The 70,715-nt window shown below is 41.1% G+C and overlaps 5 protein-coding genes across 9 annotated transcripts; 4 read left to right on the top strand and 1 right to left on the bottom strand.

Annotated features, from left to right (window-relative positions):
* The first annotated feature begins 6,298 nt into the window (after positions 1-6,298).
* Positions 6,299-15,566, top strand: LOC110171401 (HIVEP zinc finger 3). The gene is made up of 8 exons (XM_055163689.1): positions 6,299-8,494; positions 8,703-8,968; positions 9,089-10,873; positions 10,983-11,137; positions 12,328-12,503; positions 12,613-12,714; positions 13,364-13,998; positions 14,145-15,566. Exons 1-8 carry the CDS (start codon positions 6,604-6,606, stop codon positions 14,757-14,759), a joined length of 5,625 nt encoding a protein of 1,874 aa, XP_055019664.1. The 5' UTR covers positions 6,299-6,603; the 3' UTR covers positions 14,760-15,566.
* A 2,468-nt stretch (positions 15,567-18,034) lies between these two features.
* Positions 18,035-20,338, top strand: LOC110171480 (endothelin-1). The gene is made up of 3 exons (XM_055164161.1): positions 18,035-18,219; positions 18,744-18,857; positions 19,293-20,338. The coding sequence occupies exons 1-3, from the start codon at positions 18,080-18,082 to the stop codon at positions 19,429-19,431; spliced, it is 393 nt and encodes a 130-aa protein (XP_055020136.1). The 5' UTR covers positions 18,035-18,079; the 3' UTR covers positions 19,432-20,338.
* A 4,804-nt stretch (positions 20,339-25,142) lies between these two features.
* Positions 25,143-42,813, top strand: phactr4b (phosphatase and actin regulator 4b). Of its 5 annotated transcripts, none has more exons than XM_055164340.1 (16): positions 25,143-25,232; positions 29,264-29,368; positions 29,975-30,022; positions 34,133-34,297; positions 34,384-34,464; positions 34,927-35,391; positions 36,341-36,679; positions 37,469-37,600; positions 38,474-38,966; positions 39,551-39,813; positions 40,392-40,563; positions 40,703-40,758; positions 41,001-41,062; positions 41,140-41,277; positions 41,365-41,441; positions 41,545-42,813. In XM_055164340.1, the coding sequence occupies exons 3-16, from the start codon at positions 30,010-30,012 to the stop codon at positions 41,558-41,560; spliced, it is 2,472 nt and encodes an 823-aa protein (XP_055020315.1). In that variant the 5' UTR covers positions 25,143-25,232; positions 29,264-29,368; positions 29,975-30,009; the 3' UTR covers positions 41,561-42,813. The 5 variants fall into 5 exon arrangements, with proteins under 5 accessions (XP_055020315.1, XP_055020314.1, XP_055020317.1 ...); XM_055164339.1 differs by having other exon boundaries at positions 25,143-25,238; XM_055164341.1 differs by lacking the exon at positions 25,143-25,232 and adding an exon at positions 26,227-26,354.
* A 312-nt stretch (positions 42,814-43,125) lies between these two features.
* On the top strand, positions 43,126-46,666 carry rcc1 (regulator of chromosome condensation 1). Its single transcript, XM_055163761.1, has 10 exons — positions 43,126-43,240; positions 43,858-43,951; positions 44,047-44,234; positions 44,311-44,490; positions 44,583-44,679; positions 44,753-44,875; positions 44,970-45,110; positions 45,183-45,302; positions 45,388-45,540; positions 45,999-46,666. The coding sequence occupies exons 2-10, from the start codon at positions 43,876-43,878 to the stop codon at positions 46,172-46,174; spliced, it is 1,254 nt and encodes a 417-aa protein (XP_055019736.1). The 5' UTR covers positions 43,126-43,240; positions 43,858-43,875; the 3' UTR covers positions 46,175-46,666.
* Positions 46,667-53,965: 7,299 nt separating this feature from the next.
* oprd1b (opioid receptor, delta 1b) lies at positions 53,966-56,412 on the bottom strand. Its single transcript, XM_020937188.1, has 3 exons — positions 56,159-56,412; positions 54,569-54,921; positions 53,966-54,495 (listed from the first exon to the last, which is right to left on the bottom strand). Exons 1-3 carry the CDS (start codon positions 56,410-56,412, stop codon positions 53,966-53,968), a joined length of 1,137 nt encoding a protein of 378 aa, XP_020792847.1.
* Between the last annotated feature and the right edge of the window lie 14,303 nt (positions 56,413-70,715).

Below are 70,715 nucleotides of genomic sequence, written 5' to 3'. Positions count from 1 at the left end.
ACCCCTCTGCCACTGGATCTGCCCCTCAGCCCCTGCCCTGATCAGCCCATCTTTTCTTAACTACCCCTCTGCCCCTGCCCTGTTCAGCCCCGCTGCCCCCATCCCTCTGCTCCTCTATCCCTGCTCTTAACTGCCCATCTGCCCCTGGCTGTGCCCCTGCCCTGCTCTGCCCCTGTCGTCCGGTTGGTCGTGTGCTGCTCGTCTCTGTGTGCGCTTGTTTATTTTCGACTGTGTGACTCACGCTTCCTGTGCTACGCTTCTCTACAGAACAGCAGGGCCTCCGCTCATTCTCAATTCTTTCACTTTCTCTCCCTCGCTCTGTCTCTTGTGTGTAGCACTGCTGATTGGCCAACTTCTGTATAATGCGGGGGCCCTGTGAATGGATGCAATTTATTTAGTGACGTTGGAAAGGGGAAAGGACTAGCGTATCTATTAAAAACTGGTGTTGAGGCCATTAGAATAGTGCGGCTTTGCTGATAAGGAGGTGATAATTAGATGGGATTGCCTTAAGGACTTGGTGATGCAGGGAAAGCCCCATGTAAGACCTGTTTGTAAGAATATCTGTGCGCAGCGTGCCACCTCTGCTTACAATAGGTGAAGTCTATGGTTTCACTATAGTGGCATAGCACATAGAGTTACACATACCGCAAGTGTTTCTCAAACTGCGGTCATGGTACCAAGTGTTGAAAGCGGTCTGTACTAAGATTAGTTTGGGATTTAGGTATTGAATGAATAAACTAACCACACATATACTGTACGTAATCTAATATATGTCTAGTTTTTAACATTTTTTGATACAGTATTCATATTTAGGCTGCTGTTTTCCAAGTATTATGTTAGTATTTTTTGACTGTATTTCAATTTTGTTGCTTGTTTAGAGATAGGAAACTTGTTTATGCAATGCATTTGAAAAATTATTAAAATTGTTTGTGCAGTTTGGGCAGATTGTAATTGAAACATCTAAACACTTTTGTTAAACTAAAACAAATACATTTTAACAAAAGTGTTTCTTTGTTACACTGAAACAAATACAGTTTAACAATGAAACACTTTTGTTAAATTGTATTTGTTTCTGAGTAGTATGTGCAATGTATCGTGATATTATTGTGTCATGTATTAAATCTTGAGGAACCCTGTTGTTTATAGTCCTAACACAGTCCTTTTTCCTGTTTTGTCCTGGGTTAGTCCTTGTAAGTCTTAGTTTTGTCTAGAATCCAATGACTAAAACTATTGTTAAAGGTGTAAAACCTGAGCATGACTGTATATCCACAATCATAATCACCATTCTAACATTAGATAGTCGCACTTGTTGTAGCCACGCACCAATTACACTGTGTCGAGAGCCAAGTTCCTCTTTGGAAAATACCACCTCCTCTTTGCATCCCTTTCACTGGAAACATTCCTGTGTGCATGGCTCTTTCTTCATCGCAGTTTTCGCCTCACCCCCTTCCCTCCTCACTGGGCTTGTCTCTCTCGCCGCACACCCACTCCAACAGTCATATCCGCTGTGACTCGGAGCTCTACGGCCTCTGTGTGTCTGGAGCTCCTCACAGGGGGAAGACCAGGGCTGCGTTGTCAGGTAACCCACCCCTCCCTCATTCCCATTTCTGTGTCATCTCCGTCTGGGCTTTTACGGGAATCCATTGCTTTACTGGTCAAGATGTTAGACTCATTTTGTGCCTTTTTGGTGCTGTTCATTCATCAGTTGCATTAAATAAGTTTTTGTTGCAGATGTCTTGAAAATCTGATTCTGCAAGTTGTTATGCATGCAGTCTGCTCATTATGTGTGTCTCAAGAATTCTCAAGATTTGATCATTTGTTTTGTTTTTTGTAGGATTGTGAAGATTGTCTCATTTTTGTAGCTTACTTCTTAACCACAATCCAGTGTCTTTTTTGTGCCAGTTCACAGCCAGGATAAATGAAAAGAGTAGCACCGGGAAGGGTTTCTGGAGTAAACTGTGACAAATGAATATGCACAGAGGATTGCAAAATGGAAAGGAAGGACAAATGGTTGTTGATCATACCTCAAATCTAGCTTAAAGGTTGCAACAGTATTTTTACTTTTTAACACATCATTCCTCTTTTAGTTAAATGTTATATTCTGTGGTTGCTTCTGCCTTACCAATACGAGCATTCAAACTCCACTGTGTTCATTACCAGTCCGCTTTAAGCCCCCACTATTGACTTGTGGTTCATTGGCATTTCTCTATCAAAGCAAGTCTTACCAAGCTGTGAACTGCCTGTATTCTGTGGTTCAGGTGTAGCCCTCGTATCCATTATACTGCAGAGTGACTTACTCTTCTGTTACGCAGTAAAGAAAGACTTTTTAACACTTAATACAATTAGGCTATGTCTGTTTCCAGTAATTCTGACATCAGACTCTATAGATTCTTCTTATTGGTATTTTGATTGACAAGAGCTATCTTTTTAACTTTCCACTCACGCAATACAAGTGGACTAGTTGTAGAAAGAAAGGTTTCTTCTTGAGACCAATGGCGTGAATTGCCCACATGGGTCGGTCAGTCAAGCACTCTGGTTGTCAGCGGTGATGCCAGCTTGTCAATGCGCGCCGTCTCGAAGCCTTTTCCCTCCTCACTTCCTGCTGCCACTGTGCGTCTGTAGTCATAGAGGATGCTGGGAGATAAATTTAGACCTCCAGCTCCCTCTCCATCTGCCGTTGCACTGAGTAGGCTGGTGGTTTCCATGGGAACATGCACCAGTAAGAGAACGAGGAGAGGAGGAAATTTCTTTATGGGGATGTTTTAGGAAATGATGAATGTTGTTAATTTTGTAGGTGTGGATTTTAATATGTGGCACCTTTTCACACCTGTATTAGCTGCAGTAAAACATGATTAGAAAATACAATACAAACTAGACAGTGCAACTTTTTAGTTTAGAAATTAAGTTTAGACTAGCACCTTTGTTTTGAAATAAATTACTTTTCATTTTGGCACTTCTCTTCTGAGGTAGCTATAGTGAAAATGCTTCTTCTATAGTGACTGGCAATACTGGCTTGCGACTTAAAATTGAGCTAAAAAGAAGAGGCTGCTTCCTTTTAATTTAGTATTCCCTGTTGCTCAAAAATGTGTATCAAATTCTCTTGAGGCAAATCGTCATCTTCTTCCTCTCATCCTCCATTCATTCAAGTCTCTATGGACCACTCATTACTAACATTACAGCACACAGCAGTTTTGCAGCTGGGATTTTATTGTTCTAAACCTCAAGATCGTTGGCTTCTGGTGTTGCTAAAATTAACTCCCCGTGACACCTCCAATCGAAGAATTGTGCACCGTCTAACAACTGCCTCCGTAGCTTCCTGTTCACACCTCACGCATCTAAAAATAGCTGGAGAGAGGAACGCCCTTGTCAGTCCTTATTAAGCAGGGCACATATATATTTACATAACTCCTGTCTTAAGATCTTGCTTATCAATATATATCATTTTTCAGCCGTGCGTGGGGATTGTTGCTATTTATAACCAGTTGTTTCCGTGGAGCGAGACACAAGGAAAACCCCTAGCGAATCAGAGGAGGATAGGCTCATGCTGGGTCACCTCAGGTCACAGGAGCTGATTGGTTAGTCCTGTCTGCCTCTTGTTGGCATATATGAAACAGGCATATGTGTGTTTTAAAGTATTCCCATACTATTTAGCATGACCTGAAAAGTCTTTGATTCAGAGCATACATCTGGATTTGTAGTTTTGATTTAAGATTAGACTATTGCAATATATTTGCAATATCAGTTTTAAAAGTAGGATTCAGTTCAGAGTGCACATTGTAAACAACTCCAAGAGAATTTGAACCTTTGACAGAAAACATGAGGTCTAAACTACAGGTACAACAGGATGTGCAGCTTTTGCAATTTGATAATCGTGCAAACAAAGATTTTGATTTTAATTTCACAATCAGATTGTTTATTGAATAAAGAAAATACATTCACCAGTGGGTAAAGTACATTTTCCCCATTGACTTTTAAAAAACGTAATGCCACTGAAGTAAATTAATCTACTCAAATAATATTCTGAATTCAAGTATTTTTAACTCTTCTAGAAATACATTCTTGCGGTGTGGATTTCTGCCTGAGTTGGTCATCTAGACTGTCATGAATAATGGAGGCACTTCCTCCTACTCTTAAAAAGCAGCTAATTGTCCTTTTTTAGGCAGATTCACCGGTGACACCGGAGATAATTAAACCCACTCTGTGATCGCCATGCCGACACAAACAAAGACATTCGTTTCATAGGTGTCGAGGAAGAGCATTTGTCATGCTCTGTCTGCCTTCACTCCTGTCTGCTCCTGTCTGCTCCTGGCAGTTTGTGCAGCATCACAGCTCCTAAGTTCTCCAATTAGTAAAGCTCCTGTGTCATACTAAACCCCAATGTGCTTGTAGTTATTAATATTTGTAGGCGGAGATTAGTTGAGTGAAGTTATAAAAGTTTAGATCACAATGACACACAAGCAATACTGTATATGTGTTTATACAGTATAATTATAGGAGCATACTATGTAACCTTTCTGGTGTAGGATCCATCACTTGCTTGTCTTTATGGAGAATGCTTTGCTTGAAATGTTCCTAAGTATGGCATTTAACCTCATTCTCTATTTTTATCTCTATACAGGTCAGATCTGTGGCAAGGCAACTCAACTCACAGTTTAACATTTAATCTGATCATATCTGTTAAGGACAAAATTTTTAAACTCATAATATTACAATAAAAATGCTCACATTAACAATAACAATGGTAATTTTACTTGCCCTGCTTTTTTTTATTCTTTTGTTCTGTTGCAATTTCAAAACCATCCACACTGAACTCCACCACTTCTAGATTTGTTTTTAACCCACCAATTTGAAAATGGCTTTTTCATTGCTCCAAATGAAACTGATCATGTCCCCTAGTATAGTATTTTGTGCTAAAATAATATAACCATATAGACAACCATAATGAATGCAACTGAAGGCATCAAAGACTAGTTAAATTAATTCTTGGGTAGAAGGAGAAGAACCTGAACACAGCTTATAGTTTCAATCGTTGTGTGTTGCGATAATCAAAGTGAGCGCTTCTGAGGAAATTGTCAACAAACGATCAGTCCTATGACAGATACGAGAGAAGTCGCCTTGAGCCTGTCGAGTTCTTTCTGGGGTCTTTCTTTCCCCTCCTGCTGTAAACCGGCTCTAATGAAGGCTGACTGTGCAGTGTTTTTATAGACATATGGAGAGAGCAAAAGTGTGGCTCATTAAAAACCTGTCAGTGCCGCTACCACTATACGCTCCAGTCTAGTGCTGTTTATTCAATTCACACTTCCTCCCGTTTCCTACATCCTCTCATAGCATTTTGTCAAAGTCTGTAAGCACTTTTGTTGCCCTTTTCACTGCTGTGGTATCAATATCGTAGTGATCACATGGAGCATGAGTGTTAAGAATGTTCACTGTTCCTGGTTACTGACATGATCTGATTCTTCATTGCTAATCTTAATCAGATAATCTGAATGTATTGGTACATGGTTATCAATGGTGTGCACACGGATGCTCAGTCAAAACTGTTATGATTTGCACGATCCCTTGCCAGAAAATGTTTAGATTGTCTGCACTACAGGAATTTGGAGCTGAGAGCGAGTGCAGGATTTGTAGTAAGTGGGAGATATTACACTACATCTGTCTTGATAAAAGGTGGAAATTTCATCGCAGTGTCATCTCAGAGTTTTCAAATCCACAAAACTGTGAGTCCTCATAAAGCCAGCTAAGTGTCTAAGTGGAAGATATGAAAATGTATCTTTATAAAAGTCTTTGTTGCGTGTGAAATGGGCCTGAATGCCTCTCAAGACACTACACAACCTGCATACATTCAAAACCAATGCCAGTTATGAGAGGGTCCTACCTCAGGCCTCCCCTGGAACAGTTTTGTGCTGTAGGCTATTGTCTTTGATATTGCTATTGACATTTATGTGAAACACTTTGGTCAGTTGAAGTTGTTTCAAATGTGCTAACTAAACTGGAATTGAATTGAATTGTGAGGTGCCCATCAGATAAACTATTTCAACATTTGGTCTGACTTGTTGCCCTGACTTTGCAATATTCATTGACTTGAGGAGAGCACCTGTTGCCTGTGGATTACTCTTACTTACTGCAGAGAAGCTGCTTATATTTTATTACACATCAAAACAGGATATTGGTTAAACATAACCAATCTCTTTAGAAATTAGTTATGTTTAATGCCACATCTAAGGAGGCCACAATTAAAATGTGTTTTTATTCTGGTACCTGACCATATCTTTTCTGTTTGTTTTTGTCTGTTTTTCAGATGCCTCCAGAAGAACCACAGCAGACAGCCAGTGTTAAAGCTTCGATCAGGGAGGGCTGTGAGCATGGCCTGAGGTGCACTGTACAAAATGATCCTTGTTTACCCAACTCATGGCAGCTACAGGGGAAGCCTAACGATGCCTCCTTTGGTCCTTTCCAATAACGTGGGCTCAGACTGGTGGAACAGGTCCCTGGTTCTGATTTGCGGAGCTTCATGTTGACTTCTGCCTTAGACCTCTCTGCCATGCGGTTAGCCCCATGAGACTGAAGGGGTCGTCATAGTGTGTGTGAGGCCCCTCCCACTCTATGGAGGCGGAGCCTGGACATCCTAAGGGCGAGTGCTCTGAGAGACAGGAGCATGTGACGGAATCTTCCCTTCCCTCTGATCCCGGTCAGACCTCAGCCCCACGTCCTGCGCACAGGTCCCGGGGGCGGCTGCAGCACCGCTCGCCCAGATCTCCAGGTCTCCTCCTGCGCTTCCAACAACAGCAGGCGTTAGCATGGCAGCCATCAGATGCAGCGGGCCCCTCTGGAGGCAGCTTCCTCTCTCCTTCCTCTCCCTCATCTTTCCTACCCTCTACCTCCTCAGCACGAGGGGATCAGGGACACAGAGTACAACCTCAGACCAGCCAGGACCCTGCAGAGAGGCTGAGTTCTCCCAAACGCGGAGAGAAGAAGCCTCAGAAACCTGGCAAGTACGTGTGCTCCTACTGTGGTCGACCATGTGCCAAACCCAGCGTCCTTCAGAAACACATCCGCTCCCACACAGGAGAGCGGCCCTACCCCTGTGACCCCTGTGGATTCTCCTTCAAAACCAAGAGCAACTTGTACAAGCACCGCAAGTCCCATGCCCACCGCATCAAAGCCGGTCTGATGTCCTGTCGGGAGGAGCTTAATCTCAGCACACCAGAGGGAGCTAATGTGGGAGAGGAGCATGAGGAGCCCACAGAAGGAGAGAGTACAGAGTCTGAGGAGGAGACCGGACAGCACAGAAAACCCAAGGATCCATCACGCCCCTCAAGGAAAGAGGAGAGCCACAGACCTGAGGACTCACAGGCCATCAAACAGAGGCTGGCTCTTAGACTTAGTGAGCGCAAACGAGGTCCGAAGGCTTCCCCCGATGACCCACCCTCTTCCTCTCTCTCCACATCCTCATCCTCTCTAGGCCCTGGCAGCAAAGGCAGCACCGAATCTGGCTACTTCTCTGGGTCAGGGAGCACCGACCTGTCACAAATCAGCCCCCCAAGTGCCAGTGCCAAAACTTATGCCGAAATCATTTTGGGGAAATATGGAAGACTCGGAGGCCAACAGAGAGGGGGTCATCAGCATCAACTTCACTCTTCTTCTGGAACTGAGGAGAAGAGCATTTCCTTCACAGTTCCCAAAACACAGGTCATTGAACACATCACCAAACTCATCACTATTAATGAGGCAGTGGTTGATACCAGTGAGATTGACAGTGTCAAACCACGACGCTCATCGCTCTCCCGTAAAAGCAGCATGGAGTCGCCCAAGACTGGCACTCCTAAAGACCCCTATGCATTCGACCCCAAAGCTGAAAGCCCAGGTCCCAGTGGGGTAAGACCTGAGGCCTGTACTCCTGAACCTCTTTCATCTGTGCCTCTGCTTCGAAGTCACTCACTGCCCTCCTCCACCAGCCAGGAGCACACCCCCTCCTCCCCTACACCACTGTCTCCTGGTGGCTTCCGTCTTTGCCAGTCATTCGATGAGCAGCAGGCAGCAGCTGCAGAGATGAGAGTGGGACATGTTCAGCGCATGTTAAGACGGCAACCTGCCATTGAGGTTCCTCTAGGAGCTGAACAAGTGCTTGAAGATACAGGCCAGTCTTCTTCAGGAAAAGGTACAGACGGAAAAAGACAACCAAAGCAACAGCTGCACAAGAGTCCCTGCTTGTTTGAGTGTGAGGCCTGTGGCTCCCTGTTCCAGCACAGTGAGGGTTATGAGTCCCACATGGGCACCTGTACGGGACACCACCAACAGCCTGAACTAGAGGCCGAGGACAGGGTCAAATCTGGCAGGGACGACCACCCCCATGTAATGATGCACTACAAGTTACCAGCTCTGGCAGTGACAGTGAGGAAGAGGAGAAAAGAGGAGAGCCTAGAGGAAGATCCTCCCAGCCCCACAACCCGTACCGCAGTGTCATCTGGAGAGGAGCGGAGCCATTCCCAGTCAGGTGAATATAAAACTTGTTGCAAAAGCATTTGGAAAAATAATGAAAAATTAAAATCAACCAATGTGATGTCTAATTCATTTTAAAAGTTATACTTTTTTAAGAGGCCAATATACTTGATAGATTTGTAAATGTAAAATCTTTCTTGAAATATATACCAGTGCATAATAATAAACAGTACATATTGTTGTTTTGTTTTGTATGTTTGTAGGTGGTCATTCAGAACCAAAACAGCAGCAGGACAGAAAGGGTGTGTCAGTCATTCAACACACCAGCTCCTTTGAGAAGCAGGAGAGTGTGTCCATGGAGAGTCAGGGATCAGAGGTCAAAGAGACACAGCCTCAGCCCAAACCGTCCCCATCCACCAGTCGCCTCATTCGCCAGCCCAACATCCAAGTGCCCGAGATCCTCGTCACTCTGGAGCCAGACACCGACATGCCACCTGTGTCCCCCACAGTGACAGTGTCCTTACCTAAGGTTTGTCTCATATCTAGAAGATAAATAAAAAACAAATAAAAAACATTCCAAATGAATACAACATGTTCACTTTTTAGTGCTACTTATTGTAAATATTGTATATGTTGCTTTGTGTCATAGGAAGCAGAGAGAGTGGAGGAGTTCCAGTGGCCTCAGAGAAGCCAGACTTTGGCTCAGCTCCCTGCAGAGAAGCTCCCACCCAAAAAGAAGAGGCTGCGTTTGGCTGAAGCAGCTCAGTCCTCAGGAGAGTCCAGCTTTGAGTCTGTGTCTGTGCCTCGCAGCCCCAGTCAGGAGAGCAACCTCTCCCTCTCCTCAAGTCTCTCGATGTCTCTGGAAGATCCCATCAGATCGGAAGCTGTGGCCTGGGCTGTCAGCCAAAGCTCCCAAATGTTAATGGTGCCATCAGCCTCTCATCAGTACCACCAGAGCCACAAGGAGATGAGACGCTCTGCATCTGAACAGACGCCTCCTACTCACCAACAACCTCAGCAGACACCTGAAAACAGGAGCAAGTCCTTTGACTATGGCTCTCTGTCCTCTCAGCAGCCCAGCACCTCCTGGAAAGAACGGAGGAAATGTCTTCTGGTTAAACATGCCACTTTAGGAGATCCAGAGGAGGAGCAGACTAGAGCAGACAGTCCCAGGCCTGGGCCCTCACATGTCAGGCACCACCCTCTTTTGTCCACTGAAGAATGGTTTCTTCATGAAGAATCAGGAGAACCATTGCCGTCTTCAAATGTGCTTTCTTTGGTTCCCAGAGATCAGCAAACCTCAGCTCCATCTCTCAGTCATGTGTTCCACACTGAAGTTCTCCACAGAGCCGTCTTTGATCCAGACAGTGCACGGCTTGGGACTCCACTTCACCATCTACTTCCTCTGCAGTTCTCCAGCCACAGTCAAGCCCTGTATTTTCCCCTTTCCACCAGGCCTTTGCCTTATGCTCCCTTGGCCCCATCTTCTATAAACAGTTCAATAGCACTCTCTCCAACCATTGTAACTCCATATCACGACACACAGCCCATTATTGCTACATGTTTGGCTCAGTTGACACCTGTTGTTTCTTTAGTTGTCCCAGTGCGATTGCAGACTCACATGCCAACATATGCTAGTGCCATGTATACAACTCTCTCCCAAATCCTGGCCTCTTCACGCTCACCTGAGCCTATATGTACCACTATGGTCATTATGAGCCAGCTGGAGCAAAGCAAGCTTCAGAGGTCTTACCTTACTGTACCAGCCCTCCAAATGAAAACTCCCATTTCGCTGACACCTTCTTTAGTTTCACTAGATGAGGAGGCTTATGGTCCACTTGGGGCTGGAGGAAGTAAACGCATGCTTTCACCTGCTGCCAGTCTAGAGCTGAGCACAGAGGCTCAGAGACACCAGAAAAGAGTGAAAGAGGAAGAGGAGGGGGAGAAGGGGAGCACAGGGGAGAGGAGCAGGGGGAATGCAGCTGGAGGTGTGGGAGGGGGTGAGGTTACTGGGAGTAAAGCTGAAGATGAAAAGAACAAACAAACGCAAACTCAAAATGCAGAAAACAAATCTATAAAGGAGGAGAAGAAACAGGAGCAAAGCCAAGCTTCAACTCAAAAGTCTGAAGTTGCTGAGAAAAAGGAAGGCACCAGACCAGTCTCTACTTCTCACCCCAGTCTCCACACCTCCACTTCAGTCAACTGGTGCTACCTGAACTACGTCAAGCCCAACCACTCAGCACTGCAGGACTCTCAGACCTCAGTGTATTCCTCCTGGAGCGTGAGTGCACACAACCCCAACCTGCCCGGCCTGAGCACCAAGACAGCCCTGTCCCTTCTGTGCACCAAACAGAGGCACAGTGCAGAAACCTACACCATGGCCACTGCCAGCCAGGCCAAAGAGGGAGGCAGGGAGCCCCAGCAGGAAACAGAGGTAACAGCATGCATAGACAAATATATATAAAACATTTATGTTTTTGCATTAGTCATTGAATTTAACATTTATCTGCCACAGTTAAAACTTGACACAATTCTCTTTATAGTTGCAGATAAATCCCGCCCTAGTCAGCCCTGTGGTTAGCGGTCAGATAAAGGAACAACCACAACATGAAAAGAACAAGGCAAAACCAAAGAGGGATGATGAAGCTACCACATCCAAATCCAGAGAGTCCTCATGTGTTCGCATTTTTGAAGGCGGGTGAGAAAGAATTTTTAAACTTTTCCCTTAAATGATGACATTGTACATGTTTAATCAATAAATGTTTTGATTCATTGAATACTAATAGATGCAAGGACCAGGGAACTGTGTGGTTAATATCTGCTAATAGCAATTAGAATTTTTTTGTTTATTTAAGTAAACATTGTAACAAGCCAAAAGTCTAGCTTAATTGACAAACAGACAAGCTATAGGTATAGGTTATAGGTTTTTTCTATGATTCTGTTTACATACTTACTGAATTGTCTCTGCATGTGAGGTTTAAGTCCCTGTTTTTAAGTGCTTAGTCTCTTTTGTGATTCTCAGTGGCGTTATCAACCGGTCAGGTCTGCTTGGAAGATGCTTCAGTGGCCATAAAGAGCTGAGGGCCAGTTTACTCAGCACTGTGCTGCAGATTTAATGCCTGATGTGGGAAAACAATCAGTGCTTTCTGAGATGGGGGAAATATTTTTAGCAGTGACAAACAGAGTGTGACAGACGCCAGTTCTTCAGCGCTGCATAATGCCGCAGCTGAGACTGTTTTACCCTCATGTAACAATTTGTTATGATTTGCTCTTGTGGCTTGTGTTGTACAACAGTGCATTCATGGTTTTAGCTCTTGGCTTTTCAGTCAAAATGCCATGTTTAAATACACTGATATTTGTCATCTCATAATGGACTTTCTCATTCAAATATAAATTGTCTGTGGTTTTACTGTGTCTGTGAATAGGCCATGGGTCAACATCAATATTGCATATCAACAAGGTTTTTATAGACCAGGGCTAAATGTGTTGCTTGGTTTTATATATAGTGTCTATTTTGGGTTGTTGGCCATGCAGGCTTCCCTTCCCGGCCGTCCCCTCTTAGTGGCTGCTGTTGTTGGCAGCGTTGCCAGCTGTAGCAGAATGGATGTTATTCTGCTGCTGTGGGTTTGCTGGGGCTTCCCCGGCCGCCTGCATAAAGAGAACCTTGTTTCTCAGTTTATCTTGTGTGTGTTACCAGGCAAGTAGCTGGTGCATCCACAATAATTATTATTATTTCATGGGGCAAATGAAAAATACCTTGTCAAAAGGGTCTCTATGTGAAGAATAAAAACAATGACATTTTCAATAAGAGTTGATTTTACTTATTCATGCAAACTCAGGATGTTATATTGCCAGTGCCATGTGTTCACTTTCTCACCTGTGTCCCAGATATAGGTCCAGCGAGGAGTATGTGTATGTACGTGGACGAGGCCGGGGGAAGTACATTTGTGGAGAGTGTGGGATCCGCTGTAAGAAGCCCAGCATGCTGAAGAAGCACATCCGCACACACACAGACGTACGCCCATATGTCTGCAAACACTGCAACTTTGCCTTCAAAACTAAAGGTAACTGTTGCCCTCTGGATTTATCTAATGTATTCCCATGATTTATGTTCAGACACTGAGCCTCTCAGGGCTGAGGGGATGATAATGTGCTTTTCTTGTTCCTTCTTAGGGAACCTCACCAAACACATGAAGTCAAAGGCTCATGGGAAAAAGTGCCAGTCCATGGGACTGTCTGAGTCATCACTGGACGAACCTGAGAGCGAGGAAACAGGTACTAAGGATCACAGATTCTGTTGTGGATAAAGACTGCTGTGGCTGGATGAGTGTGTGCCTGTTCAAAACTGCAGCTTTTCAGTGCTGACAGCTTATGCAACACCATGTTCTATTCTCCTCCCTTTGGCCTTGCTTAAGTAAAGATAAAAATACAATAAATAAATTAAGAATACAGTCAGTTCAACAGTCACAAGGCTCCTGCAATGAATACCTTCATAAAATATGATTCTCTGCAATGCAATTTTTAAACCTCAATGTGTGCCAAAGCTACAGTTACCTTATTCTGTCTGCAGCTGATGGACTGCAGTCATTACTGCCAAGGACTTAACCATCGACTTGCCATTCACAAAGCTAGAGATAGTTTATGAATAGACACAGCACAGCTCAATATATTTCCAGTCTTTTCATGTAAGCACTATTTATAACATCTGACAGAGTGAGGGTCAGGGCTATCTTAGAGAATATTGAGAGGATTTTAGTCACGACTGTGAAGTAGCTTCGTTTGCTGTTGAGTCTCTTTTATTGCCCCATTATTATTATTATTATTATTATTATTATTATTATTATTACTATTATTATTACTATTAGTAGTAGTAGTAGTAGTATTTTAAGTCCTTTTTAAAGTTTTTGATGTGTCTTTGTTTCAGGAGGGAGTGAGGAGCCTGTGCCAGAGGAGCAGGAGGTGCACCAGTTTTCTGACGTGGATGAGTCTGAAGACGACGATGAGGAGGAAGATGAAGAGTCCACCACACACGATGATCCACCTTCCTCCTGTTCATCTGACACACATCCTTCCACTGGGGGGCGCTCCACAGGCAGTGGGCATTCCCACCAGGGCACCCCAGATCGTGAGCTCCCTGGCCCCGCTTTAAGTCAGGAGTCCTCTCCTCGGGGCTTATGGTCTGGGAGTGGCCGTGCGTCCTCTCCCTGCAGCAGGAGGGCACTGTTCTCCCGCCGGGGCATTAGAGCAGCGCGGGCCTTCTCTCCGAGCAGTGAGAGCTGTTCTCCAAGTCGCAGCCTCTCTCCTCGACTCGAGCTATCCCCCGTGGTTCTCAGTCTATCCCCCAAAACTGAACTGTCCTCCCCCAGTCGACATGTGTCCCCCTCCCCTGAGAGAGGACCATCTCCCATCAGGCCCCTCTCTCCTTTGCGGCCCGTCTCACCAGGCTTCTATCGCTCACCCCAAGCCCGAGCCCCACCCTCTCCACTGGGTCTGCACCGGAGGACTCCTGCATTATTGCCCTGGGAAAGTCCTGCTATTAGAGGGGCTAACAGCAAAGAGGTGAGTGAGATAACCTATGAATCAAAGAAACTCTTTGAATACATTTTACTGGTGCTACCAATTCATTTTGTGAGACTTCTAAGTATCTCTTCGGTATTCTGTGGTTTCTATCTAAAATTTTAATTATATTTTTGCACCATCTGCAGGAAAAAAGTGGAACAACATTGGAAGGACTAATGTTTCCAGAAAGCAGTTTATTTCCATCCGCCTTTCGTCTTTCCATGTGTGAGAGTTATCCTGGTGCACAGCCTGTAGACAACATTTTCAGTCACCTTCCTCTGCACTCGCAGCAGGCGCGGCTGCCCTGTGTCATGATCCCTATTGGAGGAATACAGATGGTGCAGGCCCGTCCAAGATCCCACCCGACCACGCCCTCCTCCCCGACCTCCCCCCCCATAGAGGGGTCCTCTCGCCTCAGCTTTGACTCAGCATACTGGGGCGGGACCCCCAGGACTCAAGGCCTCAGGACTCCTCTGGACCAGTCTTTAGTGTCAGAGCAAACAGGAACCAGCCAGCCCCACGGAGACAGGACACAACTACATAAACACAAACCAGAGACAGACTCAAAGCAATATAGCAGCTCGCACAGCTCTGTCCAAACACCCGGGGGCTCTGATGGGACCCCTGTGAGGGACACTTGCCCGGGACCAGCCCTCAGCCCAGCCGTGTCTGTAGCCGAATGTTCCAGGGGGCACAGGGAGCAGCCACCACCAGGGGGCGATGTGGAGGAGAGAGCGGCGCAGTCAGACCAGAGCACTTAAGTGTCAGCACCTCCATGTGTCACCTTCATTAGCTTTATCGATTGCTCCACTCTTTTATTTTTGCTTTGATTTGTTTTTTTGTTTTTTTTACCATTGAAATGCTTTTTTAATTTAATGTTTCTTTGGCAATATTCAGGTTTGTGGTCAAACAGCACTTTTTATTTGTGAAAAAGTTTATGTAAATGCATATATAAATTATATATAAATATATCCCTCCTGTACGGATACTGTCTGTTTAAATATGTTTTTAAAAATTGACTATGTTTGTAAATGACCAAAAACTTTATTCTTAATAATTCCATTTGTTTGGTTATTACAGTATTACTCCAGTTGTAGTTTCTTGTGCCTTTTCTGTCCAGGTGTATGTATTGACATGTCAGTACAGATGACATAAAGGAGGCTGTGAACTTTTCTATCACCTTTTATTTTTTGTGAAGGTTCTAATTGCGTTTCTTGCCAATGCTTTAATGCCAGGGTATCTACATGGAGCAGCGGAAACATGTCAAAGGAAATGCACTGAAGTTATTTTTTTATTATGACATTTGAGATCAGAAAATATCTTTGTACAGCCTTGAATGCTTCTTATTTATTGATGTTTAAAGATGAAATGTGCATTATTTCAACTTTTTTACTTTTAGTTTTTGACAAAGTACTTTTTGTTACATTTGTGTGTTTTTCATCATGTTCTTGTGACTTGAAGTGGTTACAAAAATGAGGGAAGGTACAGAGGGAACAAGTGCCCTGCTAATTTCACACGCAGCAGAATTTATAATTACATTCAAAGAATAAAAATGCACTACACACAAATGGGACTGTGACATTATTTTGCTTTCCTCATCAGGTGCTTTCTTGTGATATCATGACATACTAAATAGCATATCATTTAAAATCAAGAGGAGGTCATATTTTCTTATGTCATATTATCTGATTTATACGTAATAAATTGTAATTACTGACCCTGATTATGAAGCTAAAACTGGTCTAAAGTTATAAATCAATCTAATGGCACAAATGATGAGGAGAAAATAGGGCTGGCAATATTTATCACAGATGCATTCAATGATTAACTTCAGTAACATTACATTGTTCCCACATTTTGTTGCCTCTTATTCCTATACATACTATGCATGCTATCAGCATGATTGTTTAAGATTGTCAATGCTTTTCAGAACCTAAAAGGAAAGAATTATAACCAGGATTATACTGCAACATAAAAATATAATTTAAATATAATACAAATATATTTTTGTAACACCTAATTTTGCTAAATTTGAACCAATAATCTTACTTAAGTGTGTAATAACATGTAACTTGCCTGGGATCCAGAATACACACTTCCTCAATACTAAGAAATAAAGAGAGCTGTCACTGTGCCAGGCAAACATGTAGCCACGTAACTACAATGTAATTTCACACTACACAACTAGTGTAGTGTGAATAAAAGTTCTGATCATTCACCAAAGTGTAGAAAAAAATGTGACCCATATTTAAGTTAGATCTACTACACTAATGAATAATGTTCACTTGATGACAGGTCTGTACTTTGTCAGATGACAGTGACCAGTAAAAACAGGTTATGAAAAGTACAGGTGTTTGACCCCTGACCCCATGAGAAAAGGCTTAATTTGTTCTCTGTGATTTGAGGTCAGCCCTCATCTTATCAGCTCATCTCAGAGGTTCCTGCAGTGTTTTATATGCAGTGAAAATGCCATAAAACAGCTTATACAAATTTATGTTACATAAAGCTTAGATTGAAGGGACTGACATTATGACTTGGCAAAATTCCATGTTACAAAATCATCTGTTTTAAATAATAGCTAGCTGATGTATCCTGAAAGACTGTTTAACTGTTAACTGTGTTAAAGGTGCACTATATAACTTTTCTGGTGGAGGTACGCCACCTGCTTGTCTCTGTGGAGACTTTATTGCTTCGCCTGGAATATTCCAGTTTGGACGATAATAATTCCACATTTGTTCCAATGCTGCCAAAAAAATGCAGAGTCCTGGTTCAATTCGGTGCCCAGTTTTCCTAGAAAGCGCTCCAGCGCAGGGGGCAAAAGTGCTCCAGGGAAGTGTGCTAAAAACTTAGGAGATAGACTGATGTGTGCATCAGACAGATCGACATTCCTCACAGTCCATCTGGACCGGGGGCCTCTGTTTCTACTCTGTATTTCATTTTATGGCATTAGAGGCCCCAACAACTAGTGCGCTATCAAGTAATGACTAATGACTAATTATTTACTGTAAATTGAGATGTTATCTGCAGCTGTTTCTCTTGACGACAATGTGAATGTCCAGTTTCTATGGTCACATTTCAAAGAAATGTAAATAGAATAAATTGTGTTTTTAAAAAAAATGCACTACAAGAAACAGCCAAAGATATTAATACAATTACAACTTAATAATTAAGACCAGAATGTACTGAATCATTGTAGAAACAGGAATACAGACAAGACCTTATGTGCTTTTAAATTGGACTACATTAAAATAATAAAGAAATATATCAGCAATATACTTTAAACAATTAGTACAATAATTGTTCCATTCTTGCAAAACATCTTTATCCAAATTTCTAATAACTGCTGGAGCATTTTTTTTCTCTTTGGCTTTTATGGCTGTCAAGACAGACTCATATCATGCAGTTAAACCATGCATCAACAGTTAATTCAGTAAGTTTCTAACTTTGTGTAAACTATTACAACTATTACAATACTACCTTGTTTAATATTTCTTATTTCAGTGCATTGTTCTGTCCCCATTACAATGCTCTAAGCCGTATCTGTCTCATGTAAAGTACTTCCAAACTGTAAGTGGCCGCCTGCAGGTGACAACACATCACAGGAGCTGCGCTATCCATGGAATGTGTCGCAAGTGGGACGTCTCAGTGAGGGTCCCTGCTCCATGTGGCTCCAAGGCAGGAGGCGGGGCTTGTGCTGTGACGTTATTGGAGGGAGAGGAGCTTTAAGTGTCAGAGCTCACACAAACACAGCAGCAGTTCAATAATAACAGCTGTAAGTGAATGGATATTATCTGCCCCAATATGTCTCCACACGCCAACATTCTGCTTCTATTTAGTCTGTGGGCCTCACTGCAGGAGGGTGAGTTATCAACACATGTACCATTTGTATTCATCTGTTTTATACATTTTGTTTTTTAATAATTACTATTATAAAATACCACTGATAAATCATTATTATGCTGGACATTAAAACAATTGTATTTTATGGTTCAATAATGTTCCATTATCTGGACTGATAACTCCTCCTTACAGTTTGACTAAAGTGCACCCTTGGTCTCTCTCAGGTCTTGGTCTTCCTGTGATGAAGGAGCAGACAGAGGACACAGGCGGTGCTCCGTCTTCTCCTGGGGTGAGGAGCAAACGCTGTGCCTGCAGCAGCCTCCTGGACTCAGAGTGCCACTATTTCTGTCACCTAGACATCATCTGGGTCAACACGCCAAGGTACACTGGAAAAGTCATAAATAAAATAATTTAATATGTGTTTAAATTAGGAAGTATTTATTTTGATTTTAAATTAAAATAAGAAAAATAAATCAAGATAAATGTGTAGTTGTAAGCTTACCACACCACAAAAGGATGAGAAAACTAAGTCAAAGGCCCACAGATGTGATAGTAACAGTATTGCAATGCATGCATAATTTTAAAAACTCATCATCTGTCAAACTATGTTTTTAGGTCTAAACAGTAAAATGGGTAATAGTTAGATTGATAAATAGTAATAATTATAATGGTTGTCTCATATTAGTACAGTTATTAGTGACCAGTTGCAGTAATCTGACTAAAAGCAGCAGTAGTCTTTGTGAAAGCATTTGTAGTCATTTCTAAATGTATTTGTGTCAGACACAAATATATTGCATAATATTCCATTGCATTGCTTCCTGTCCACTTTTATTGCAGTGAAATACAATGTACCATATCAAAGACCAAAGTCTGACTGTGTGCCTATCTCCTGTTCCCGTGCTTAGTAAGACCAGTGTTTATGGCCTGGGCATTGGACCGTCCCGTCGCCGGAGGTCCACCACCCGCTGCTACTGTGCCAACGCAAATGATCACACCTGCTTCAGCTTCTGCCAGCACCGGTGAGTTTCATCTTAAATTCACATTTCTACAAGAGTTTATAAATAACAAATTTTCCAAACTCAGTCATAGTAGTGTTTGCAAAGGCATACACTGGTCCTTTGTTCATCAGTAGGAGTGGTGCATCTCCTTTTATTATTAGGGACTCAGGGAGTAGGGTGTTGTTTTATCAGGACAACCAAACAGTATCGACTGAGTGGGAGGGTGGAAAAAATCAATTAGATCTAAGCTACAACGGTGCACTCATGAACAAGCAAATAATGTACCCTAGATACCGTGAAAAGACTGACTGACGATTGATATATTACATTAGCATGCAAAGACTAGACTGACCTGTTAAACTTTACGTAAAATATGATTCATCACACTTTCAGAAAAATACTGTTTGTATGCATTGCACTTGAAATATGATCAATCATATCCATGTGTTTTTGCAGTTTTGAAGTGCCAACCCAAGCAATGACACCAAAGAAGACTGTTAAGGACATACTCAGCTTTTTAAAAATCATGATGAAGAGATCCTTAATTTCCCAGAATGCACCAGGAGGACAAGACAGTACACCTGTAGCTCAGTGAAAGTTTGGATAACAGAGAGGAAGTGAGAGTATTTCAGTCCTTTACCTCATGGGACAAAATCAAAGGTTGTGTCGAAAGGAAAATGGCCAAAGCCTCAAGACGGTGTCCCAAACCCAAGATTATGAGGCGGAAACACAGGTCTCCAGATGCATCATGGGAAGCGTGCGGATGACCAGTGACCCAGTGCGATGATGGACCACTGTGGTACAGGGACTTCAGTGCCACAGTACCAAGATAGATACTCCATAGGACACAGGTGTCAAACATAAGGCCCAGGGGCCAGATCCGGCCCTCCAAGACCTTTAATGTGGCCCTTGGGTGATTTTCTACTAAAATATTTTTATTATATTTTCTATTAAAATATTGGTAATTTTCTGCGGAGCTTAGCATAGCAGTGTCTCCAGTGTCTCTGTACGTGGCCCTTCCCACCAGAGCAGCACAAATGAAGACTTCTCTCTTTCCAAACGCTCTTAAAGGACGATCGTTTTGACTGTTGACCGTGACACCCTCATCAGAAAAATGTCCAACATGAGAAAAGTGGAGCCGAGTGCAGGATTTTTCAAGAAAAATTTACTTATTCCTGTTTGCATACAAGTTATTGTTAAAACATTGTGTTGAAATTGAATTTTTCTTCAGGTTTCAGGTTCATAATATTATAATATTATAATAAGAAAGATTTCATCAATTAAAAAAGATTTCTGTAATAGATTTGCGTTTCTCTACACAAATATTTGAACTTATTGTTATTTTTGGGGTTTATATGACATGAGTTTTCTGATCCGGCCCCTTTGGGATCAAAGTAGGTTGGATACGGCCCCCGGACCAAAATGAGTTTGACACCCCTGCCATAGGAGGTGAAGAAAAAGGATTTCTAGGATTGCATGTCACAATCCAAACTAAAAATGGAAAAAGGGCAATAACAACTGTACATTTTGTATATATATTTTAATATTCTCACTAGGTTCTTTAGGTTCAGATTTTTTATGTTGCAATATTTATATATTTATGTTGAATAACATTTTTACATTTTGCCATAATTCTGTTGCTTAAAATAAATGCCCTACTGGATTGGCTTTGCTTAATCCTGTTGTTTTCATTTGACTTTTGCTTCTTCACAAATCAGTCAGGAGCAGGAGACTATCACAGGGCTGTGGGCATTGGTGCAGTGCTCTGGACTAGAGACTGACCTATGGGTTTTTCCATGGCTGAAACCGATGCCGATTGTTTAGACTACTGAGAAACCAATGCCTGATAAACTCTAACGATATTTTTAAGCTGATGTGTGGGGACGATTTTTGCAGGGCCTGTCAGTACTGAAGTATTAAAATAAATTGTGTGTATTCTTTATGCAGCTGGTTAGCTGAAAAAAAATATTGACCTATGCTGGGAATTTATGGGCTGGTAAAAAGTCCAATTAACATTCTTTCACACTTTTATGTTTACTCTTTATCTCTACTTTGGACAGTGGCAATGATAATCAGTTAATTATGGTAATTCACTAAGTTATACTGTAAACGATATACACCTATTTAAACAAAGTAAGCACTGCAAACAATGCACATGTAACTTTGCAAAAAATGCACTCTTAAGCAGACCGAAGTAGGTCTGAGGACTGAACCCACAAACCACCCTTTCCTTGTACAGTATAACGCACACACACACACAAAGTGCCCCTCATGTTGTTTTTCCAAGCTCTTTTTAGCAATTGATGTCTTTTACTGTTTGCTTTGAAAAGTGTTGAGTCACTGTTAAAACGCTCTGTGGCGGCGCATGTGTGATTTGGCCAGCACAAACATTAGTCGGTTCAAAAGGAGGCCTGAGATGGATGAATGGTCCTGGAATTCAAGGCTCAATTCAATAATAGGCTCACCTGCTATTCAGAGGCCGTGCAGCTTGTGTTATGATAAGGATCTGTCCTCGGTGGAAGGAATGCACTGTTTTGTAACTTTGCTCTGGGCCGCAGTTGAAAGAGAGGTGCGCACGGCCCCGACACCCCGTGCTCTAGATGAGTGTCAGCCCAGAACATACCGTCCGTGTTTAGGGCAATATAGGACACCACATGTGGACAAAGAAAGCATTCCAAAAAATCCACTTTTAACCTTTTTCTCAAAGTTTGATCTCCATTTAGACCAATGGTAAATATTAGGTCTGTTACTTAATCCTGTTCATGATTTATCTATAACTTAATCTAGTGATCCCTGCTAAACCCCCACTGCATTTACTGTCCCTGCAGGCGAGACTTTAAAACAGGTCTGGGCAAATCTGACACTCAAATCCCAAATGAACATGTCAGTGTTTTTTTTTTTTTGGTTTTTTTTTTGGTTCTGTGTTATGGCTCTGTGTGTAACTGACCACACTTCTATTACCTCATCTAAACATTTAACATAATTAATGTAACATAATATATGAATTTAACATATAACCCCAATCCCCCTAGCACCAAAACAAGGTAAATATTAAATATTAAAATATATATTAAAAACAACAAAGATATAATACATATAATTAAAAGATTACACTTAAATTGTTTATGTTTATCTAGATGCATGATTATTGTTTATTTTAAAGGTGCAACCTGCGGACACTCCCATCTCCATGAATATAAATGGAGATGGGAATCCTAGATCAGATATATGAAGAAGAGACCTCACTCACAGTAAAGACAGTGCAAGTATTTCTGACCAACAAAAACACACAAATGAAAATTGAAATGTTGGTCATTCATTTTCGGGTCAGTGCCTTGAAATTCCCGTAGTCATTGTAGAGCTTATTCAACACAGAATGTATAACTCCTTTGTCATTTTGCCAAGGGACTCCAAATGTCATGATGTAGTGCTGAAGTAAACCATACTATGATAAGGCTTTATGATATCCACAAACATTATGGCTAATTTTTAACCAATGTGGGGTGAGTTTGCAATGAGGCCAGCAGTAGCAGGCTCTGTCCATGGTGCTGGAACTCTACATGTTCTGACTCAGAGCTACCCACAGACAGTCTAACACTTTTTATCTTGTGCCCTCTAAGTGTTTTAGTCACCATAACATTAACCCTCACCCAAACACTACTGAATAATACTAAACATGTAAATTACAAACTGTCAAAATAATACATAAACACTCTTCTCAACTTGTGTTACATCTGAAAATCATCTACGTTTTGTTCAAAATAAAAAAATATATATATACAATTGTAAACAAGTTGAAAGAATGTAACAGGTGAATATATACAACAGGGTAAATAAATTAATACTATGAAGTGCATGCCATTGCTTTCACTAATATTGGTATGTTGCATGTTGTAGAAAATGTTATGAAGGAGCTGCTTTTGTACAGAACCAAAAGTAATTTCTTTTCAGTTCATTAATTTTGCTTGATATATTGAGCAAAAGTTGTGTTTGTGAAGCATGCCAATAATGGTGGGAAACCTGAGCCAGGGTTTTGGATCCAGGCTAAAGTTGTGTAGGAGAAGCAACATCTGGTGCTGATTCTGGTATTTTTGTTGGATCCCCCTATGGTCCAATTGGCATCTTTTCTTTAAACTAAATAAAGCTCTGAGTTTGTAGTCTTAAAGTGAAACAACATGCATTCAGTGATAGCAGCAAGTCTATAGTCAGCTCCAGTGAAAAGGTGGTCTTGTGATATTAAAATCAAATGTTCGTGAATCTTTTTGGTTGTGAAGACAAGTATGTCTGACAATGAACAAATGGTTAAATCAATCAAAAAGGTCCATGAAATGTGAAGAAGCAAAAGCTAAATGTGAGGCCATTGTTGACCTGGGATGGGCATATCAGACTATCATAACATCTGGATGATGACAGAGTTAATTATCTAATTTTATGATGAAATGCTTCATGCAGGCAGGTCATGAATTATTGCTGCAAGGAATGAAGGTCTGAATGGGCTAATGGGAAAATACTGAAAGTACACGAATGATGATAAAATAGAAATTATGTAATGGTAAATCATGTTTTATCCACCTCTAGTCGAATATTCTCATTCTCTCATTTATTTTAATCAGTATTTTATCAATGACCTAATTCTATTCTATACAAATCCAAAATTCCCACACATTTAGGCAAGTCAATGAACCAATCACTGGAATCTGAGGATCCTGGTGCAGCTGGCCATCAAATGTTCACCAAGAATGTGCAGTGTAGCAATAGCTCAGCGCCTTACACACACAAAACAGCAGCTGTGGATTTACTACCAGCCTGTATGCAGCATTATGTAAAGTAAACTGGTTCTGCTCTAAAAACATAAACGACAGCCCTTAAAGCAGTGTGGAAACCTTTGCTGTGCATTGCAATGATTCTACAGCCATGGCTCACAGTGTAACTTCACAGAGCTTTAACAGCTGCCTGAGCCTCACGTCAACATCTAGCCAACTTAGGCCCCACGCAAACAGGCCCCACTGAGCTGCACTACGGGTCACATGTTTGTTTCCATCAGTGACTGGCTCCAGTATTATTCAAAGACTTGTTTAAATAAACCTTTTACTTAAACATGCACTATGTCGCTTTCCAGCTGGGGGTTTGCAATGGAAATGTTATTGTATTGCCTGGAATGTTAAATTGTGAATGAATAATTGAAAGTTACATGCACCTTTACTTTAATACTTATACTATACTTATACTTACACTAATACATTCATATTAATGTACAGTTTTTGATAATTCTCTCTTACTTACCTGGCCCAATGTAAAAACGTATCATTGTGGGCCTACCATTTAATATTAATATTTTCTCAGTAATGTGTTGGCATTAAAACAGCACAGCAGATACAATTAGTTTCATGAATGTAACAAAGTTCATTGGTCGGTTCTGTGATTGAACTTATGATAAATGATTATCAAACAAATATGAAATTAGAATAAGATAACAGTTAATTCCAGCCAACACCCAAATTACCTCTCTTATCTGGTCTGAGTAGATTTCAGCATTCCAGGTCACCATCTAGTGAGAGGTCGTACTGAGGGAACTGGGGATTTGTTTATTTTATCTTTCTGTTGTGTATTATCTTTAAGTGCTTTTTCCCTACAATTTATGGCTTATCACGCTTATAACCTTTTATCTCACAATTATAAATTTGCAATCAAGATTTTGTGGGACTACTGAAACAGGAATCAGCAATATCCTGCAGGTTTGGTTTGCCTTTTTCATTGTGGAATGGTGTAATTTGCACACTTGTCCACAAGATGGCCTATGTCCCCCGCCATACTCCAACTGTCCATAGGTCTACTGGTATATACAGTCTGTGATTATTACTAACATTATTGGCCTTTGTAACATAGTACAGTCTGTCGTGTAGTCGGTAGGTGGTGAATAATCAGAAACAGTTAGATGTGGCCTACTGTTGTGATTTCTGTCTGTGCGTAATGTTAATCATCCTCTCAAGGTGCAAGATGCTGCATGTGTGATTTCACTTCTGATAAAGCATAACAACAACGTTTGTTTGTTAATATACTGCTCATTATAGACTATTGCTCGTAAGCTTCTCTGACCATCACGCTCCCGCTCCCCTCCCCATTGTAGGTCCCGCAAAGTCTGGTGGGTAATTGAGTCTTTGCTGTGGAGACAAAAGCGTTTTTGCAACGCCCCCAGAGGGCCCACAGCCTCACCAAAAACTACCGGTACCAAGATGCCCGGCACCGGACGTTTTCCGGTCAATGCGTGAAATGTTTGGACCGGAGCTTTGGAGGTGTGTGTAGAGCGGGGAAAGATGGGCAAAATGACCTGACCGACATCGTTTCAGCGATCCCAGTGAATGCCGCGGAGGAAGACAATGAGGAGGCTGAGTCATGGTAGCGGTAATGTGAGCTTTAGGATTAAACAATTAGAATATGCTCTGAAAGGATTCCTCGACACAATAATGGGGTTTGCGCTCAAATGTGGGCGAAGCAACACTCGACAGATGGATAAACGCAATTGCTTTTGCATCAGTGCTATTAAAGTTGCTGTATCTGTAGGTGCAGTATGTGATTGGCTCATTGCTTTAATATGATCTGTATTTATCCATGGATGCTCTGCATACGGTCCATGCGCAACTACGGAGCACTGGATGGAGATGCGGAGTATCAAATGTTTGCGGATGTGAGTTGGTCCGTGATGCAGCCTTCAAGGTCTGTACATCCGTCCCCATCAGGGATGACAATATGGGGACAACAAGTCCCTCTGAGGTGGCATTATAACAAACAGCATCCTGAGACCATTTACGTGGTCATAATTAGTAGCGTCATGCCAAATGACTTACAGTATTCCTATGTTCACGTGGCCTTCAGACCTGCACATAGTAATAGAAGAGCAATAGACCTGTGTGTAATTGGTCTGCATTTAATTAGCCGTGAATTGACTGTTGCATCTTCTCTCTTAAGGGAGAAGGAAACGGGGTTAAAAGAAACCATTGTTTCAAAGTAAAATATCTGCTTGAAATGTAATTTTCATTAGAAGAAATTGTAAAAAAAATTTCTATAGCCAACCAACTACATAGAACGCTAAACTGAAACAAGTAAGTAATTGCAAAGATAAAAGACTGTCGTTTTACTCCTTAGTTCGTAGCCTCCTGTACATCAAGAATTATTTACTCCTGCGTGGTTAAACAGTCGTTGACCATATTCTGCCATAGGCACAGTCAGGGGTTGTAAATACTGACAAATCTAGGCTATTTATCTTAATAGGGCATCCGTTTTATCCTGAAATTTTGTTCCGGATGTGGCTTTGTTGTCTGTGGTTTGATGGTGCGCTCCAGTTCACCGGAGCATCTCCTCCAGTGGCGCGAGTTCAGCCCGCTGCGCTCGGGGACGCAGCTCGATGTCGAAGCACAGTTATGGACTAAACCTGTCGCTTAATTTGCAGCTGTTTATCGGTTCATTGTGACAACGGCCCAGGAAATTTCGTTTTGGCCTTGGGATCCACACGGCTTGATGGTCAGTCTATAAATGAGCGCGTCATTTGCATATTTGGATAAGGATTGGTGCGTAAAGATGGAAGGCTTGTCCCTGCACCCATATGCCTAACACCATGGCACTCTTTGAAATCTATTATTTATTATTTAGTTTAACTCTTGTTTTGTTTCATGTAGTCGAATGTTTTGACACCTGCTCAGATTTAGTAGGCTAATGGTCATTAGTGCAGAGCCAAAAGGCGTTGTCAGAGAGCACCTACAGTCTTCTGTTTTGATTCTGTTTCCATTGACCTACACGTATTTTACTCAGTTTGAAGAGCTTTCTGTGTAACAGCCTCTAACATTAATTCTCTCAGTGAAGAAATGTCAGTTTCATGGATATGTTCTGCTTGTTCCCCTCTGATTGGAAGCGCCTTTTAAATGGGCCATTAAGAGTGGACCAGGACGATAAAGCTGTCATCTGGGCCTGATTGATTCTGTTAGACCTCATCCAGCTGTAACAGTGTGATTCTCTGAGCTCAATGTCTCTGCCTCCAGTCCACTGTAAGCCTCCTTGATGGTCAGCTTCCTTTATTGTAGTGTGAATATGCGTTACTCAGAGGTGGTGACTAATGCTAAAGGCTCCTGCAGTGCTGTGAAAACACTGAGAAAGAAAAGTTTAGCAAAGAAGCATCATTTTGGGCCTCGAGCTGGAGAATTGGGCCACCACCGGTCCCAGTGGTGAGCGGTTCTTTTCTGGGACAGGCTAGCTGATGACGCTCACCCGTCCCGGATAGGAATAGTCACCCATCCACTTGGTACAGAACCAGTGTGTGGCGTATGCTCAAATACGTGCTGCATTGTACTAACCAGAAAATCTAAATTGTCCTCCCTGGCCTATCATCATTCAGGGAACAGCTATGACATATGTAAGTACATTTAATTTGTGTTGTATTTATCTTTTACAGTTTTCAAAGTGTGTGCTCAAAACCTGTGCCCCTGATGTGAAAATTATCTGTAGTTTAAAACATGGTTAACTGTACCAGCTGCTGACACTTCCGCTCCTATAGTAATTGAATCTGCTTTAGTGGAGTGGGCATGAGACAGAGTGGAAAAGAGGATGTTGGGGCTAGGCTATATGGTTGAACAACTTATGGTTAAAAAAACCAGGTCAGGTCACAAGTGCACAACAGACTAGAATGTTTGTTTTTTTTTAAACCAAATAAAATAATGATCTTAAAAATGTGAAACTTCTATAAATGTGTGTTGAAAATGATATTATTCTAACCATGAATCATGATTGTGGCAACAGGATTGGTACTGAACATCAAGTTTGTGTTTTTCTAGTATCAAATTCAATTCTGAAATGTAAGTACCATGATAGCACTATAGTACAGTATAGTATAGACGACACTATAGTTCATCTGATGGCCATACTTGTGGGATAGAAGCACAAAATCTCCAATGACCTCCATCTTAAAGCTATCATTTGCTAACGGATGTGGGCTCATAGCTCTTGGTGATTGTATGCATGCCTTCATGTGATTACAGTATATGTGGGGAGAGATGAGCCCAGAATGCCATTTTCTTGACTTAACTTCAGTGTACTCATGTTTCTCTCATAAATACTTATCAGGGTTTTTTCTATGCCCAAAGCTAAAGATAATCACTATTATATCAGCAGAATGTGCTGAAAAAATACTTATCCATGATGTTTTCTTCTAGATCATTGTTCTTTTCACTTATAATATAGTACACTGCAATAACAATTGTATAAAACTATGGAACCTTCTCATGATATTTAAATTGTAATAATTCATATCTATAACATTTTTAAACTGTCAGGAACATAAATAATCATTGTGATATAATTGTTAATCAGAGTTATTTGGGCCATGATAATCGTGACACCATATCTCATCATATCTTTTGTTGTGATTTGTTTTTCATCTGTAAACAGTGATAGGGTTAACAATCTGAAAAGAGGGAAGTAGGCCATCAACATCCTTTTTTTGTACAGGCACGCTTTTGAGTTGAGCTGGAATTTTGATTAAAAAGAGTTACTGTACAATGTATTGGCAGATTTTCCAATGCTCTGTTTGTAGCCATTGTACTACATTTCATATCAAGCTGGACTGTTTTGTTTGGTGCCTCTGCCCCCTCACTGGCTCATATCTGTTCATACTTTCAGAAACCAAAGATATTTTCTCCGGCTCTGGTTAGAGTAAAACTGCTCGATTATTTTGAGTAAATTGAGTCATGGTGTAGCCAAGGCTGTGGGACAAGGCGGGAGTGAAAAAAGTCAACTCTGACCACAATGCATCTGTCTCCTTTTAGTGGCATTAGGTTCTGAATAGCTAGACCAGTTTTAGGAAGAATGTTTAGTGTAGTGTCTCCAATTTATTTTCAATGACATTAGTTGTTATTCTGGCTTCTTCTTTTGGTAGGGAAGTGCATCAGTGGCCTTGCTTGTAAATTGGTGAGAGCGGAACCAAGAAAATGGAATACAAACTGATGGTTCTTTTTTTTTTTTTTTTTTCCCCTGTACCTACTTTTCATCATAAAATTAAAGTTGATTGGCTTCACATTATAACTTAAACCACTAGATGACCATTTTGATATATAATTTTATGTTTAGTTAAAAGAATCTGCTGTTTTATTTAGTTTGGTTATATATTTGTGGTAAAGATTCATTACAAGCAGCATTCAGTGTTTAGAAAACATTTGCAAGTCCTCTTTGTTCCAACTATTAGAAAATTAACTATTTACTTGTTTCAATGTTGTGCTGACTTTAAGTTGTTTTTAGTGGCAGCGGTATATCATAATATACAAGAACAGTTTCACTATTGGTTAGAATGTGGTTATAGTTTGTTCATAAAAATAAAAATACTTATCGATTGAAACTGAGTTACTTTTAATACATGATAATTATGTTCTTTTCTTTTGCTGTAGGGGTTAGAGATGGGAGGAGCTAACATCTGCACCATGTTGGAGACCTGAGAAAGTCCCAGTTTTGCTGCTCAGGACAGACCCACCCCACCCATGACTTTCAGCAGCGTAAGTTCACTCAAGCCTCTACACACATTAGAGCAAATCTGAGACATTATTCATGTTTATATGTGTAATTTATTATAGAAGGTCAGGGCTGTTATCAGTTCTCCTGTGTAACTTAATGTAATGTCCATTAAACATCACGGCTGTTTTTTTCCCCATAATCACTGGCCTTGGCCAAAGAAAACCAAAACAAATGTAAGAAAAAGTGTTCCATTCCTGACTGTTCAATTAGTTGGTGTCAAATCAGAATACATGCAGTACATCACTACACACACAGGGGACTATATCAGAATTAATACCTTTACATTACAGCACATATTATTATGTAACAACTTGTAATAACCTGTAATTACATGGTAGTAAGAGCCAGGGTTAGAGGGGTTAGGCACCATGTTACTGCGTTGTTCATAATGACGTATGTAAGTTTTACTGAGGATGTATTAAGTAATATTTATCCATACTAATCACTTCAATTATAATATACAAATAATTTTAATTATTTGGCTATGGCATAGAAATTGATTAGTTTTAATCAGGCAGTCAATTATATTCTTCTGTACTTTGATATTTGACAGTACATTATTTAGACATTTTTTTCCTGCCTTTCAGGATCCAGACTGGATTGGTGTGCTTCAAATTCTGTAATGGAAAATCGTGGTGAGTAGCTCGTTGTGGTTTGTTAAGTGCAGTGTGAATGTAGCGGATCCACTCATTTAGCTGCACATCCACTGTTTATGAGGCCCGCGCACATTTTATGGTCCGCTTCGGAGAACAGCTATACATCTTCAAACCCCAGAGGCTGACAGGCAGACCAGCACTCAGTGGGTTTAGGCTTTTCTTTCAGTCTGTTTCTAATGTGTGTGACTCTCAGGAAAACTTCGGTCCCATCAGTGTGTTGTGTTTATGATTCAAGGAACATTTTGTTTTGTCCTGTGCTTCTTAACTTGGCATGACCTCCTTGCTGATAAAATACCTATCAATTACAACAAAAGAAATTAAGCTTTAAATATGAACTAACATAAGGAAGATTTGATATGGTATTGACTGGATTATTAGTAACAAAATAAAACCTGTTTAAATATTATAGTCATACGATATATATTTTAGTATTTGGTATCATCATGGCGTACAAAAGCATGATTCAGGATCCAGCTTTGTGAGCATAAAACCATGTGAAATGGCCCAAACAGTAGAAAAGAAAAGTCAAAACTACACTGTAATTCATGTTTGCTTATGTTCTCAACAATCCCTTTTTTCTTATTAATGCCGAAAGAAGTTGATATAAACTTTTTAGTGTCTGAAGTGGCTTGCATAATTAGCAGGCTTTGGTGATGTAGCATGGTGTGTTTGGGATGTTATTGTGCACCTGAGTTTGTGAAGTGGCCTGGCTCTTATCCAGGTCAGGCAAACAGGTTGTGGGTTGGTGGAGTGCTCTGTCACTGGCCCTGAGTGGAGCTGTATTTGGAAGAGAAAACAACAAGAAGCATCATCTTAAGAGGTAGCAAAGATGGGGTTACCAAAACTATAATCATTCCAGACATAATGATAGCTCAAAATTTCCCATGCTAATACTAACATTGTTGTGTAAAACCTACATTGTTTATATCTACCACCACCACAAGCTCATGTATTTAACAGCTATTTGTATTGCACACATTATTTGATAGAACAAAAAGTAGAGGGGTATGCATCTTTCAGGAGGTATCTTTAAAAAAAAGCATCTTAATGTTTGAGCCAAGAGGGAGGGTCTGTGCGTGAGGGGGAGTCCTGCTCTGAGGGAGTGAGGGAGTGATCAGAGCTGGAGTGGACACAGAGGGAGGGTGTGAGAGCAGCTGCTACACTGCAGAGTCCAGACTGGAGCAGGTTCTGCCACTGGAGCTAAACGTAGAACACTGAGTCTGAAGCAGGACAGGTAGAGGCCCCTCTGGGGCTGGACCATGGGACAAAGTGTTTATGTGAAGCCCTCACCTCAGGAGCCACAGCAGCATGACCATCTCGGTGAGAGCACGACTGTGCAGTACTTACACTGTGTTATCTTTGAGAAGTGTTTCGCCATTAGTATTATGGATAGAATCCATTTACCTTCACTGACCCATGTGATATGCTGATGCTTTTGTGGCTTTCCTTAATTAACTGTATTCATGTTGGAATGAGTTCAGAACTTTCTAATATTATCTATTCTGTTCATGAATAAAGTAATGGATTTGACCAAAATCACAATTTTTGATGTTAGGACAATTATAGCAAACACATTGTTCTGGAGCGATCACTGTGATTATAACCTTTTTGTGCTGTCAATTAAGTGGATTACGTTTCATAATCTGTCCTGGCATTGCTTAGTGTTATAATAAGGATGAAGGTATTTCCCAAGCTGCTACTCTGTGTGCACTTATGTAACAGATCAGTCCCCTAAAAAGTGCCTGCTCACCTGACCCGGCCGGACATTCATGTCTGAGTCATGAGTTTGGGGGGTTTGGTGGTCTCCCAGGGGATGTGTGATAGAGCGATGGGCGAGGCTTAAATCGGCAATACGTCATTGGCTCTCACCCTGTGTTTCCTTTCTGCTCTCTGTTATCTTAACCGGGACCCTGATTAGTAATGGCAACTCCTTTGCCTCTGCTCTGAATCACTGATTCTCAATCTCAGTTTTCACATTGAGAGCCACCTCTGAAAATATTTAGTTTTCCAAGTACAACATGGACCAGAACTGAACCAGGTTTAAAACAAAAACATTAAATCAGGACTAAAAACAAAGTAAAATGAGTCTAATACATGAATATTTAAATTAAGATATAAACATGACAAAATGTGAGCTAAACTAGGGCTAAGGGCTGAAGTATTTCTAAACAAGCTAATGAGAACAAAATCTGAAATAAGTTGATACTTCTTCCAACACAGACAAACTTGGGAGGATACAACCAGAACTCAGTGTTTGCGTGTGTGTGTGTGTGTGTGTATGCGTGTGTGTTGTTTTTGTTTTGTGTTTTTTTTTTGTTTTTTATCAATGTAATTTCCACAGGCAGCAAATCTCAGTGTGAGAGGAAGAGGTTGTCTTTATTGTTGGTCACAGAAACAGGGTGGAGTGCTGTTTCCTCCCTGTGTTCACCCCCCATAACTCCTCCACTCTTTCTCTTTGTAGCCTTTCCTCTCATTTGCAGTCCTGAGTCTAGCGCCGTTGCATAGTGTCCGCACAGTCCAGATTTCTTCTCACTACAGATGAAACAATGGCTTCTTGGAAATTAGTTTTTGTGGGAAAACCGTGATTCGAGTTGGACAATGTGACAATGTATTTGGATGTTCTTAACTTTTTCAAACTTTTGGATTTTTGTTAAGGATGTGCCCAAACAATACCGGGATGTAGTGATGTGTGCGTTCATCATCTTTGCAGTAGTGGAGTGAGCAGGCCTGGCACAGTTAGCACTTCTCTTGCTTCATTGGCTTCAGCTGAGGCTCGGTGTCAGTGCTCCTCCGACTGAGCAAGCGGCTGTGTGAACCCTCTGTCCTGGATCCTGAACAGAATAAAATGGATTTGTGTTGTCATTCAAATCTGGACTTTATATGCTACAGTTTGAAGACACTTTTTGCACATTGGTCTTTTGTTGCTGTCTAAGAGTAGGGGGAACAGAAAGTAGATTTGCTTCTGTCAAATGTTCACTCTTTCATGGCTTGCTGTTGCAAGTCACACCACCGTGGAAGCTGGACGCCTAGCTCTCTTCTTCAAGGCAAGTGTGCCTTTTCTTGCTGTTTTTCTTTACTACTGTGTTATTGAAAGTCTGGTAGTAGTATATTTAAATGATTAAATTCACACTACTCAACTTAATTAACACTCATTTAAAATAATATTATGGCTTTGGATCCAAAATTTCTCACTCCAGCAGCTCTAGGATAAAATTAAAGAATAGCTGTTAAAGGTTTGTCCTTCAGCTGCAGAAATTTGGTCTCTGTATATCCAGTGTCAGCAGGAGGGCATACTGCTGAAGTGCCCCTTTGCAGGATACTGTGTGGTTGCCAGCTCCCTGGTGCTTGAATGAGTTTGTCTCAGTAAAAAAGCATTTTGGCTGTAGAGTTATAATGTTGTTTGTTCTGCCCCATTTCCTTTATTGAAGTACAAGGTAAGGCTTATAGGAGGCCTGACAGTCGTGGGAATGAGACTGGAGGGCGCTCTTGTCACCAGGACATCCTGTGTGTGCACAGAACTGGATGTTTTAAATCTGAGCCTCTTCTCAGTCCTCTAAATATTATGTCTATTGAAGTGAGCAGGTGCAGCCTTGGAATGAGACATTTCTGTACTCAGCCGGTCATGACAAGTGTCCACTTAGGCCTTAGATCTTAAACTGTGGTTCAAAAATGATCACGTAAAGGTTCGACCTCTTGGCTGTGGGCTTGTGTGTGTCCAGACTGTAGCGTCACTGTCTAGTGGCAGCCACAGAATGCCTCTCTGACACAGAGGTGGTGCAGGCTGGAGGTCTGATAAAACCAGGCCAAGGAATGCAGGCACTTGACAGAAAAGCTCTGGCTGCAGGCCAGCTTTGGAGCTCTATTAACTGTGGATGTGTGGAGGAGTCCACGAGCTCACAGCATCCCACTGCCAAAGCACACTCTGTCCCTGCAAACTAAACAGCTAAAGATAATGACTGTAGTAATGCCCTTTACAAAGGCAACAGACAATGATTGGACACTCAAACACAAACCTGTAATGTTGTGATCTTATTATTGTAACAAACGTCAGCTCTTGGTAATTCAAAAATGTTAAATTTTCTGTTACAGATGATGATGCTGAGCAGCACCACAGCACTATGGTGGGAGAGGGGGGCAACACAGGGGACAGTACTCCAAAACGAAGGACCAAGTTCTCAACTCTCGGTAAGATCTTCAAGCCCTGGAAGTGGCGCAAGAAGAAAAGCAGTGACAAGTTCCAGGAGATTTCTGAGGGTTCGTTTTTTACATTCTTATTAAAAATGTTTTCTCTAAAATGAGTAGCAAACAAAAAACAGTTTCATTGGTTTTATTGACGACAGAGATGGAGAGGAAGATGTCAACGAGGCGTACGAGGCAAGAGCTCATAGAGCAGGGAGTGCTGAAGGAAGTCCCGGACAATGGTAAGAGCTCTGTGACTCAGCTGATAACTCGGCACAACAGTGTCGCCTTGAGGCTCTCACTCCCACACCACCGTGAAGTCATCAGTACATTATTGCAGCTACGCTGTACAGTAGGTGTTTGATAAGTGTTAAAAAAAAGTCCAATTCATGCTTCAGCTCGGCTGTTTTATGAAGGATCATCGTATTCGTGTTTAAAATGGCACAGAACTATCCAGAGCAAAAGAAAAGTGGAACAAATTGTGCCCTGCAGCAAAACAGCTTTGAGAGAATTGTGTGTGAACTGACCCTGCTGCTGCACAAGCTGTTTCTTAACACCTAACCCCTGGCTTATGTTACTACGCATCAAAATCACACGTATGACTTTAGTTTACCTGAGCTCACATGACTGAAATTTATTTTTATTTTAGACAAGGTTTCAAAAAGCACACAACAGCTTCTGAGTCTTTTTTCTCCCCCTCATAGATGACGAGCACATGAAGCAGCCCAACGTGAAGAACGGTCACACTCTGCCAGTCAGCACAGGGGTCAGTACGGGAACAAGAGGAGGGAGAAGTCCCTCCAGCCAGGGAAAACCGCCCCTGGACGCAGACTTTAGGAATGCTCCGGCCTGGCACCCCCAGGCAGAAGAGCGCAAGACTGCTTTGGGGTCTCGGCCCACTGGACTACATGAGGACACTCGTAGAGGAGGCGGAGTTGGGGCGCGTACATATGGAGAGGGGGATTGGAAGCCAAATGTCATATGGCAGGGCCAGCTTCATGGCCTTATGGAAGAGGGCCGTCGTATGGGACGAGCGCACCATGAAAATGAGCAGAAGAGGCCCGGGCTCCAAAAGACCCCCTCTGAGGACGGCCGGAGGACACGAGAGGTGGACTGGAAACCCACACTCCCCCGACATGCATCTGCAGAGGAGGGCCGGACCCGCAGAGGTGAGTCACTGCCCGTTTGCATAATTTGTCTTTATCCACCTGCAATTTTCCACCCACATGAAACAGTCCCTAAAATGTGCTTTGAAACTCAGTTGATTTGAAGCCAGATCCTTTTGGCCCAAGCACTTACTGAGTATTTGTTCAGTGAGGCTGTCATTGCTCTTACCCCTGTCCTGACAGATATAGCCAAGCATTTGCAGCTCCCTGGAGTCCTGTTCCAGCTAAGTTCTTATTCAGGAACATGAGGGAATAGCTCGTCCTTTCCTCTCCTAATTAATGTAACACCTCGACTATATCCATAATTGCACTAAACGCCAGCACTGTCATCACAGTGTTCATTTATGATGAGCCTAAATGATTTAATGGTGACATTACACTAGATGTGTATTAGTGTTTTTTTCTTCTGATGCAAACTACAAGGGCAAATCATTTACACTAAATAATCACCATCAACACAAAAGAGTCATTCTTTTGTCTCTTATATTTTGGACACTCTTCTTCCTTTTTTTTCTTTTATATATCTTATTTATTTATTAAACTTTTGAGGATCAGTGCTGTGTGCAGTGTTGTTGGTTTTTAGAGCAGTTTGGATTCAAGAGCTAACTGTAGACTTCTTCTTTGTTTGTCATCACCGCTGATCCGTAGATAATTCCCTTCTCAAACAAGTGTTAATACAGAACACTCTGGGAAAAGCCTGGAAAAAAGGATTTGGTAAAAGAAACTGAACAAAACATGTACAAAGCAGTTTATAGCAGTAAGTGCGGTAATAATATTTTAGACATCCAAGTTACTCTTGTATCTGTAAACAAAGCTAGAAAGTGTCTTGTCTAATTCTTGTGGACCCATGTTGTGCCTCATTTTATCTCATGTTGTGGAAATTGTGTCTCGTACCACCTTTAAGATATGTTCTAATACCCTTTTAAATGTGCTTCCAATTTCTTTCCCATAGAGTCAGACAGTCCTTTTATCCAAGAACCTGAATCTCATCGAGACCCCATACGAGACCCCCCAAAACACTCTGTGATGTCACCCCCCAAATGGCTGGTGAGCTCTGCCTCTGAGCCCGGCAGTGAGGGTGCACAAGGCCCCCCTTCTGGTCACACCGTGGGACAGTACTCCTCTCCACCCACTGCTTCAGGCTCCAAACCGGTGCGCTCCGTTTCCTCTGCAGGTGTGTCCACGCAGCTGCCTCCATCCTCAACCCAAATGTCCACCCCGTCCCAGGGCATCAAGCAGCCTCCTCTGCCTCCCCCTAAACCCGTGAACAGGGGCAACGCTGCTATGCTCGGTGAGTGGAAAATGTGTTGGATTTTTTAAACAATGAACATTTTTATATGTAACCATGTTCACCTCCAATGGTTCATGTGAAAAATGCATTGTTTTGTGGCAATTGGGAAGGATCTGTGAAGTCCCTGACACATGAGATCAGGAAGACACATTATTGTAATCTTAATCTATTGGTATATGACCATAATTAGAGCACCAAAGTCTTAATATGTGAACACATTCTGTGAGCATCCCCAAAACTTTGCACAAATACTGTAATATGTGGCTAGAGTAGGACTGCATTCACTCACCTTCTTTCGTCTTCGGTTGTTATTTTTTCCTTGTGGCAAAAACACAATGTACATTTATGAATCACTGCTCAACAAACAGCAAAGAATCAAGTGTTTGGGAACACACTTCCTGTTAATGATGTTATCCAAACAGCTTGAGCTCTAATTCTCCTGTTAATTACTTATAATGCTATTCTAGGACATTTCTCTTTTTTCTTTTACTTTGAGTCTAGGGGGTAGGTGCTGTTATTTGTACAGATGCACCAAATCACTGTAGCTATAGTTTTATTTTATCTGGGCTTATTTGTTACTGTTGTTCCTAGATTTGTCTTAAGAGAGTAAAGAGATTTTACTGAACTTTTTTTTTACAATGCAGACATTTGGACCAATAACAAAGAGGATAAATTGTTGTTTTATGCAAAGCAAGATAAAGTAATTCAGGGACCATATGTAGTGAGTCATAAGAGCATGAAAAACAGCGTTTTTGAAATAAGCTGAAGGATTCCCTGTCGTCCTATTAGTCTCCGCCCTGCAGGGGGGAGAGAATGCTCATCTCCCTCTCTACTGGTCGTGTTGGAAGCGTGAGTGCGACTATGATGTCTACCTGTCCCTGCCAGTGTATCTGTGCCGGCGGGCCGGGGGTCTGCGCTCAGGTAAAACGCCCACTAGTCCATGTCATCAAGGCGTTCATGTCTGGAATGCCAGCGTCATGTTGCATCCTTAGCTTCCAGCTACTTTCCCTCGTAGTCATTTCACTTACTGTTTGGCCTTTGCTTCTTGGATGTGGTAATATATAAGAACCGCATGTGCACTGAATTAATGCTGGGAGCTTCGCCTTGGCTCATGTTAGTATTTTATGAGAAAATTCCTTTTGTAAGTTGACCTGTATATTAGACATTTACCGGGCTATTCTGAATAATAATAATAAACATAAATAACTTGATAGAGATAATAGTTTTATAATATTACAAGATTATTCAAGTTAATAATGATATCGGTGAGAATTGTGTAAAATCAAAGCTTTATATTTTTATGATGTTTTTTGCTTTGGTGTCAAGCATTACTTCTTGTAGTATTCTGTCTTTTGTTTGTAGCTATGCTTTTTTCATCAGTCTTTAACAGAATCTAAGCTACATAAAATGTTTCTGAACAACTTTACTGGGAGCTGGCTTTTATGCTTTGAAGCAGCTTTTGCTCTGAGTATTTCACTCAAATGCTCACAGAAGGGGTTGGTTTGCAGTCTTGCTTTTTGAGCATGCAGGCCATGCATCTCTTTTATCTCTGTGACCTGGGGCACATGTTACAAATCTATATGCTCCTTCATGTGCTCTCATGTCAGAGTCACATGTCACTGATTGTATTCATTTATGCTCTGTCTATCATGTAATTGTAATATTTACACTGGCAGATGCACTGGTATAAACCTGCACGTGTCACAGAAACAAAAGCACTCTCACAGCAGTTGAGTCAAACTCTTAATTCTACTTTAAGTCTAACTGTTTGTACTTGTTTCATTTTAACTGCAGGTGACTACACACAAGCAACAGGAGGAACCAGTCTAGTGCCTGCTAAGCCTTCTCCTCCAATGCCCCCGAAGAGGACCACCCCTGTCACCAAACGCAACACAGAAGATGGCTCGACTTCAGCTCATCCAATCAACCCCTCACCACTTTCAGTAGAGGACCACAACAGTCTCCCTTTGGGCTTTCAGCTGCCCCCTCCTCCCCCCTCTCCCCCCTCGGCGCATATACACCCTCATCACCTGCACCATCAGCACTCATACCCTCATGCTCTCCCTCAGCCCATCCCGCTGCTGTTTGACCCTCCAAGCCCCCCCTCGGAGTCCCCCCAGCGTCCAGCTCCTGTCCCGCTCCACATCATGATTCAGAGAGCTCTCTCTAGCCCAGGACCGGCCCAACCACACCCGGACGGGGCACAACGTGCACACGCTTTGCTCTTTGAAACCCCAGAGTACCAAGGAGGGCGTCCTCTACCAGTCAGCATCCAGCCACTAAAAATGTACGTTTACAATCTCTGCATGTTCATATATTATTAAAACTGTATACATATGACTGATATTGAAGTCATGTAAAGCTTGGCATCAATATATTCATTCCCTGGATTCCTTGATGTGGCTACACAATACAGCAATACATTACAGCTTGATATTACATGTAATTAATACAAAAAGAAATGCACTGTATTATCAGCATATTCTTGAAGTTTTATGTAATATATTTTATATAATAGAATGTCTGACATATTGTCAAGTTAAAGGTGCATTATGCCTGCTTATGTCAATGGAGATGTCATTGCTTTGCTTGAAATATTCCACAATTCATCTACAGGTGTTTGTTACTCAAAAATATCTTGAAAAATATGTTTTCTTACTAAGAGCAAACTTGACTCTCCATAAATTTGTCTTTGTAACTTTGTAACTTTATCCATCATAAGTTTAATGCCACACAGGGATTGTAGCTACATTTGCATCTTTGAAATATATGAAACAATTAATTTAAACTCTGGGTGTACTAGTTAAAAATCAACCTGCATTTATCCAGTTTAGTGGATTAATGTGAGTGTGTTTCTGTATCCATGGACAGATCTGAAGATGATTACTCTGAGGATGAAGATGATGAGGAAGAGGAGGAGTATGATGGGGAGATTCCACAGCCTGAGTTGGAGCCCCGCACTCGGCGGTGTTTGGTAGGAGATGCAGGTGTGTGTGTGCTGCCTGAAGAAAACAGCAGTGAGGAAGAAGAGGATGGACAGCAGGACATGGACAGAGAAGACAGTGACTCTGATGGACCTGTGCTTTATAAAGATGAAGACTCTGATGAGGAGGAAGAGGACGAACCTCCAATGAGTAAGTAGACAATGTGGTTTGAAGAAAAATATAAAGATATGGTTATTGTTGTTGCTTTGGCAACTGTGGTGGCCATCTTGTGACTGGAAGAAGAGAAGAGTAAAAGAGAAGGTAAATGTAGATTGACAATGTTGTAATGTAGAGAACTTAAGCTGTTTCAGACTAGAGCTAATTTTAGTGAATTATGAATATTCATATAAACTGTTAATACTTCACTGAACTTTTATGCAAAATTACTCTTAAGATTGCATGTCAGCACACCATATGGACAGAAGTATAGATCATTGTTTTTAGTTATATTTAAAAGAAAATTGTAAGGATTTTACTGTCAGAACTTGGCTGTTGGAACTGGATGTTGGTTACTATAGGGTAGCATTCTGAAGATTCCTCTAGTTTTCATGACCTCTCATTGGAGAAGACCTAATGCTGCATTGTTTTATATATATATATATATATATATATATATATATATATATATATATATATATATATATATATATATATATATATATATATATATATATATATATATATATTAATTAAAATCTGACATAATAACTTTCCCTGGATTTGTTAAGGTGCATTGGCGAGTAGAGTCACAAGGAAGGACACCTTGGCACTAAAACTCAGCAGTCGGCCCTGTGCTCCAAACCGGGACAGGTTCATCCAGGAGAGACACAACAACCTAACCTGGCAAAGCAGGGAGCAGTGGGAGGCCATCCGTACTCAGATCGGCACTGCGCTCACAAGGTTACATACCACTCAAATATTTAAGCCTAATATTAGAAAACATACTGGAATCAAGGGTCCGTGTCTTTGTCCTACTTACTAGCTGAATGAAGGCAAGATGAAACTGTTTAAAAATAGACCTCTTTCTTTCTCACTTCAGACGACTTAGCCAGAGACCAACTGCTGAGGAACTGGAGCAAAGAAACATCCTTCATCGTTAGTATTAATCTAATCTTTCACAGAAGTAACAGTACTGATGTTAGCATGCCCTTGCTTGTCTCACACTTGTTTTTACTATTAAAATGTATTTAAGAAGGTTTAAGATTGAATTCTCAGTGACTAATTTGTGATGTATTGTCTAATTTTGTGTTATTTTAGAAGCCAATTTTTAGCTCAGAATGTTTGTTATTGTACTGTTCTTTGTTGTCTAATTTTACCTTGTTCTGGATCATTTTCAGCTAAAAATCAAGCTGACAGACAAGCTGAAGTTAGAGAGATCAAGCGGCGCCTGACAAGAAAGGTAAGGCCAGCCTTTTATTTAAAACACCATTAATTTAACTAAGTGGCTGAACTCATGGTTTACTTTTTTATCCAAAGCTGAGTGAAAGACCTACAGTTGCAGAGCTACAAGCCAGAAAAATCCTGCGATTCCATGAGTATGTAGAAGTGACAGATGCACAGGACTATGACCGAAGAGCAGACAAGCCCTGGACCAAGTTAACACCAGCGGACAAGGTATGTTTAGTTGATGTTTTACTGCATAATATAAGTTATTCTTATAAAGGTTTTATAGATAGTTAACATTTGCAAGCTTGTTTTTAGGCTGCCATCCGGAAAGAGCTCAATGATTACAAAAGTACTGAAATGGAGGTTCATGAAGAGAGCCGAATATATACAAGGTAGAAATGATTGCCTTTTATGTAGTGTTTATATTCACTGTTCTACGGTGTGTGTGTATAGCTAGCAGTGTTCCATATTCAGTTAAATGTATTTGTTTTATAGGTTTCATCGACCTTAGATTCCTCATCTCTCTATGGAAATCGCACAAATGACTCTATGGCAGCACTCGTCTCCTTATGCAGACAGATGACGATGATGATCAAATTGGCCTGTAACTGAATGAAGAATGCTTCTTGCTTCTGTCCATTGACTTCACACTACATTGCTTGTTTGAGCTGGTGGGTGTGAAACAGATGCAGTATTCCTCCACCAGGGGGAGCCACGTGCCAATGAAAAGAAATGGCTGAGGACCTACAGGGCTTACTCTTGCTCTGCCCTTTTGTGGTACCTCTCAGGGACAAGAATCACCATTGATGCAGCCTCATTCTGTGTTGCCTTTTTTGTACATGGAATCGCTTGCTCATTCTACTAGTAATAACAACTTCTAATATGTTATGTAGTAATAACAAATAATAGAAACAAACTGCTGCTTTGAAATGGGAGGCAGGTGGAATACAGAGACTGTATGGATCAGTAATAGGATGAGACATCTCATGTCTTTTATACAAATGTGTACAGGCTGATACTTGACATAGACACTTCGAAAGATTTAATTTAAATATTGTGTAAAGCACAAAAGTCATTTAATATTGATCTTTGGGACATATTATTAGTAATAGATTTTATTAAAGCCTTTGCTATTTGGCTTGCCAATATTTATTATATTAACTGTGCTGTGAGGTGGCCATTTTTACTGACTCTAGGTTGGTACCAGTCAGGTGGCTGTTATTGTTTGTTTGTGTGCCAATTTGTATGATGCCTCAATTTTTTTGGGATGCTGGTCCACTCATTTCTGCAGTCTACTGCATGAGCCTTCACAGGATCCAGTGCCATTTCATCTGGATAATTTCAATTGTTTTATAATGTTCTTCCCTTTAAATGTCTAAAATGCAATGCATTCTGTAGCCATTTACAAAATGGTCATGTCAACTGTAGTCAAGTATATATAAGTATACTTAGAAAAAAATGCTGTGAGTGTAGATCAGGGATTTAACCTAAAAAAATGCATAAATGGACAACAGGGAGTCATTTTTCTGGAATTTTGAAACTGGAGACAAATGTCATTATTGTCTGGCCACAGGGTCATTCATGGTTATAGGTTAGGCCAAAGTGATGCTCAAGTGTGTATTTTGTCTTTGTTTTATTTAAAGGCAAGATTTTAAATAAAATACTTGATAGGCTGGTATTTTTAAGCTAAGGGTTTGTGTTAGTCTATGCTTTAATGCAAACTTCTGTAAAGCTCTTCTCTCGTTGAATGTTGAAATGTATAGAAAAGACCACTTTTTTCTTTGTAAATATATGCCTTGAATATAATAAAAAATCTATTTCTGTCTGTTATTCTTTGCATATGCCTTTAATTGTTTTGTGCGAGTCTTGTAAATCAGTCATGCTCCACTGCGACATCTGGTGGCTGAAGACGACATTGTTCTCCTCGTCGATGAAATAGACGTGAACTAGTGTAGTGTGGACTTTGTGATCTCGTCTCGTAGTTTAAGGTATATTTAAACACTCATTGGATAACATGAATAAACAGAATAATCAAAGCAGAATAAAACTAAAATAGTTTTGAACTTTCGGTTTCTGTATCTTTAAGTGCTCCGTGACGTAGAGCGTCGTGTGCGTGCGTGCGTGCCTGTAGACCGGGAACAGTTCTTACACGTTCCTCTCCTGACAAACTTAAAACCTCTGCATTTTACAGGTTAGTGAAACTCTAAATAACATTATGGGTCATATAAAACAAAGTCAGTAGCTAACAGTGTGCTTAATGTTTATGGTTATGTAGATTGGTTTGTGTCCATTCATTTGTAATAAGCTATTTTTTTGTGTTAGCATTTTAGCACTGGTTCATCCGGAACATGGGTGTTCACTGTTTAACCGTGTGTTACTTAAGTGTTTAAAAGATATACACTTACTTCATTTGCTTTAGTGTAAATCTATTTAATATATTGCTAAATTTACTCTTTTAATGTATCCACCTTGGTTATTTTTCTAAGTTGACCTCGTGTCCATAAAACATTCTGTGCCCCAGGTCATGTTAGTTTCTTTGCACTACCTAAAGTGGAACCCAAAGTTAAACAGTCAGAGTGAAAGAGCCTTTCACCGCTGTGGATCAACACATGCCCTGGTCTTACACAGTCTATGGTCCTAGTGAAGTGAGTGTGACAGCTGTAGTGCACCATCTGCTGAGGGACAGGACAAAGCTAGCCTGTTTGCAACGTGCATTTGTTTTTATCTTAACTCAGCTTCTGCCATAGTATTGTAATAGCTATGTATGGACCATTATGTTAATTTTCGCTGTCTTACTTATTTTTATAGACCTAAGCTTTTGTTGTCATGCCTGCCAAAAGGGGTGCGCCAAAGAGAAAATCCGAGGCCGTTGTTGAAGATACAGATGCTAAGAAAGTGAAGGGTAACAGAGTGGAGAGCATTTATTATATTTTTTCATGAAGTCTGCTTAATACATAAATATATAAAAAATATATGTTTATATATATGTTTTTTTAGTTTCTCACCAGAGCCATGCCAAAGAAATAGGTCTAGTTCTTGTTCTTGGCCAAGGTGATGTTGGGCAATTGGGGTTGGGTGAGGACATCATGGAGAGGAAGAAACCTGCCTTGGTCACTCTTCCAGAGCAAATGGTGCAAGTTGTTGCTGGTGGCATGCATAGTGTGTGTCTAAGTAACACTGGTCAGGTAAGTCTGTTTTGTTGCATGTTAGACCCACAAACTGTGTTTAAATTTAAATGTTAATAATTAATATTTTGTTAAGGTTTACACATTTGGCTGTAACGATGAAGGGGCACTTGGTCGGGATACATCAGAGGAAGGATCAGAGACTCTTCCAGGAAAAGTGGAGCTGGAGCAGAAGATTGTCCAGGTGTCTGCAGGAGACAGTCACTCAGCCGCACTCACAGAAGAAGGGACCGTGTATGTTTGGGGCTCTTTCAGAGTGAGTTTTTTTTTTTCTTTGAACCAATAAAATAATTAATTAATTATTTGGTGTTGTACATATTCAGTCTCTCTGTTCTGTATGTTTGTCAGGACAACAATGGTGTCATTGGTCTTCTGGAGCCATTCAAAACATGCACACGTCCAACCAAACTTCCAATTACAGAATCTGTTGTGAAAATAGCTTCTGGTAATGCTTTTAAAAAAAGTAAAAATCAGTTTGTTATATTTTCACTTTTTAATGACTCCCTCTTCTCTATTAGGTAATGACCACCTTGTAATGTTGACACTGGATGGAAATCTGTACACCTCAGGCTGTGCAGAGCAGGGTCAGCTGGGCAGAGTCCCGGAGCATTTCTCAAACAGGGGAGGAAGGAAAGGCCTGAGTAAGTAGTTGTGGATTTTTCAGATTCTTGACATTGTTTTGTTTCACTACTTTTGTTTTTAAAATCCCTGTACTGTTTTTTTTCTCCTGTCTAGGTCGTTTGCTGGAACCACAAATGGTAAAACTTAAAGGGAAAGTTCATTTCACTGATGCATTCTGTGGAGCCTATCTCACTTTTGCTGTAACAACTGAGGGCTATGTATATGGATTTGGTCTTTCAAACTACCACCAGGTTAGTAAACACAAAGTGTTGAAATGTAAAATTCATTTTCCCATTTTATTTGTACGCTCACTTATTAAACTTCCAGGCACAAAAAGCACAAAAATGTGTTATGTTCCGGTTAAACTTACATGCTTCAAGAACTCTACCACCTCCTGGGTTGATTTCGCCGGTGGACAACATCACACACTTTGTCTTGATGCTGAAGGTAATACAAACTACAACTCTAACGTTCTAAGAGTAGTTAATTCAACAAATTGTATTTGGAACCTAATATGTGTTTGCTTGTTCAGGACAGGTATACAGTCTGGGGAGGGCGGAGTATGGCCGACTTGGATTAGGAGAGGGAGCTGAGGAGAAGAGTGAGCCCACACCAGTCACAGGAATGGAGCCAGTGTGTAGTGTGGCATGTGGGGCTTCTGTCAGCTACGCTGTCACTAAAGAAGGTCCGACATCAGTTGTGAATAATGCTTAAAATACTTGAGTTTTACATTGTTTGTTTAATCTCCAGGGCTTGCATTGTCTTTGTGTTTTATGAATGAAAAAATAATATTCATGGGTTTCAACTTCCTGTTATAGGTGTAATATGAAGCCTTTCACCATTCAAAATATATCCATTTTAAATTGATTGCAAAGGTCCAAATTTTTCATCATTCTGAAACCTATGGGTAGAGAATTGGTGTAGTTTCCTGTTAAAGTAAAAACTATGGTATTTTACATAGCATACATGTGGCCAGTTGTGCTTCAGCTCAGAGTTGTTGCATCATAATCATCATCATCCTGCAAGACCTTATTTTTCCCAATTTACTACTCGTTTCATGTGGTTTCCCTATGAGACAACAATCAGGTTCCTTAACATAAGCTCTGTAAGTGATCTATTTTCTGTTTTCTTTTGCTTCTCTAGGTGATGTGTATTCTTGGGGAATGGGGACGAACATGCAACTTGGCACAGGAGAGGAGGATGATGAGTGGAGTCCGGTGAAAATGACGGGCAAGCAGTTGGAAAACCGTGCAGTATTGATGGTGTCCAGTGGGGGGCAGCATACAGCACTGTTAGTTAGAGACAAACAAGATAGCTGATGTCCTTTCACAGGATGGTGATTGGGTGTGTCTGTTTTGTAATTGTGTTCAGGTTGCCTAAATCTTGCATAAAATGTGACTACTCATGCTATGCCCTGGAGAGGGTCTGATTTAGTCCCTCATGGGAGTAGTTTTTTGTATGCGGCTGACTGGAGATCATGACAAATTAGACTTATTTTTTTAATTCTGGTTTTTGGAGATCTGCCGCTTTTCAGAACTAAATGACATGGGAGGGGATGTTTTGAATGTGTCCCAAGCATGCACAGGGAGAAATTATTGCTACCCTTTTAATGATGAGTTGCAACCTTTTAGATATTTAAAGCAATAATTCCAGTTTGGCCTTTAGACAGGAGCTATACATTGAGAAAGTGAAACTACTGTTTGTTGTACTTTGAGGAGACGGTGCTGTGGCCTTTGGGCATTTTGTAACGTGATGATCTATCTAGAATAGTATCAATTATCCTGTCTGAAAATAAAGTTTTAAGTTTTTAACTCTTTGTTGTTTATTTATAATTATGTTCCAATCATGAGGGAAATATATGGTCATTCTCATCTTTCTCCCCTTTGCTTTACTTTTAAACATGGGATAAAAGTCTTCCATATTTAGTCTTACAGTACTGAAGCAAACATGCTTTATAATAACCATGAATTTAAAAAAAGGAATTACTGTAAATTGTAGTTGGAGTACCTTCATCAAAGCACTGCTGCTTTTGTGCTCCGTTGGGAGTGAGCTGCACTGTGCCCTTCCCTGTCTCCTCTTTCTTTCATCTGTCCGAGCAGCCGGGTACTTGTAGTAAAGGGTCGCATAATGCTTTGAAATGCTAAAGAATCTCTCACAGGCAGTTAACTGATCAGAGTGCATCTCTTTTTTTCTCTCTGACTCAAGGGTGATGTTAGAAGGCACTGTAATTACTAAAATAGGCAAAGGCGAGCGTCTCTGTGATTACTGCCCTTTTAAGTATAAAAATTGATACCAAAATGGTGCTTATTCAAACTTCTTTCAGCTTTACCTAATGCATGAACCTGGAGTATCTTCAAGTGTGACATGCATTTTAGAATGCATTTTGGAGGCCAATTATACAACATGTATCTTTAAAACCTCTTGACTAAAATGCGTGTAATTTGTTTAATGGCATGACCTGTTGACAATCTCCAGAAACCTGTCCATTTATAATGGAATGTATGTTTCAGAGGAAGTGTGATAAAAGATTAATACTCATTAGAACCCACGTCTTATATATCCATATATGACATTCATTATATCACAACATAATCGTTTTTGACCATTTGTGCCCAAGCTTAACCCTTTAAATGTCCCCTGTTTTCACAGGTTCCTGTAAATATTTTATAACTTTATATCTTAACAGTGCACTATGTAACTTTCCAGTCAGAGGTTGTGTGAGGTTGTGTTATTGCTTTGCCTTGAATGTTCCACAGTACAGCATTAAACTTATCTGTCTCCATGGAGACAAAGAAGTGATGCCATCTCACTAAAGTGCAAATTGGCAGACCCCCCACCAGAAAATGTACATAATGTTCCTTTAAAAGAAAATATTTGTGATAATTCATTATTTGAGTTGAAAGGTTTTAGAATAATGTGTGAAGTAGACAAACACAAAAGTAGATAATAACAGTAATTGGCATCCTGTGATTAATTTCTTTCACTTGTAATTTCCCAGAATGCAGCTGGGGCTCTAACCGTGCTCTCATAAAACATAACCAAGAAACGGAAACAAAGGAGTCAGCAGCTGGCTGTGCACATTCACTGAATAACCATGGAAGAGCATTTACTTAATACTGCTACTGAAGACACGTACCACGCTCCATGGTGTGAATGAGCCTCATGCTGCTAAAATGATCTGTCACTAGAAAAGATCTATGCTCCCCCACTGTGCCACAAATTAACATGTTATTTGAGATTAAATTTGAGTGGGATCTTAATCCAGACATCTTAAGTTTTGTCATGAGCACTGTGGTTGACCTTAAACTGATAAGTGCTCGATTTAAGAAGATGCCTTAGGCAGCAAGACTCTAGTTAACCATTCACACACGCTTTGAATGTTCACAAATGTGGACAAAAAAGAAAATGTTGAAATATGCTATTCCAAGGCAAGATTTAGTGTGTACTAATAATACTTGGATCTAATGAAAAAGGATGACATTTACAATGACAATAGTGTTTGGATTTGCATATTAAGTATGACTCTGCCTGCTTTATCTGAAATTATATTAAAGATGGTCTTTTCTGGTGGTGAGTCCACTACCTGGTCCATGTGCATGTTATTGTTTAGCCTAGAAAGTTCAACAGTGTGGCAATAAACACATCAATCAAAACAAAGCCTACAATAAATACAAGTTAAAGTCATAATGTTGCTGTCAAAGCATTACATCTCCATGGAAACAAACTGGTGGGCTGGTAGTGGACCCCTCCACCAGAAAAGTTAGAACACCTTCTGAGTGTACAGTGTTGATCAACGTACTGTAATTTTTGCCTTATATTGCTCATTGTCTCAACATCAAAACATCACTTGTAGCTATATCATGTGACCTTCTTCCACTGCCTGTAATTACTGCAAATAGGTTCCTTAATTGAACTTCTCCTTCTGTAGGTGGATGACTGTGACTTAGTGGTCGACTGTGCAGGAGCCTTTAAAATGAGCCTGTCTCTTCATGTCCTGGTTTGTTATGACAACCACATCTGCACCGTGCCAAGTAAGGGGGGCAACTGATTCAACTACGCCACTGCACTGCTGCTCCCATTAGCGCCATGTGCGTCTGTTATTGATTCTCTGCTAATTACATAGCCTTTTGTAAGGTGATGCGGTCATGTAAATCGCTTTTATGGACTGAAGCTAGAGTTGGAGGCATGCAGTGGTTGGAGATGTTGTCAGCTGGCAGATGGTACACAGTTTGAAACAGTGTGCCAGCTCCACAGCAGGGACGATCTCAGTATGTAGGCTAAAGCATCTTGTGAAAACTCAAGTCAAACTCTGTTAAGATTTTGACACTTCTTGGTATGTAAACAAAAGGTCAAGAGATGCCTTCATGATCTGTCTTTCAACAAGAATCTATTACATAAAGCAGTTGGCTTCATTTATCAGCACATAGTCGACTGGTTTATGTGAAATAATAGTAAAATTTATCTCAAAAGGGACAAATGTATCCATAGGTAGAAAATTTAGAAAATCTGATTTTTTTTAAGCACCATTACCAATAAACATTCAAACAAACCAAAAAAAATAATTTATCTTTTGAATGGGAAAAAGTTGAAAATGGTTGCAAAAAATTTAATTAAAAAGTTGCACAACAGTAAACTGATACACATGAATACTATGTCAATTGGAAGTGTACAACACAAGACTACCGGTATCTTCATTTCCATTTTTAGAATGACTGAATGAAGTTTATATTTGGATGTTCACACTATTTGTCAGCCTATTGGTTGCAACTCAAACAAGATTAGGCTGAATAAACCTGCTTAATCTTTCTTATTCTAATTAATATAATAATATTAACCAATATTAAAATGTTGCATATCTTCCAAACAACACTCACTCATTATATCTTTATTTTCATATATCCATATATTCATAAATAATAAATTTCAAAGTTCATATGTACTAGAATAAATATGTCCAGCTACAACTGTTTTATGTCTTTTTGCACAATTGTCAGGTCCATGGAATTATTATTATTATTTTTTTTGGCTCCACAGACCTTTTATCTTAAAATATACCACTCGTTTTTGATTACAAAAACGTCGCGTTCCAAATAGAAAGTTTTCCAGGAGGCTCTTCCGGCTCCTTCTGACTCTGGCTCCAATTGACTTATGTTAGGATCTTGTCTTCCCTCTCTCTGTACCTGCTGCTGTGAACCTCATCATTTTGGTCTTAAAATATACGTATTAACCTGTGACACATGATCCAGATTTTTTTTTTTTTTTGGGCTGTTTTGTCCGTTCAAAAAATCCTATTCATAACATATAACCTGGCTCTAGATTTGCTCCTGTAACTCGTGAGCTTCATTTGAGCGGCGCCAAACGCTGTGGGTGACATCACACTCTCTTAGTCCACTTCTTTTCTACAGTCTATATCCTCATCCTTATCCTCAAATACATCTTCCTCAGCTTCACTTTCCTCTCTGTGTTCAGAATCACTGCATGACCAAAGATCTGATCCAGAGCCTCATAAACAGTGAACCTGCTCATGTTGACTGATGCTGCAACAGAATACAGCTGATAATATCTCACTAAAACCCTGTTTATATATGACAAGGTTTATTTTTGATTCAAAATGTATCAATGTGCTGCAAGAAAGAGAAGAGTTCACGTGGGTGAAGACGACCTTTTTATGTGTGTGTGTGTGTGTGATTCTACTAGAAAGTTTGAGTTCACGTGGGGGAGGGGTGGTGAAAGGGGCCGGTGTGTGTGGTGTTTATGCGCGCGCACGTGTGTGTGTGCGTGTGTGTGCATGTGTGTTTGTGTGTGTTTCTGTGTGCGTGTGTGTGCATGTGTGTTTGTGTGTCTGTGCGTGTGTATCTAGTTTCTACGAAAAAGTTTGAGTTCATGTTGTGGAGATGTGGTGAGGGGGCCTGTGTGTGTGGGGGAGGGGTTGCATGTGTAGGGGTGCGTGTGTATGTGTGTGTGTGTGTGTGTGTGTGTGTGTTGTGGGGCACACTGAGCCATATTTGATCCACAGAGCAACCTACAGCTTGTAAGTGATGCATAAAACAGCCACTATTCTCTGCCGGGTCATTTTTGACCCGTAACACCACAGATGTCACTTTTTTTTCTCCAGACCTTTACAATTTACTAAAATGGTGAAAATTAATTTTGTTGTGTTAAAATAGTTGTGTCTGAGGATTAGATGAAGCCTCGTTCCGGTACAAAAAAGCAAATGGCAGTTTTTACATACCTAAACTTGAAAACGGGTCAATTTTGACCCTAACACAATATAAGGGTTAAAATAGATGTTCTGGTAATTCATTTATAACAATGGCTCATACAAAGGAAGAGATTGCAATTTTGAGAGTATGTCTATTGTGAACACACATTTCCCCATCTTCTTATTTTTATACAATAATTTGCTTAAGTGCCCTTATTTACGGCTTTAGTTTAATTATGTTTCATTTTAAAACAGGTTTATTGTAGTGCCAGGTTTTTTTTTATTTTCTATGAAAACCTGACTTCATTGTTCAAGTGTTTTCATGTTACTATTTTAGAAACACACAGAAGACACTGTTAATGGTCAAGAGTCACTTTATGGTATCCTCTAGAGTGAAGTGATTTATGCAATTGCCTGCTTATCCAGTTGTATCTACACAGTGGACACGTGAACTATATGTTTAAAACAAGAATTAATACACTTCATTGCACAAAAAGATCCGCTCAATCAAATCACATACTAACAAGTCACAGGAGCCAAACTGCACATTGCAGCATGTCATTAAAAAGGATTTGCACTTTTTTATTGAGTATTATTTAGTTATTTGGTTACTTCTTTTTCTGCCTTTTTCAGCTAATCTGAAATTACACTAGAGGTGAGCATATTGCCAAAAAAATACATAAAATATTGTTCATATATATATATATTTTTAAAAGCTTGATAAAAAAATATGTTATTAAACTCCAAATAAAGGTAAAAATGGATACTCAATAATATTTAAATGGTTTTTGTCAACATTGCTACATAGAAATAGCTGATTGCAACATACAAAAACAATAAATCAAGTGATCTGATGCCATAAAACCTAGTTATAAATTCTTGTCATTGTCACTGGGGGTAGAGGTGATTGGTTATTAAAGCTCAGTCTAGTGTAATATTGGCAACACATTTCTCACCTGAGCAGCTCAGTGGATGATATGGCTGCACTACTATTGAATTTAAAGTGCACTTTAAATTGTCACAGTCACATTGGCACACAGTCACTGCAGTGACCGTGTGCAATTATTTAAGTTACAATTTCTTAATTTCCTATGCAAACAATTTCTGCTCATTATGTACAACACCTGCTAACCTTGTAGGTCAAACTCCTACATACACATTTTCTGAAATGCATTGGATTCATGTATTATTTTAGTATTAGTTCAGTCTGCTTTCAAATGCTGATGCTATGTGTTTAAAAAGTATGTACAATGGCAAATCTTGTCATAAAAAACTACAATGAAATACTTTTACCAAAATAATAATAAAATAATAATAATAATAATAATAATAATAATAATAATAATAATAATAATATCACACTTATTTTTTTATTAAAGCATGTGCAGATAATATAGGAAAAGCACATCATAGCCAAAGTTAATATACTCCAAAAGAAACAGTCAAATGTTGCAAACTTTCAAAACAGTCACTAAAAACATTTCATAATAATGTTCATAATAAGGCAGTATAATACACATTATCATTGTACAGTCATGTAAACAACATTGCAGAAAACAGTTTGTCAAAGCTTTTTAGAAACTAAAACAAATTCACAGATCACATTTAAAGCACTTTTTGATAAAAAAAAAAAAAAAAAAATCAAGATTATCTATATTCATCATAGACTTAATATATTAATGTCCAAATAGTTAAACAATGTGCAAAAACAATAATTTAACACTAATTGAATATGAATGTTTTGGTTTTGTACAAACAGTTGTAGTATTTGTAGTATGTGACTTTGTTCTGAGAGAGTTTGGGCCATACATCTGTATTGACATACAGCACATATAATTATGACCCAAAGTGCAGTGACAGTTTTGTGAGAAGCTTCTCACATTGCCTTCAGTTAATGTTTGTGAAACAGGGAAGCTGTGAGTCAGCTGATGTGCATGAGTGATACAGTCATCTCTACATGCCTTTAGTTAAAATACCTGTGCACTGGGATCACATGTAATTACTGTGCACATGGCTCTGTGTGTGGGCTTTATGTGTAATTATTTTGTGTAATTATTTCTTCTCCCACTGCCACAGGCTTGAACATGAAATTGGATATCATAATTCAGATATCGCAATGACTTAATAACAAAGGATTAAACAATGTTGTTTGGTGTGAGTGGAACTGTCCCTGTACAAAGTATACAAAGAATACCAATTATTAATAACAACAGTAACAGACTGAAGCATTTGAACCATGGCTTAAAGCTACTTCATTGTTTCTAGAATCCAGGTTAAGTCAATGTTAAATGAAATGTGATCTCTCCAGGCTTTAATGTGGCAGCTGTGTCACTCTCGTTTCTATGTGTGATCCAGCACTGTCCAACTACGTGCTTTAGTTTTGGTTTGTCACTGCCAAAGAATTTGCAGACACTCTTTTGCAGACAGTCTGGTCTTCATCTTGTCCTGTATTTGTCTCTTGGAGACAAATCAATACATACATTTGATCACTGAAGTGTTTAGAGGAGCCATGTCTTGACAGCGTTCCCTTATAAGGTTTGCAACATTTTGTTTGCTATTGTCGAACAGCACATGAAGTTTTTCCACTGCCATTTCAAATTGTAAATTGACACCTCAGACTACACGCTCAATGTAAATCTGATGTTGAGAACAAAAGAAGAACTTGCAGTTTGATACTCAGAGTCCACTCTATGTTCTTCGTACAGTACTCATATGTACACACACAGATGCATAGTCCTGAAACACAATCCTGGAAGCTAGATCTCCTCAAGCCCACAGGGACGTGTCGGTTACATGAGACTGTGTGGGGACCCTTGAACATATCAGTCTACAAGCCTGTAGTGGTGATCTGTGTGACCTCCGTAAGGTCTTCCTGGACTCTCCTCTCTGTCCTCTGCTCCAGGCCTAGTCAGGCTGGAGCCCTCTCCCTCCTGCTGGAAGCGCAAATGGATGCGGGCTCTCGTGTACTGTTGCGCACACGGCTGAAGCTGCTCTGCTCCATGCGGGAGCGGCTCGGGAAGCAGAAGTCTCTCAGACACCTCTTGAAGTTTTCATCCAGGAAGGCGTAGAGCACAGGGTTCAGGCTGCTGTTGGTGTAGCCCAGGGCGATGCACAGGTGCCAGCTGGCCATCTCCAGGAGGTTGCTCCGGTTGAAGGGAACAATGGTATCGACGATGATGAAGATGTGGATGGGGGTCCAGCAGATCACAAACGCAGCCACCACCACTAGCACCATCCTGGTGATCCTGCGCAGGTTCCTGTCCTTCTCTTTGGAGCCGGACAGAAGACGTACGCTCTTTAGCCTCAGGATCATCAGGCCATAGCACACGGTGATCACCAGCACCGGCATCACAAAGGCAAAGATGAACACACAGATCTTAGTCACTGTGTCCCAGTACTTGTCCGGATCAGGAAACTGCAGCGTGCACTTAATGTTTCCTGTAAAACATGAAATTGTATTAGAATGATAAGAGTCTACCCAGGGCCAGAGTCATTGTATGCAGTGTCTCACCATTATTCACTGTGGTAACAGCCATGATGGTGACGGGCACCCCAACGGCAGATGACAGGATCCAGATGCACACATTAATGATCTTGGCCTTGGCGGGTGTCCTGAAGTCCAGTGCCTTCACAGGGTGGCACACAGCAACGTAGCGATCCACGCTCATCATGGTCAGAGTGAAGATGCTTGTGAACATGTTGTAGTAGTCTATGGCGATGACCACTTTACACAGCAGCTCCCCAAAGGGCCATGTTCCCATCAAGTACTTAGCACTCTGGAACGGGAGTGTGCTGGTAGCCAGAGTGTCTGCCAGAGCCAGGTTAAAGATGTAGATGTTGGTAGCTGTCTTCATTTTGGTGTATCTGTTTGAAAATACAAAATAATTCAATGGCACAGTTCTTAATATTAGCGTGACATTTTAATGCTATAAATAATTACCATGTCCTCTCAATGAGATTCCACAAGTAAAATATTGAAGCTTTATTTCATAATGTTTTATTGCACAACATTAAAAGCTTAAAAGCTTTGCTGAGAAATGGCAACTATGAGCCCCCATTAAACTGCACTTCTACATAATGACTCCTGTAACTCCTGTAAATCTGCCCCTTGATTATGTATTTACTGTTGATCATTTTGAACAGCTTCTTAAAAGGCCATTTGAGATTGTTCATAGATCAACATGAAGAAAAGACCCACCACTGGGACTTTTTCGTAATAGCAACAACAGATAAGTTATTGCAGTGAACAATAATCCTGCGAAAAGGGGTCACACGCCACTAATCCCAAGTCTGCCCGGGGGGGTCAGTAGTTCATCTCATATAAAATAAACTGTATCACTGCACATTGGGAAGCTGGGGTTTGCTGCTCTGATCCCAAACAAAGAGTCAAAGGAAAAACTTGCAGAGGAGAATGACCTACATTTACATTATGTTTGATGATTTTGACTGAACAACTTTCCATTTGCATTTCAAAGGAAATCAGCCTGTTGTGGCTCTATAGCTGGCACAAATGTGTTTACTGTAGACATTTCTTTGTAGACGATCAAATGCACATCAGCCTGACAACATTTGGACATTACCTTCACAGTGTTTGAGGGGGTGGGTGAGTGGGAGATACTAAGTGGCCCTCAGACACAAACTGCAGCCAATTACAAAGGCAACGGCACGGTGTCACGTGCTTTTTGGCTGTTTGTCAGGAAGGCAAAAAGCATGCTTCTGACAGCAGGTTCCTCATGCTCAAATCTGAGAATAAACAAGGTAGCACATTGTAGCAAACTGTAGGCTGTTGGCTATAGGTTATTGGGCAAAAGCATATAAGTGATTAAATATGTTTGATACTTTTATACATAGCTCAACTAAATATTGGCTAAAATATAGACATCTTATGCACTCTATTTTTTCAGCTCTTTGTTGTGTGTGTATGTGGCATGGTGATTCACTGAATAAAAGGCAATTTGATGGACTATATTTTACGCTAGTTTAATTGTTTGACTATTTTTTGTGCATTATTATTTTTCTTCTTCTATATAAAAACCTTCAATATTTATTTATTTATTTATTTTTATTTTTATTATTTTATTAGGCTACTTGTGTTACTTACCTGACCACTCCATACATAACGAGCACGTTGCCCAGTAGCCCCACCACGCAGATCGCAGAGTAAAGAGCCGTGATGCACACCGCCAGGATGAAACTGCTGCGGTCCGTCGCCACCGCGGTTGTCTCATTTGTGTTTGAAGAAAAAGGCAACAGGTCTTGGCTCAGTGTAGCGTTGTCCGGAGTTACAGAGGCTGAGAGGCGCACTGTCAAATCTCCAACTGTGTCCAGGGCAAGAGTAGCATTCACAGCATCCATGTTTCAAGAAACACTCAAGTTTGCTTTTCTAAAAGAGCGGTTAGATCCTTTTAACGCACAGCAGCAGCAGCAGGTGCATTCAGAGAAAAGGCGCACAAAGTGAAGAGCGCTAAATGAGCAGAGAGATGCCCGAGGGAGCCGTCTCTCTCTCTCTCTCTCTCTCTCTCTCTCTCTCTCTCTCTCTCTCTCTCTCTCTCTCTCTCTCTCTCTCTCTCTCTCTCTCTCTCGCTCTCTCTCTTGCTCTCTTTGCTCTCTGTCTTGCTCTCTCTCCTTTTTCTTTCGCTCTCCCTGTCTTTGTCTCTCTCTCTCTCCCTCTCTCTCGCTCTCTCTCTCTCTCTGTGTCTCCCTCCTCTCTCTCTCTATGTCTCTCTCTTTCTCTCTCTCTCTCTCTGTCTCTCTCTCTCTCTCTCTCTCTCTCTCTCTGTGTCTCCCTCCTCTCTCTCTCTATGTCTCTCTCTTTCTCTCTCTCTCCCTCCTCTCTCTCCCTGTCTCTCTCTCTCTGTCTCTCCCTCCTCTCTCTCTCTCTCTCTCTCTCTCTCTCTTTGTGTGTCTCTCTTTCTCTCTCTCTCTGTTTCTCTCTCTCTGTCTCTCCCTCCTCTCTCTATCTCTCTCTTTGTCTCTCTCTCTCTGTCTCTCCTTCCTCTCTCTCTCTCTCTCTTTCTCTCTCTGTCTCTTCTGTCTCTCTGTGTCTCTCTCTCGCTCTCTCTCCTTTTTCTCTCGCTCTCCCTGTTTTGTCTCTCTCTCTCTCTCTCTCTCTCTCTCTCTCTCTCTCTCTCTCTCACTCTCTCCCTCGTGCCTGTGCCTGTGCCTGCGCGTGCTCGTGACTGTATTTCTCATCAGTCAGTGAAGCTTCAGGAGCTACAGAACAGGCTGCACTGCTGGATTCTTTCATGCTGCCTTCTTCCACTATTTCAAAACTCAGACATGAGCTTGTGTTATATTAAACACGACGCCATCTTTAAATAGTCCCCATTTACACACTAGACATCTGTCATTGGCGCTTCTTTACAGCTCAATTAGACTTATCTTTATTGAGCCAATGCTTTTATTGCAGCTCCAAGCGTCACCTGGCTCCACTGGACTGTGTAAGAAGGACTATTAGAGCAAACCTTAACCATGAAATCACCTTAACCTGCGTGGAGGGCTACCTGCAGCACGATGAAATAGAGCCTATTTAAGTCAGTAAAGTAGAATTTATAGTGGCCTGTGGTCTCAGTAGTAGTTTGACTTTTTCTTTCTTAGATATTATCACATTCTTCTTGTAGGCTATAATATTTGTCATTTTGCATTTCCCCTTCTTTCAGGCCATTCACTTTTCACCATAACACAAGTAAATGATATATGCCTTTCTTAAGCTTATCTTACTTGCATTGATTGAGTTTCATCTGTTTTCTTTGCTCAGAAAATACTTGTATTCTTACTGTGAGCAGGGTCGTCTCTTCGCGGATCTGACCTGTAAACTTGGCCTTGTGGCGTCATTTGCTTGTCTCCATGGATTTCTTAAAAGTTTAATGCCATACTGCAGAACATTCCAGGCAAAGCAAAAACATCTCATCTCATAATTAACTTTGTCAGTTTGAACTTTAGATCGTTGGTAGATTTAAGTGGATAGGATGTGCCAACAGCAATTTTTACATCCAATGATAAGAAAGAATACACATCAATGGGAAAAAAGCACAATAACTAATCAAAAAAATGTAAAGTGTGGGGAGAGACATTTAGCAACGCTTGGTCATATTGCAGGACAGACTGTCTATATATAATCCATAATAACAGAATGCAGTATTTCATCATTATAACAAAACATTTTCCCACTGATTGGTTAATAGGGACAAGATCTTGCGAGACAAATTTGCCACAAGATTGTGCACATATACTGAAAATGACCTCGTGAGATGTTTTTTCCCCATGTTTTTACGATAGGATTTGATACAAAAATGGACTCGGGTCTCAGGACCCTGTGATCTCGGGCAGGTCTTGGTCTGGATTAGTGCGGTCTTGACTGTAACACTGTGGAGAGGCGACCCCGCTCATGTCTGTTTTTCTAGGTATTTTTAAAGCCCAGCAGGTTTTACTACATTTTGTTTTGCTGACTTGCATGTTGTTCAGTTGTGTTTTTGTAGGATATCTTATGTGTATTAATCTTGTGTATCGTATATGTTAAATTTGCATGTAAATTGTAATTGTTTTGCTTTTCACACAAGGCTTGCCCTTTTACAGATGTTCATTTTAAGTAACACAGCCTTAATTAAACTAGTTCTTCTAATCAGCATGAAACAAACAGACACAAAACCACAAGAGGGTCATAAATCTGACCCTTATTAGCTGGCAATCCCAATCCATCCTGTTGCATTGTGGCCCCTGATGTAATACAATCTTTGGTCTTTTAGCACTGTGGCTGTGGCTCACCCTCTGACCCCATCACAAGGACCATTTCATAGCATTTATTTTAATATTATCTTGTCATGGTGTAATTTCACTTAAACATCAGTTACATGACTCTGGGAAAATTTAGGTTACACCTCTGTTTACATTTGTTATCTTTCATGGTTCTTCTCTCACATCACCTCCACAGGGCTTGACAGCAGCTGCAATCTGTCTGCCTCCACACCAGGACTAAAAACAATCTCAAAAACAACAACCGACTCACTGTGGACAGACAGAGGAGAACATGTGTCACCTCGTCTCTCTGATACTATGATAAGACCTATACTATCAGATTAGACTCCCTATAGTGCTAAAAATAACACAGCTTTAGGACTAACATGTGTGGAGCTGCTTTCCTATTAGAGCTGCATGACATGAGCAAAAAAAAAAACAAAAAACTATGTTGTCATTATTCTGGCATTGATACTTCTGAAATAATCGATAACTGATACCAGACTGAACATTGCATTTACTCCCCTCAAAACATATTTCTTACAAAATTGATCCAGTAGTGTTGTGTAACTGCTATTTATCTCACAGTTCATTACAGAAAAGCTTTGTACAAACAAAAGTTTAAATATTGCAATATCAGCCGAAATATAAATGTTTGACCAAATCTGACCAGGACATACATCTATCCATCCATCCATTTTCGTCTGCTTATCCGGGGCCGGGTCGCGGGGGCAGCAGCCTAAGCAGGGACTCCCAGACTTCCTTCACCCCAGACACGTCCTCCAGCTCCTCCGGGGGGACCCCGAGGCGTTCCCAGGCCAGCCGAGAGACATAGTCCCTCCAGCGTGTCCTGGGTCTTCCCCGGGGTCTCCTCCCGGTGGGACATGCCCGGAACACCTCCCGAGGGAGGCGCCCAGGAGGCATCCGGAACAGATGCCCGAGCCACCTCAACTGGCTCCTCTCGACGTGGAGGAGCAGCGGCTCCACTCCGAGCTCCTCCCGTGTGACTGAGCTCCTCACCCTATCTCTAAGGGAGCACCCAGCCACCCTGTGGAGGAAACTCATTTCGAGCGCTTGTATCCGCGATCTCGTCCTTTCGGTCACTACCCAGAGCTCATGACCAGAGGTGAGAGTAGGAACAAAGACTGACCGGTAAATCGAGAGCTTCGCCTTTCGACTCAGCTCCCGCTTCACCACAATGGTCCGATACAGCGACCGCATCACTGCCGAAGCTGCACCGATCCGCCTGTCAATCTCAAGTTCTGTCCTCCCCTCACTCGTGAACAAGACCCCGAGATACTTGAACTCCTCCACTTGAGGCAAGGACTCTCCGCCCACCCGGAAAGGGCTAGCCACCTTTTTCCTGTCGAGAACCATGGCCTCGGACTTGGAAGAGCTGATCCTCATCCCAGCCGCTTCACACTCAGCTGCAAACCGCCCCAGTGCACATTGCAGGTCCTGGTTCGATGAAGCCAACAGGACAGCATCATCCGCAAACAGCAGAGATGAAATCCTGTGGTCCCCAAACCGGCCCCCCTCCGGCCCCTGACTGCGCCTAGAAATTCTGTCCATAAATACAATGAACAGAACCGGTGACAAAGGGCAGCCCTGGCGGAGTCCAACATGCACCGGGAACAGGTCTGACTTACTGCCGGCAATGCGAACACAGCTCCTGCTCCGGTCATACAGGGACCGGACAGCCCTTAGCAAAGGGCCCCGAACCCCATACTCCCAGAGCACCCCCCACAGGACACCACAAGGGACACGGTCGAATGTCTTCTCCAAGTCCACAAAGCACATGTGTACTGGTTGGGCAAACTCCCATGAACCCTCGAGCACCCTATGGAGAGTGTAGAGCTGGTCCAGTGTTCCACGGCCAGGACGAAAACCACACTGCTCCTCCTGGATCCGAGGTTCGACTATCAGCCGGATTCTCCTCTCCAGTACCCTGGCATAGACCTTACCGGGAAGGCTGAGGAGTGTGATCCCCCTATAGTTGGAACACACCCTCCGGTCCCCCTTCTTATACAGAGGGACCACCACCCCGGTTTGCCAGTCCAAGGGTACTGTCCCTGACCGCCACGCGATGTTGAAGAGGCGTGTCAGCCAAGACAGCCCTGCAACATCCAGAGACTTAAGGTACTCAGGACGGATCTCATCCAACCCCGGAGCCTTGCCACCAAGGAGCTTGCCAACCACCTCAGTGACTTCGGCCAGGGTGATGGATGAGTCCGCCCCCGAGTCCCCAGCCTCGGCTTCCTCCTCGGAAGACGTGACGGTGGGATTGAGGAGATCCTCAAAGTATTCCTTCCACCGCCTGACAACGTCCCCAGTCGAGGTCAGCAGCTCTCCCCCCGCACTGTAAACAGTGTTGGTGAAGAACTGCTTTCCCCTCCTGAGGCGCCGGATGGTTTGCCAGAATCTCTTTGAGGCCGTCCGATAGTCCTTCTTTATGGCCTCCCCGAACTCCTCCCAGCTCAGAGTTTTTGCCTCCGCGACCACACGGGCTGTAGCACGCTTGGCCTGCCAGTACCCGTCAGCTGCTTCAGGAGTCCCCCGAGCCAGCAAGGCCTGATAGGACTCCTTCTTCAGCTTGACAGCATCCCTTACTTCCGGTGTCCACCACCGGGTTCGGTGGCTTACGCCCACAGCTCCGAGCAGCCGCATCGACAATAGAGGCCGAGAATGAAGCCCACTCAGACTCCATATTTCCTGCCTGCCCCGGAATCCGGGAGAAGTCCTCCCGGAGGTGCGAGTTGAAGGTCCCTCTGACAGAGGGCTCCACCAGACGTTCCCAACAGACCCTCACTACACGCTTGGGCCTGCCAGGTCTTTCCGGCTTCCTCCTCCGCCAGCAAACCCAACTCACAACCAGGTGGTGACCAGTTGACAGCTCAGCCCCTCTCTTCACCCGAGTGTCCAAGACACGCGGCCGGAGGTCAGATGACACGACTACAAAGTCGATCATCGACCTCCGGCCTAGGGTGTCCTGGTGCCACGTGCACTTATGGACACCCTTGTGCTCGAACATGGTGTTCGTTATGGACAAACTGTGACTAGCACAGAAGTCCAATAACAAAACACTGCTCGGGTTCAGATCAGGGAGGCCGTTCCTCCCAATCACCCCTCTCCAAGTGTCACTGTCGTTGCCCACGTGGGCGTTGAAGTCCCCCAGGAGAACAACGGAGTCCCCGGTCGGTGCACTGTCTAGTACCCCTCCCAGGGACTCCAAGAAGGCCGGGTACTCAGCACTGCTGTTCGGCCCATAGGCCGACACCACAGTGAGAGACCTGTCCCCGACCCGAAGGCGCAGGGACACGACCCTCTCGTTCACCGGGGTGAACTCCAACACACAGCGGCTGAGCTGTGGTGCAATGAGCAGGCCCACACCAGCCCGCCGCCGCTCCCCGCGGCCAACGCCAGAGAAATGGAGAGTCCAGCCCCTCTCAAGGAGTTGGGTTCCAGAGCCCAAACTGTGCATGGAGGTGAGGCCGACTATATCTAGTCGGTAACGCTTAACCTCCCGCACAAGCTCAGGCTCCTTCCCCCCCAGCGAGGTGACATTCCATGTCCCCAGAGCTAGTCTCCATGTCCGGAGATCCGGTCGCCGAGGCCCCTGCCGTCGACTGCTGCCCAGATCTCTCTGCACCGGCCCCATATGGATCCTCCTGCGGGTGGTGGGCCCACGTGAGGACGGCCCCACGTCGCTCCTTCGGGCTGAGCCCGGCCGGGCCCCGTGGGGGAAGGCCTGGCCACCAGGCGCTCACTGATGAGCACCCACCCCAGGCCTGGCTCCAGGGTGAGGCCCCGGTGACGCCAATCCGGGCGACATCGCTGGCCTCTGAGTGGACATCATCATATAGGGCTTCTGAACCATTCTTCGTCTGACCCGTCCCCCCGGACCTGTTTGCCTTGGGTGACCCTACCAGGGGCATGAAGCCCCCGACAACATAGCTCCCGGGTTCATTTGGGCACTCAAACCCCTCCACCACGATAAGGTGACGGTTCAAGGAGGGGACATACATTTAGTTACAACTAAGTATTGTTACCATTTTAATCCAAATTCAGGTTTAAATTTTGTTTTAAAATAAGATGGCCCATATTACTTTAGATGACTAACCAACATCCAGTTAAACAGTCAGAGGTTACATACTCCTCTTAAGGCCCATATTTGCTAACTATAATTAAATCCTTACAAATGCCATTGTACTTTTCAGATGACTGAAATACTGTGGATTGGACTCTTCAGTAGAAGTGGTCATATAGGTCATGTAAAGTCTCCAATTATATGTGTGCTATTGCTTTTCACTCCCTGTGTGATCCCCTGACCCCACAGTGAGATCTAAGAGAACATGGTTGGATGGACAGATTGCAATGTCTTGTTCAAAACCTATGAACTGCTTCACTTCACACAGGTCAGAGAAAGTACCACATTACTATACTTCATAATAAATAACACTCAAAGGGAGCCAAGTTGTGTAAAACATACATTTAAGCTTTGTAGAGCACTGTAGAAGCTTTCCCTTTCCATATATTTCACATAAGGCCAAATTAGTGAAACATAATTCACAGAGGAAATTGTTTGGACACAGCAACTCAAAAATACAGCAATAGTTCATGAAGTATAAATGTTGCAGGGTATCAATATGTACAAATGTGTTTGAAAGAAAAATGTGTGAAGTGAAATACAGTATTAGGGCTGAGCAAAATAAAAAGAAAAAAACAACAAACAAACATAATAAGCCATTTAACACAAAAAGTGAAATTTCTTCCTACGTCTGAGCTCTTTTTCAAACCATGTGCTTAGAGGATTAGCTGCAGATCTTATCAGGCGGATCACTGATGATTAGAAATAATTAAAATTCGATCAATGACACATTCTTACACAGTATTTACAAGGAGCAGTTGCTCAAATCTGGCATGTCCAAATTAAAAATGAACCAGAGGTGTTGTAGCTTTGGGAGGGCAGTGTTAATGGTGTTTTACTTCCTGGGTCAGTGTGACATTATCCCTCTGCTCCTGTCAGTTTTGTGGTCCACTTTGAGTAATCTTCAGAGAGCTGTCTCAGGTCATTTTGTGAAATCTCTCACTTTTGCCCTGTTATCTTTCTTGTGTCTAATTGAGCAGGCGATACAGCAGTAGTAATTTAGTATGTGTGATGACGCCACAGTCTGGTTGGACCCAATGAGAGTCCCCCGGTGACAAATGTGTAACTGTGGGGGCTGTGTGAGAGGACGGCAATTAACTACTGACTCGTAGATAAACAATCGAGTGAGTGCTATAGAGGTGGACTGTCAGTGCGCTTTTATACTTATGCAAGTAATTTACTCAAGGACTTTTATGTAATAGAATTCATTGATTTCTTCTCAACATATTAATTTAAAAATACTATACTATAACTCTAGAAGAAGATAGCTGTAATGATGATAATAGCTCATGAGATGGAAAAGCTAGATGATATATCTTTTGGAATAAAATAAATTTCAATTTTACATTTAGAACATTTAATTCTGAAATTGTGTTTGCACTAATAGCCCACCAAAATGAGCCGTAGAAACAATATGTATACATATTTAAATTAACACATAAAAGTTCCATATCATGCTATGTTCTGTTATATGTTATAATTTTGTTCCTCATCACAAACAGACCTGGAGTTGTGTTTTGTTTCATTCACACATGTTTAACACACAAACCTGGCATATTTATGCAGATTTCTTCTCTCAAACAGAAAACACTGGTACTACAGGAAGTGCTGCACTGTGTTTTTAAACTCCATACAACTGTTTTTGATGAGGTAACAACACGGCTAAAAGCTCACAAGAGTAAATTTTGTGTAACATAAGACTGTTAACACTTTATAATAACTACACCTAAATTAATCTTAATTAAACATAAGCATTTATAATTAACAAATTAATTACTAATTAAGAATGATTCAGGCTTAAGGATTAGAAGTTATTGTATTATTAGTTACGTTTTAGTCATGTCTGAACTTTATTCATTATGAATTAATCCTTTATTTATGCTTCAATCAGGCTAATTAAAGTGCAGATATTATAAAGTGGCACCAAATTATACTGATGATGTTTGTAGCAGCAACAGTGCTTGTTAAGGAGCTTTACTCACAATGGTTGAAGAATGTGTCTTCTTGAATGGACCATGAATCATTAAGTCTTTGTCTTATAGATCCATGTGTTGTAATAGTAAAATGTGACTATGTTGTATGTTTTGTGTGATGTTTGTGCAGAGGAGAGCTCCCTGCTGTATCAGTGCATGTATAAAAGAGCGCTGTGGGTGTATTGCTCTGAGTGGTACTCCTTCCCACTGAGGAGGTTTATTCAGCCACAGCAACAGGTGAAGAACAAACCACGCTCTGCAATCTCTGTAATTTCAGCACTTGTTTAGAGCACTATTTTCACCTAAGTCGTGAGGGAGTGACAATTTATGTCCTTGCCAATTTGTTTCCTGAACTCTGTGGTGCTTAAAATTTGAGTGCTAAAGTAAATGGTTAGGCTAAAGTAAACTGTAGGCTACTCAAGCTTTTGTTCAGAATAGCATTTTTTCATTCCATTTCACAAAGCACTATATATATTAAATTCACACAGAGAAATTCAGTTTTACAGTTTGTTTCAACAGCGTTGCCAGATTTAGCTGTTGAAAACTGATATTTTCAAAGCAGTTCACAAAAAATCCTATTTTTTAGTTTTTCCTAAACAAAAATACATTTCCACAAAATGCAGTTTTTCATTCAAAACTGATCAATTAAAATGCAAATTTTACCAACAAAATGTAGAAAAAAAAAATAGTTGTATATTTTTTGCATGCTTGTTTAGTATTCGTGGAGGCAGTGGCCTGTGTCTGGTCCCACTTTATAATAACTACACTTTAAATAGCCTTAATACAACACGAACAAAGACTTCATTCATAATGAACAAATACTTTATTAAGAATGATTCAAGCTTAATAACTGATTAATTAAGGGCCCAGAGTTAGGGTATTATTTAAGTAGTAACCTGCTTAATTGGAGTTCATTATGAATTATGTTTTGTTGAATTTATTTATTTATTAATGCCATTAGGGCATGTGCAGTCATTAGAAGTGTAACCACTTTTTTTTTTTTAAAGGAATAAATGATTGTAATTTATTTTGGGAACTGGATGTCCCTGTCCATCTCTGAGCTCCATTACTGAAAGCTCTTCTGAAAGCAAAAAAGAATAATAAATAAAATAAGGAGGCACTCTGGGAGACAAGGAGCCTGTGACAATAACCAGTTCTGTCCTTGATTGAAGTATTGTCATGTGTCATGTGTTTCACATGTTCTTTCATAAGTTCAAGAACACAGTTCAATCATCTGTGCTCAGAGGGATCAAAAACTGGAACTGTTTCCATAGCAATAAAAAATATAAAACTTTTATAAACTTTTTCTATATTCTGAATTGTTAAAAGTGCTCAATGTGGGGCTTATACAATGAAATTGAATCCAGTTAAGGTGGTTTAGAAGGATGTTGTTTTTTAAGGATAAGGTACACTTTATTGACCCCATGGGGAAATATGTCCTTCATATTGACTCATTCTTCAGTGTCATAGGGGCATCTCCTCAAGAGCAGTGAGCACACTGCTCTGGGACTCATCTCCATGATCTTGTGCTCAGCCTCGTCAGGACTATCTTCTCTTGCCATGACCTGTAATTTGATCTAACATAGATCTCATGCTAGTCTTATGGAGCTAAATCAGTTTATTGCCATACCTGCAACATCTAGAAAGAAAAAAACATCTTTACACCATAAAAGTTACATAGTGCAAATCTTGTAGTGAGCCTTTTTTTTTTATACAAATATACAGCAGGAGGTGTCAGATGAGATGAACGAAAAAGCAGGAGAGAAAGAGAACAGTCACTACGGCACAGTGCACAGATGTGATCCTGCTGCTCAACTCTGTACACAGTCACACAAACGAGGAAGCGGAGGGGAATGGATTATGTAACACCGCTAATTATACACATCATGACGACAGGAGGGACAAATGAACCAACATGCGAAAAGATCAGAGTTTGGCCAAAACAGTACAGTTTGTAAAACAATAGGTGCATGATAATTAACATGAGAATTACAGGGGATTTTGTGTTTTACTATTATATATGTGATTTTAGTTGTAATTTTTTTTTATGTTGCTTTAAATGTCAGAACAAATCTGCTGCTCTAAATATATATTTATTCACATGGGTCTATATCATGTGTATTATATGTGTACGTTTTTTCTAGCCTCTTAAATGCTCTATTATTATTAATTAAAATGAAATTATGAAAATGAAGCCGCTCTGCCTCAGGCCCTTAATAGCCCCTAATATATTAACTTGTCTATTATCATCACAGGTAGATAATTTTTTCAAATATTTTCGAGTAGACAGTGAGAAGCATTAACTGGGGGTGAAGAGCAGATGTCAACACACTGAAGCCAAAGCATGTAGTAGAGTAGATTATGTGAGCTGCTAAATCATTTGTTATGAAAACTTCTTAAAAGTGCATATGTCTCTTTTTCTGGTGGGGTACATCTGTTTGTCTCCCTGAACGTGGGCTTGCTTTGCCTGGAATATATCACAGTATGGCATTATCTACTGTATCTCCATGGAGACAAAAACCTGGAATTAAATAAATGTGAGATTTAATGGCCTGTTTTTAAAACTGAAGGAATAACATCTCCATGAGACAAGCAGGTAGTGGACCTTTCACCAGATAAGTTACATAATCCACCTTTAAATCAGAGGAGAAAATCTGGACAAAGCGACAAGTTCATAAAGTAAGCCTGAATAAATGTGACCCAAAATATCCATCGTTAACTGCAGTTGTCAAGGAAACAGAGGAAGAATCTCCATATGAATTTATGTTGAAAAAACGCAGGAAATATGTGGCTTTTGCCACCAGCGCTGCCCTCTCAGTGACATCTGGAGACTTGCACCATGCTCCCAGCACATAAACATCACTAGTACAGGGGACAAATCACACATACAGTCACACATATAATAAGAGGATGAAGAGAAATTGCAGGTTACAGAAGAAAATTGTGAGAAATGCACATATATGAAATAATGGTCAAAGATGGAGCTGGTTAGTGAAGTGTGAATAATGTGTGACTTCTATGAAAACCATTGACATTTTGAGAGCAGTATTGTGTTAGCTCTATTCATATTCTAATAATTTATTTGTGCCACGTAAAGGAACAGCTATAATGGTTTTATACGACTCTTTGGGGCATATTGACCACTGCTTAAAGATTTCCATGGAGTGTCAAAAAGCTGAAATAAATGAGAATATGTTCAACAGTAACTTCTACATAGTATATAGTTCAGAAAGATAGACAGTAAGCTGATAGATAGTAAGTATTTTAATTGTTCTTTTTTCCCCTGTGTGAATGTTCTTTCTGTCTCCACCAATGTATTTTTTATTTCATGTTTTGCATGGAATCACATAAATAACATTGCACTGTTCTCCAGTTAGAGGAAACAGCAACATGGCTAACAAGAAAGAGAAGAAAAGAAGAAAAGAGAAGAAAAGACAATGTAGGAAAATATAATAAAGGGAAAATCATGTCATGGATTGAAATCAGCCGGGTGCACGGACAATCACCTGAGACAAGGGGCATTTACATTTGCTTACACGTGGGACCCATTTCTCCCGAGTCCATCATATGACCTTAGGTGTTGTCAGTCTGATAGATCTGCCAGATCCGTCAAACTGACCACGTCTGGAACAACAGCAGATAAGAGACACGTCACAGCAGTCAGGTGACACCTCTGATGAAGGAGAAAGTTTTATTGCTGAAACATGTCAGGTAAATAAGCTATTTAACTTTTTACAATGTTTGTTCAGGCTCACTTGGGCCATGTCTCAGTTTGCTTTCCTTGCTTCCTCTCCTCAATTATCCATTTTTCAGCTGTCAATCAAATGCCCCATTTCTAGTGGTGTCCCAAAGCTCAGAGGATACAAAGGAAGGACACCACAGAGTAAACATGAGCAAGGGTCCAGGAGACAGACATTAGATAAAATAATTAAACGTTATTTGTTTCACTGTGAGGAGTTTATATTGTTGCTGCTGTACAATTACAGCAGCAAAGCATGTTTGACATGTTACATAATCCTGAATTTGATATTAAAACTATAAAAAAGCAACGTTGCGCCAGAATAATAATATAAAATATTTATTAGTATAGTCCTCATTGTAGTTTTATTTTGGTCAGAACCAGCACCTGAGGAAAGACTGTCCCATTCACCCTCAGCTCTAGTCTCCTCTTGTCTATCTCTGCTCCTCTCTCCTTCCTGTGTTTCCTCTGTGGCCTCACCCATTTCCTGCAGAATAAAAGAGATGAATCAAGGAAAGGAAGCAAAGAAAGAAAGAGAAATGAGACGCTACCCTGTGCTCTCTGGTCATCGTCTGTCAGGCCAAAGCTGGCACACTATCAGACAGCAGTAATGTATGTAACATCTAGTGGTGAAGTGTGAGAATACAACAGGGGTGTGTCTGCCAGTCTAATTATGGATGGTTTATTAAGACTCTTAACATTAATTAACTAATACTATTTTACATGTACTGCTTATCTCTACAATTTGTATCAATCTTGTCATAGTTCTGAACCTGTTAGAAATCCACGTGTGATGAATTTGACACTTTTTTTTTGTCTGTTACACTGACGAGAGGCAAAACTCTCCATCTTTTTACTTGTTTATGCAATGTCACGACACTTTGTACAATCATTTTTTTTCACTTTCCAGGAATCCAATAAAGTTGAAATGCAAAGTAAATTTCCACCAAGGGACCCGTGAAGAGATTTAACCCAGATGAGTCTATAATTGCCATGCGTGCTTCCTGTTTCCCTTTTAGCTCTAATGCTGGAGGACATATGCTCAAAAGAAGACACAAAGCCACTATTACAGCCAGAGCTATCCAGAAATCACTATTACGCACTGGGGTTAGTCATCTATGACACAGCCAAGAGGGCCTGTCTGTCGCTGTCCATGGTACTACGTAGAATTTTTGTTTAATTGCTCCAATAATACTAAATGTGTCTGTTATTCTGATGGGATCTTATCAAAGACATACCTGCATGTGGTCCAAAATAAAATTTTAAATTATTTCATGCTCTGTGCATTTCCCATTCTTGAAATCATTCTGTAATGTGAGAATGAGTACTTTTAAAGGTGCATTGTGCAACTTTTCTGGTAGAAGGGTCTGTCAGTTGCTTTTCTCCATGGAGATGTTATTGTATTGTGTGGAATGTTTCACAGTATGGCATTAAATATTTTCTATCTTCTTGGAGACCAATCCAGAACCAGTTACAGGTCAGATCTGTGGAGAAGCAACCCCACTCACAGTCAGAATGTCTGTTTTTGTAGGTATTTTTGAGCTATAAAGCCACTGTAAATAAATAAATGTAAGGTTGATCTGTTTAATGTCATACTGTGGAATATTTCAGGCAGGGTAATAACATATCCATAGAAACAAGCAGGTGACAGAACCTCAACCAAACAGTTATGTAATAATAATACTAAATAATAATGCATCAGTTTTCTATAGCGCTTTTCTGGGCATTCAAAGATGCTACATAAGTTTAAGTTGAAAAAATTACAGAAAAAATTGTCATATGAACTGAGAGCCTGAGCAAAATATGTTGAGGTATTACTGCTATTTTTACCATAGCAGGCCTCCTATGCCCAGGAGCATATTTTACAGTGTAATTGTGAAATCATATTTGTGCTGCTAACGCAACCGCAGAAATTACCTTCACCCAAAGATTGGCCACAAGATACTGCATAATAGAGGAAGCTTGATGTTGGTTTGATTTAATTATCACGGTGGACACTTGAATGCCCTGTTGACATATTATTGTCTGTTTTCCACATAATAGATATCATGCCTTTCTCCATGTG

The sequence above is a fragment of the Boleophthalmus pectinirostris genome, unplaced genomic scaffold (genome assembly GCF_026225935.1).
Source record: "Boleophthalmus pectinirostris isolate CB_2022bp ecotype Guang Dong unplaced genomic scaffold, ASM2622593v1 HiC_scaffold_6, whole genome shotgun sequence".
NCBI classification, from domain to species: Eukaryota; Metazoa; Chordata; class Actinopteri; order Gobiiformes; family Gobiidae; genus Boleophthalmus; species Boleophthalmus pectinirostris.
Note: the sequence above shows the minus strand (reverse complement) of the source record. Positions and strands in the feature narration are given on the sequence as shown.

Coding starts and splice junctions, on each gene's coding strand:
- LOC110171480 (XM_055164161.1), top strand. CDS start 18,080: ATGAAGGAGCAGACAGAGGACACAGGCGGTGCTCCGTCTTCTCCTGGG. Junction 18,220..18,743: donor ATCTGGGTCAACACGCCAAG/GTACACTGGAAA, acceptor TCCCGTGCTTAG/TAAGACCAGTGTTTATGGCC. Junction 18,858..19,292: donor TTCAGCTTCTGCCAGCACCG/GTGAGTTTCATC, acceptor GTGTTTTTGCAG/TTTTGAAGTGCCAACCCAAG.
- LOC110171401 (XM_055163689.1), top strand. CDS start 6,604: ATGGAGGCGGAGCCTGGACATCCTAAGGGCGAGTGCTCTGAGAGACAG. Junction 11,138..12,327: donor GTTCGCATTTTTGAAGGCGG/GTGAGAAAGAAT, acceptor CCTGTGTCCCAG/ATATAGGTCCAGCGAGGAGT. Junction 12,715..13,363: donor ACCTGAGAGCGAGGAAACAG/GTACTAAGGATC, acceptor TCTTTGTTTCAG/GAGGGAGTGAGGAGCCTGTG.
- phactr4b (XM_055164338.1), top strand. CDS start 31,303: ATGGGACAAAGTGTTTATGTGAAGCCCTCACCTCAGGAGCCACAGCAG. Junction 34,465..34,926: donor GAAGGAAGTCCCGGACAATG/GTAAGAGCTCTG, acceptor TCCCCCTCATAG/ATGACGAGCACATGAAGCAG. Junction 41,063..41,139: donor AGCGGCGCCTGACAAGAAAG/GTAAGGCCAGCC, acceptor TTTTATCCAAAG/CTGAGTGAAAGACCTACAGT.
- rcc1 (XM_055163761.1), top strand. CDS start 43,876: ATGCCTGCCAAAAGGGGTGCGCCAAAGAGAAAATCCGAGGCCGTTGTT. Junction 44,235..44,310: donor GTCTAAGTAACACTGGTCAG/GTAAGTCTGTTT, acceptor TATTTTGTTAAG/GTTTACACATTTGGCTGTAA. Junction 44,876..44,969: donor GGGAGGAAGGAAAGGCCTGA/GTAAGTAGTTGT, acceptor TCTCCTGTCTAG/GTCGTTTGCTGGAACCACAA.
- oprd1b (XM_020937188.1), bottom strand. CDS start 56,412: ATGGATGCTGTGAATGCTACTCTTGCCCTGGACACAGTTGGAGATTTG. Junction 54,922..56,158: donor GTTATGTATGGAGTGGTCAG/GTAAGTAACACA, acceptor ATTTTCAAACAG/ATACACCAAAATGAAGACAG. Junction 54,496..54,568: donor TGTTACCACAGTGAATAATG/GTGAGACACTGC, acceptor CATGTTTTACAG/GAAACATTAAGTGCACGCTG.